The sequence below is a fragment of the Akebia trifoliata genome, chromosome 13 (assembly GCF_017979445.1).
Source record: "Akebia trifoliata isolate Shusen 1 chromosome 13, ASM1797944v1, whole genome shotgun sequence".
NCBI classification, from domain to species: Eukaryota; Viridiplantae; Streptophyta; class Magnoliopsida; order Ranunculales; family Lardizabalaceae; genus Akebia; species Akebia trifoliata.
The window spans coordinates 21076207-21148295 of record NC_141387.1 but is presented as its reverse complement, the minus strand read 5'-3'; the positions used below and the strand labels follow the sequence as shown (position 1 = coordinate 21148295).

The 72089-nt window shown below is 36.2% G+C and overlaps 1 pseudogene; it reads right to left on the bottom strand.

Moving 5' to 3' along the window:
* Window positions 1-15294: 15294 nt before the first annotated feature.
* Window positions 15295-61411, bottom strand: LOC147388068 (uncharacterized; annotated as a pseudogene).
* Window positions 61412-72089: the final 10678 nt, after the last annotated feature.

The following is a 72089-nucleotide window of genomic DNA, read 5'->3' as shown; positions in this document are numbered from 1 at the left end:
TCGGAGAGGATTTTTTACGTTTTAAGTCGTTTTTCAATGTTCCAGGATGTTTTTGGATCAGTTTCTCGTAAGGAATTCAATGAAAAAGTTGATTTTTATCATTTATGAAATTTTTTGTGTGAAATGATCGTGAATTTTATGAAGGGTATTTTCGTAATTTTGTCGAATTTTGTGAAAATTGGTGAAATGATTTATTTGGTTTCGATTTGTTGTTTTATGTGTTTGAACGGATTTTCCTAAGCGTAATGTAGGCTCTATGGTTATTTTGATGTTAGGGGTATTTTGGTAATTTGATCATTTTTAGTGATTTTTATCGTGAAACTTCTTTTTGGTTTGTAAGATGATGATTTCTATGTTTCTGGGGTAGTATTTTCCTAGCGTAGCGTGGTTTCTAAGTTTTGTCAGTTCGAGATATCTCATCCGGATTTCTGAAACATATCTGGTAACAAAATAAAGCATTGGAATAGACATCCATCATTGGGAACCTTTGCGATCGGGTTGACGACTTGATTAATTAGGCGGATGCAAAAATGGGGTGTCTACAGGACAAAGTCAAGTAGCAATACACCAAAGGAGGTCTCTTTTGGTCGAACCATTTCCCTGTCTTACAAAAAAAAAGATAACTTTCTTTAACCCCTTGCAACCTCTAAAAAAATTAAATAACCTGTTTCTTTCTAAACCACACCAACAAAACTTGGGAGAGAAGTCTAAGTATGAACTACGTTTTGACCTGATCCCAAAAGAAAAAAAATATTTGGGATATGTAGGCAACCTGAGAAGTTACTTCAGGTTCGGTCACGTAAAAAAATGTATTCTTTTAAGAAAATTACCTTCCAAAAGGAAAATCCCCTATTGAAAGGTTCAAAAGAAGATAATGCCAAACTAGGGGCATTAAAAAAAATTGATAGAAAAGAAAAAAATGTCAAATTAGGGGCATTAGAAAAAAAGAGTCAAAAGAATTTATAGAAAATAATGACAAAAAAAGAGAATATTAGACTAGGGACATTTTGCGAAATCGAACCTTTTATCCTTTTTTTTCTAAACCATGTCCTAAGCCCACCTATTAAGTTCTCCTGAATGCTAATTGACTCGATTAAGGTGTAGGGAACCAAGAAGTTGTCGAGTTGAATATTTAAGATCATCGAGAAAAAAGAGAAGCCCGCTAAGTCGAAAACCCGAAAAGAGGACTTAGGCAAAAGTTAGGGCATAATCATAAAAAGGAAAGCCTGCTAGGTTGAAAACCTGAAAAGATGACCTAGGTAAAAATCAAGGCATCTTTAGAAAAAGAAAAGAAAAACCTGCTAGGTTGAAAACCTGGAAAGGCAACCTAAGTAAAAATTAGAGTATCATCAAATGGGAGGAAAGGTCCTATCAAAAAGAAAAATTCAGAAGGAAGTTTGTGCAGAAACTAGGAAATGTAAAACCATTCAAGTCACAATATTCGTTTTTCAGCCAAGAGCTCACATCCGACGAAGACAATGTTGAAGTCGAAAAAATCAGAAGTCATCTTGAACATTGTAAGATCTTCAAAAATATGTTTACTTGTTTAAATCTTAGCTAATGGAAAATGTAGAATCATCAACTACTTTGAAGAGAAAGATCTTCTATTTGAATATTTATCAAAAATTTTTAAGTCCAGCTCAAGTATTTTTCAAAAGAAATTCTAAAGAAAATGATCAATCCCTTATTGCACATATGATAATCTTAAGAGTCTTAAATTTAAGGGAATGTCAGTTCTTCTATCTGTCATACATCAGAGTCCATATTTTTCAAGCGTAATCCATTCCATCAATCTCGTAATCAAGTTCCACTTAAAGCCAACCTTGAAACTAGGGACATTTTTGAAAGTCATTTAATTCCAGAGTTTTGTTCTTAATTACATGATAAAAAAGGAAAATCTTACTTAAAAGTACGATGAAGTCCAATGATAATTATGAATCCAGATGCATGATAAGGCAATAAAGGCCTGATCTTTCAGAGTTTGAGCTCGATTTTGAATCACAGAATGAATTAATAGGATTGTTTAAGTTCCTATAAATCTAAGCCCAAGAAAAATGGCTTAATAAGTTCGAGTCTAAGAAACTAGACTCTAATTTTTTTTGAATCATAGAATGAAGTAATAGGATTGTTTAAGTTCCTATAAATCTAAGCTCGAGAAACGTGGCTTAGTAAGTTTGAGTCCGAGAAACGAGACATTAATTTTTTTTTTAATCATAGAATGAATTAACAGGATTGTTTAAGTTCTTGTAAACCTTAGCCCAAGAAGCGTGGCTCTAATAAGTTTGAGTCTGAGAAATGAGACTCCAACTTTTTTGAATCATAGAATGAATTAACAGGATTGTTTAAGTTCCTTAACCCGAGAAGCGTGGCTACAATAGGCTCGAGTCCGATAAACGAGACTCAAACTTTTTTGAATTTAAAAAAATTTTTAAATAGGATTTAACGAAATTCCTATAATGTTATGACTCCAATTACCTCATTGTTCAACCTTACCATGATTGCTTTCGTTGCATAAACACATTTCAATTTTGAATCATTATTGTCAGTGAAAGAAGATCTCTAGGACTTGACACATTTTTACTCAGTAAGCATCACAACATTGCACACACGTGCACTTTTGCATTAGTCAAGAAAATTTTTCTAAAATTCGAGAATCTGACATTGTCAGTGAGAATTCAAGCTTGAGGACCTGACAAACTTGTTTGGGGAGAGTTTTACCCTCAAGGATCTCAACGTCCCGACGAATTGTTAAATTAGGCTGCAAAATGAACTGTCACTAGCTTTGGCATTCGGATATCGCACTATCTACCAAAATAGATTTGCTATCTAATTTGCTTTAACTCACTGTCTAAGAGGGGCATCTGTAGACACCCCATTTTTGCACTCGCCTGATTAATCAACTAGTCAATCCGATCGCGACGATTCCCAATGCTGGATGGTTATTCCAATGTTCTGTTTGTTACCAAATATGTTTAAAAAATTCAGATGAGGTATCTTAAACTAATAAAACTATAGAAACCACACAATGCTAGGAAAATATGACCCCAAAAATATAGAAATCATCATCTTGCAGACAAAAAGAAGCTTTACGATAAAAATCACTAAAAAATGACCAAATTACCAAAATACCCCCAACCTCAAAACATCCATAAAGCCTACATTACTCTTATGAAAACTCTTTCAAACACATAAAATAACAAATCAAAATCAAATAAACCATTTCGCCAATTTTCATAAAATTTGACAAAATTACGAAAATGCCCCTCATAAAGGTCACGACTATTTCACATAAAAAATTTCATAAATGACACAAACTAATATTCTCATTGAATTCTTTACGAAAAATTGATTCCAAAGCATTTTGGAATATTGAAAAATGACTTAAAATGCAAAAAGTCCTTTTCGAGGGCAAAACAGTAATTTTTTAATTTTAATAATTAAATTTTTTAAAATTAATAATTAAAACATTAATTAATGTAAAGTGAAATCCTAATTAAAATTAAAGTCAATCCAGTAAGATTTAAGTTAAATCCTAAAATCTAGTCAATTAAGTGAGACTTAAGTCAAAATCCTAAAATCAAGTCAATTAAGAAAGACTTAAGTCAAAACCCTAAATTCTAGTCAATCAAGTGAGACTTTAATTCAAAACCCTAATCAATCTAATAATATCAAAGTTAAAACTCTAATAGAATTCTAATTAAACTTTAAAACTATCTAAAAGAAAGATAATTAAACTCTAAAACTATCTTAAAGAAACATAATTAAACTCTAAAACTATTTAAAAGAAACATAATCTAACTCTAACTCTATCTAAAAAGCTCTTAAAAAAAATCTATAAATATGGGTCTCTACAACTTATTTTTGTATGAAAAAATAAACCCTAGAACAAGTAGGTCAAAAAGTCTCCATAGCCTTTCCAAACCCTAATTTTGAAACCCTAACTCCTTACCTAACATCCAAACCCCAAATTTTGCTCAAAAAATACTCAGAAACCCTTTTAAAATACTAAAAAATCTATCAAAAAATAAAAAAAACACTCAGATCTAGGAAGAAGAAACTTCATCTTAGAAGATCAGAAGCGGATCTAGTGACGAAAACGAAGCAATGAATCTCTCCGTCAGTTCTAACGGAACCATTGTTGCGATCATCAAGGTAAACTTTTTTAATTTTTTTTATTATTTTATTTATTTATTTTAGGTTATTTAGCAATGTAATCTTCTTTGGGGAATAGTAGAGATCGGCGTTTTGCCGGGCGGGGTTAATGCCTAATACCTTCCAATCCCGTAATGTGATCCTCGGACCATAGTTTTTCTATTCGTAGATTAGTTGTTTTTATCTTTGTAGGGTCAATGTTCGGTTCCTAGACCGTAATAACTAGGTGGCGACTCCCAAACCTCAAAAATCAAAAACGAATCCGCGTACCTCGTGGATCGAAGGCGCTTTCAGGTTGAATCTGATTTGAAAGCTTTTGTCAATGGTAAAGAGAGTTAGCGATAAAATTCAAAAGAGTAATAAGAAGCTCCATTGTGTGTGCTTCGCTTGGCATTCACTAGTCGTGGACTCGTGGTGACATTTCCATCTTGACTAAGGGAATACATGTAGACTCTATTAACTAATCTTTTTTTGTTATTTATGAATAAGTGTTGAAATTTTAATCAAATTACATATATATGTAACAATGCAGGAAAGTTCTATGCCTAAAATAGAAACTTATTGAAACCAAAGCTATGGTGAAGTTTCAGATGAATATGTTGAAAAAGGGTTACAGTTTAATGGTTTTCAACTTTATTTAACTTTAATGCTAATGCTTATGTATGATCTAGTATTGAACCAAACCATGTTATCTTGTGCGTCATGATCTATATGTCTAAATCTTAATCTGTACGTTTGTGTATATTTATTCCTCTTCAATTCCTCATGATAGGTTGATTCCCTTCTACTAAGCTTCATTATCTCCCTCAGTTCACTATCTCTTCTTTTCCAAACCTGATAAATTAAAGCTTTTAGAACCCAGAAAACCTGCACTTTCCTCTCTGAGGAAAAAATATATTTTCATTTTTGAAACTAGAGTTCTACCTCTATCAATCATAATCATAAGTCCAAATATTGACATTTTTAATGAAATGCATAATTGAATTACTTCCTAACTAGTTTAACTTTATAAACAAAAAAAAAATGGGAAAGAAGTAGAGTTTGTGCAATCAAAACAAATTTAACTAAACACACCAACTTGTAAATAATAAGAACAAAAAAATACATGTATTTCAATTCTAAATTCCTAGATTTTGTCAATAGTGAACAAGTTTGACGAATATGGGGGTGAGGCAAAAGAGAATGCGGGCATAGATCATGCCCAACTCCATAACCCCTTCTTAAACACAAATAAATGAACCAAAATGCCTTTAGACTAGTTACAAAGTTGATCATTTTACAATTCTTTAACTAACTCACATAATTACTTCTATTCATAAAAAAATAAAAAGTAAAATAGTTGAAGTGGATAGGCTACTTCATGGCTGTTAATGAATGAGAAGTTAAAAAGAAAAATCCCCATAAAATAGGGGCTGCACATACAAATTCATTTCAAGATAGTTACAAGATGTTCATCGATACATTAACCAACCCATACTGAAAATAATTAGCTACATACCATCCACTGTTTGACATATAGAGAGTAAAAAAGAAGTACAAACAAACAAGTGGAAAAAAAATTACTATCATAAGCAATATCAAAATTACAAGATATAATGTATAACACTGTTAAAAATAAATGATTACTAGAAATCAAATAAAATAGAGCTAAATGTTTGTTATTTTACTAACTGTCAAGACCATTATAATAATGTTATATTGAAAAAAATAAATAAATAAATAAATTTTTTAGGAAACAAAATTTTAAGATAACATAGTTACATAACATTACAAGTTATAGTGGTCATTATTGTTTTTTTTTTTTCCTTCTTTCTTGGTTATTACTTGTTTGATTGCACAATGCAAGAAGTTTAGGTTTAGCTAACATTAGCTTCTCCATTCTTTTGACATGATTTCTCTTTTCAAGATAATAGATAGATGGAGTGTTCTCTGGTTCTTTCATGTTATTTGACTTTCTCTATAATGACAAAAACCAATTAGGAGCTTTAGACTATTGTCAATTACAATAGATAATGTTGAGGATCCTCAAACTCTTCGAATGGTTGTTGGGGCCATCATTAATCTATGTGAAATGGTAAACTGACTTATATCATATGTTTTCTTGCCTGAAATTATTACTGATTAAATGTTTAGTCTTCCAATTTAGTTTAGTTTATGCTTCCTATTTACATTTAGAACAAAATAGGAGGTATGCCTAATCTCTTATTGTTGTCTGTAAATATGCTTTGAGTTTGGGTTTATTTTAGTAATATTGACAAGCATTAAGCAACAAATTCAAATTAGAAACTAAACTCTCTGGGCCATTTATAGAAAAAGAAACTATGGAAGTGGTTTCAGAATTCCAAAATAATTCTTTAATTGATTTGAGGAAGGATTCCTCCTCCAACACTTTAATCACACCGATAGAGGGCTTCGGATCCATTAAAAGATTATGTCGATTGATTTGATAAGGTAAAGTGCAAAATAATTTCTATAACTCTTGTGAATTTTTTCCTTATATATTGCATTGAAAGAATTTCTCTTTGTAGAATATCAAACTTTTTGAGCTCTCTAGAAACATAAAAGTATAAAAAACATCATTGCCATCATCAGAGCCTTATCCCATATACTCGGGTATCAATTTTATTTAAATCCATCCCTTCTAATGGTGATATTATCATTCTTAGTTGCATATTGTAGCTACACGTTTATTTTTAAGAATGCATTCATTTCTAATTTCTTCTTTCATATACATATCATTAAAAAAAGATTATTTAGTTTTTTCCAAAATGAAAAACATAAAGATTTATGGGCTGCATCTAGGCTATATATAATTCTCCCTCTTATTTAGAAAATAGGAGAAACATAATTTTACCCCAATTGTTGGAATGTTCTTTCCTATTCGAATGTAATATTTGTTGGCATGTCATTGGTTTTTCTACTCATTGTGCTTACATTCTAATTGGTCATTTGTTTATGTATATATGCTTAGACTTTGAAACTTTTTCCCATAATAATTTATATTTTGACGATAGAGAAAATATTGTAAAATTGCTTCTCTATTTATTTATAAGAGGTAACATAAGCTATAAAGGGCAACATTGGCTTCAGATTTACATATGTTTTCATTCAGTTCACAAAATTGTTGTTTTGATCATAATTGGCAACATTAGCTTTGGATTTGTGGATTTTTTTTATTATTTAGTTAATGTTGATGAAACTCAACCCCAAATACTTTACTCTATTTATATTCACTTCAAGTTCTTAATTTATTTGTTAATTCACTTCAACAAGATGGCTAGTATTATTTTTTCCTTTTTCAAAGGGTGCATTATATCACACTAATTGCATTGATGTCTATCTTCGGTTAAAATGAGGTGTGTGTGTGTGCCACTATGTCATGATAGGTAAGTTGTGACTTTGATTTTGCAAAAAGAACGACTATGCAGCGTGGGAGAGTTCTTTTAGTGCCATTTTGGGAAAGAGGTATTTATCTCTCATTAGGGCCATGATAAAAATCTTTGATCTCTTACTCTTTTCAATGATACTATCTTTGTTGTAATCTTTTCAAGAAAATATATATGTTTTGATCATTATTGTTGTTATTTTCTCTTTTAAAATAGTTTCTCTTTGTTCTAATGGTTTGTTTATTAGGACAATACTTGAAGTATTGGCAACCTACAAGAAGCATGCATGATCAATGATGACAATGAAGTTTCAGGGTGAAAAGCAGAGTACATTTGATAAGGTATGATCAAACTGACACATTAAAATAACATTTAGTCTTGTGACATTATATACATATATCATTGAACAAAAATTTGTGAAATGCCAAGTATCTTGGAACTGATGTATCTAACAATTACTTGTAACTGAGAAATACATTACGATCATCCTTAATAACGTGACAAACAGAAGTAATTTTATTATATTTGTCATTGATATTCCTTTGTTTGTGCTTAGCTTGAAAATTTCATTTCAAATTGCAAGGGGTAAGTGATATTTAGTTTGTTCTTTCATCATCAATATTAGCTACTTACAGCTACAATGTCTCTATGGCATATTGTTACTTGGTCAATTAATTCAGAATTTGAGAACTAGTCAACGTTTTGTCGGTCAAATAACTTGGACCTCTTTAGGTATTCTTGGAGTGTTTTAAAATATGTTCTCGATACTTATGGACAAGTTTCTTTTTCAAATATGTATATTGTGGGGTCAAATTCTGGTGAACGATGCTAATGGACTTTGCCTCACGGATCTGAAGTCACTCCTTCGACCTTCTCGTTAGTGCTGACATGTTACTTGTCAAAAACTCTATGACGCTTAAGTTAGAGAAGCAGAGAAATAATTTAATTAACTGGTTAGACCTCCAATCCTCCCGAAAGATCCTTTCTTCTGTGTAAATTGTGCTATTTATAGATCATTCCCTCGAATTAGGGTTTTCCTTTCTCATGAGAGATGATCCCAAAGAATTCCTTGATACCTTGAATCCTAAATGGAATGAGGATCTTCTAGATTTGATATGTTATAATGAGGATATCTCTTCCGAAATCCTTGGGCTTGACTTGCGCATATCAAGATTATGGGTATTCTTTGACCAAATCTGCCTTGCTTGGCAGACCAAGTCTTATTCAGTGCTGCGCTGCCCTTCTAGCTAGACTAGGTGATCTCTACTTTGACTTGCTCTGTTGTTGGGTAGCCCCCATAAGCTGATCTGCATATGGTACCATCAACTGGCCTAGACAAGTGTACTGTTTAGATAACCACGCGGTTATTTCCCTTTACAATTACCTCCTCTCGAGGAGATGTAAAATTTCGTCGTCTCTTTGAAACACGTAACCTTCTCTTGATTTGCTGCCAAGATCCTCTATAATTGCTTCTACTCTTAATGAATCGATGTATTTAATGCTATATCATTTCAAATCTTTTTCTAATGGTTGAGAAGAATTGTCTTTCATTTGTTCACATGCCCTACTACAATCAACACTTCGCCCCAAGCTGCACGGTTAGGTTGGATCAAGCTGTCCTCCCAAACATACGCACTCTTTTACATTCTTCTATAAATAGAAAACTTTGTGCTAATTTTCCTTCTTACTATGCTATTGGTCTTTGTGATCTCGTTTCTTTGCATTTTATGAAAAAAAATTTCTCTATTTTTCTTTCTACTTCACTATCATTTTTACCTCTTTCAGGTTGAGGTAATCTTATTCTCTTACCTTTTCTTTTTTGCAGTCTTAATTTCTCAATGGGTGCCAACATGACCCAAATTTGGAAGGGACTTTATATCCTTACTTCTGTGTCTATTCTAGTCTACAAAGACCCCAGGGACCCTGACAAATGTCGTCAGGGGAAAATTATGGTCTACGCCGGCCAAATTAAGGCTAGACTTAGTTTTCCTCTTTCTCCCTTTCTCAGGGAGGTGTTGAGTAAGATAAATTAGGCCCTAGACTAAATGTTTGGCAACTTCTACCGCCTGGTAGAGATAGTAAAGAAGATGGACATTACCCTTAATAACTTCTCTTCCAAATACAATTTGCAAGCTATCCCTCAATGCCCTAGGTATTACTTGTTGTCTTCTAAGAGTGCAGCAGTTGCATTGGTTCCATCTCTCCCTAGTGTTGATAAAGGGTGGTACAAGGACCCCTTAATTGTTTCCTAGAATTGGAAGTTCACCCTTGGTACTCCTTATGGGAGACTTAGAGTCCCTCAGACCTTCTAGGGTAAGACGGGTTTTTAGATACCTGGATGTGTCTCATTATTTAATTTTATCTATAGCTAAATGTGACTTTGCTTTTATTTTATTTTCTCTCCGCAGATTTTTTTTTCATTTCTACAACTAAGACTATGAAAGAGCAGTGCAAAGCGTCGAAAGATAGGAGATTAGTGGTAGTGGGCCTCCAAACCAGAGTTGTTGAGGGGGTGGTTGAGGGAGATCAGATTTATCCTTCCCCTTCTATTTTGCCTTGACTACTGCATGACGGGCTTCCTTTGATCAAGCCTAGTAGATCTCGGAAGATCTTCCCTCTCCCTTTGCCTCTGTTTCTGCCCTTCCTTCTCCTTTAACCCCCTTAGGGTTCTTCAACGCCATGAACATAAACCTCTTAGAGTTCCCTCTCTCTCCCACCCCTAACATTAGGGATACTCTTCACTCTGACCAGGGTAGAAAGAAGAAGAAGAAGAATCTGGCTCATTGTGCCTCCACCCTCACTAAAGAAGCAGGCCAATTGATATTGGTACTTTAGGAGCAAGATGACCTAGCTTTTACCTCTACATTTGTTTCTTGTTTCTACTGTTGTTGTTGCAGTTGTTGCATCTACTGAGCTTCCTAAGGAGATTTATGCTCAGACGGTGCAGAGCTCAGATACCATCAGGGAACACAACCTTGTCTATGAACTTCAGCCATATAAGAGGCACAGGCTGATTAGGAAGAATTTGAGGAGTCCTTCCCCTTTAATGGGGTCTGATCAAGAGGTCCCAGTGACTTTTTGACTCCCCTGGAAGAGTCGAGGGGTCCTCCTCCAGGATGGAAATGAAAATAACGACTTTTGACCCCCTTTTAACCATGTCTACAATAGGCACTGTAGAGGAACCCTGTCATTACTGCCTCTATGCTCTCCTACTCCATTTCTCTTAAAGATTGGGATGTTGTGGACTAGACCAGTGCTGACCTAGGCTTCGATCAATTTGTCCATGGCCTTTATCAAGTAATTCTTTACTCTTCCCACCCTACTATTTACTTTTCATGCATTACTCACTCAACTACTTTATTCTTCTTACAAGCCAATGCCTAAGGAACCTTGGCCTTCCTGAAATGGAGTGAGGTAGAGAATCAGGTAGCTACTCTAACTAGAGAGCATGAGGAAAAATTACTCTGCTCCAGGCTAAACTGGCTTCTTTTAGCCAATTTTTCGATGAGGTTAAAGAGGAGATAAAGGCTAACTTGGCCCAATTTTTAAGGAAAACTTAGACTTGGAGGCCAAAAATAAGAAGTTGGCAGATCCCCAGGGTATTCTTCAACTATAATTGGCCAACTACAAGGTGAGAGTGTAAAGGAGAGACATAGAGCTGGCAGATCTCTAATAGAGAGTACAGCAATAAGAGCTTGAGCTAGGCTCCCTTAGGGCTGGTCTTGAGATAGCTAGGGTAGTATAAGCCAAAGAAGATAAGGCTAAGACCAAGAGGCTGCTTGGTCAACTGCAAGCCCAATACTTTTAGTTGGTAGAGAAGGCTTCTACCAAGGCCTATCACAAAGGCTTTGAGGCCATTCGAATTTAGTATGAGGAGGAGGAGGACAAAAAAGACAACGAAGATTGTGATGGCCCTGAAAGTCTTCCTGTCAAGGAGATTTTTAGTTGGTTTGGTGACTATGGGCAGGCCCCACCATTACAACAAGATGAGGAGGGGAACCCCATTACTGTCCTAGATTGAGTCATAGGTGAACTCATGGAGGTTGGGCGAACCATAGATTTGGATCAAACCAGAGTGATCGGTTCGCCTTCCCATGCCAGCGACTTGCATCATGTCCCTATTATCAACATTGATCAGGATGAGGCAGTCGATCCTCCAAATCTTGTTGCTGAGATTTCATCTTCTGCCAACCAGTCATCTACTGTCAAATGAAAACCTATTTCTTGGTTTCTATTGTATTCTACTTTTGTTACTATTTTTTATACTATGCCATTTTTGGGATTTCTCTTGTACTTCTCTTGATATTAATGAAAACTTTGTTTTTAAGCCAACTTAAGCCAACTGCTAATCTATCTTTTAGTATAAACTTTAACATTATGTTCTACTTGCATGTTTGCACTGCACATTCAACTGCTGAACTATTTTCTAACTTAACATAGATTTTAACCTTATGCTCTACTTAAATACTTCAGCAAATCTATTCTCTTGCACTGCTTATACTGATTACCTCTTCCCCCCAAGTTCTATTTTATGTAACTTTTACATAAGTGGAACATTTTCGTAAATAACCACATAGTAAAAAATTACTTCGAATTTTGTGCGGTACAACTTTCTGTTCTTGGGGAGGCACTTTCAAGTTATTGTCCATTAAGAAGGCTCTAACTTAGTGTTACGCCGCGTATAACTTAATGCCTTCAAGGCATTATTTTCTAATGCTCATCTTTGTTCCCAAAAGGAATATTCTATAGTACTTTTATTAGTCTAAGGCAAACTATAGTCATTCAGCACTCTTCTTTTAACTATAGGTAAAAGAGGGTTTCGAGGATTTGTTCATCAGCTAAACAAATCTCTGTGTTCTGTTACTCAGGATAGAGCATGGCCGTCTAATTCTTCACTTTACTTGTTCAAGTAGATAAGAGCTACGATGACCGAACTCTCAGAAGAGCCCAACTCAGTTACTCGTGCTAGAGTAGGGCCCCGACCAGCTTCTTACTCTGCTAGTTAAAGTAGGGAAGACCTACGTAGGCCCAAACCCAGGTGGGGTCCATCTTCAATGCTATTGTACTCATGGCAAAGTAGGGCCCCAACCAACTTCTTACTCTACCAATTAAGTCAAAGAAGATCCACGTAAGCCCGAATCTAAGCAAGATCCATCCTCAGTGCTCTTGGACTTAGGATAAAGTAGGGCCCCGACTAGCTTCTTACTCTACCAATTAAGGTAGAGAAGACTCACGTAGGCCTAGATCTAGGTGGTATCCATCTTTAGTGCTATAAAACTCATGTCGGAGTAGGGCTCCAACCAGCTTCTTACTCTTCCAATTGAGGCATAGAAGGCTCACGTAGGCCCGAATCTAGATGGGATCCAACTTTAGTTTTATATCCGCACACAGGCTACTAGCGATCAGAAGAGATTTTTTTATTGATAATATCTTTTTAGGTTATATGTATTCAATAGTTTAGGAAACTCTTAACCTGTCATTATCACCATGTAATACACTCATTTATGTCCTATTTTTGCTACTATGTGTGACCCTTCCCAGTTAGGACCGAACTTTCTACTATTTTTCTCTTCTATATTCTGGAATACTCATGCGACATTAGGTTTCTTTCTTTGAATCGCTTGTGGCGGACTCTCTTATTAAAGTGATTTTGCAGCTTCTTATGATAACTTTAGCCTTATCAATGCCGCTTCTCATTTTTCTTCTAGCAAATCTAATTCTACGATTATCTGTTGGTTGTTCTGGTCAGTCTGTACTATTCTTGATCTTATTATGGGAAAACTATTTTCTGTTGGTATCACTACCTCCATTCCATAGGCCATAGCGAATGGAGACATCCTTGTAAAGGTTCTAGTAGTTGTCTTGTAGGCCCATAACACACTATGGAAGACTGCTATCCATCTTCTCTTTGCTTCTCCAAACCTCTTCTTTAACACTTTTATTAGTATTTTGTTTGTGGTTTCAACTTGTCTATTGCCTTGTGGATACTGTGGCATGGAAAATATCTACGTTGTCCCATACTCTCTACAAAAATCGTTGATCCACTCTCCTGTAAATTATTTTCCATTGTCTGATATTAAAGTATATGGCAAACCAAATTGACAGATTATGTTATCCGATATGAACTTCTAGACCTCTTGTTAGCGAATTCTAGCTAGAAAAAGTATTTTCGCCTACTTGGTAAAGTAATATATCGTCACCAACAAACGGTTAAGGGCTGATAAGGGAATTGAGCTGTACTGCTAGCTGTCAGATGATTATTCCATGTCTTTGGCAATTATCGTAATACTTGATGTGTAGACCTATGTCCTTCTACAAATATGGCCAGAAATACCCTTGGGAGAGTATTTTTTGAGCCAAACAACTTTCTTTTCAATGATCCTTGTAATCTCCTTCGTGGATCTCGTTCAACACGTACTTTGCCTCTCCTAGCGTTAGGCAATATCGGAGTGGCCCTCCTATTAACTTCCTGTATAATTTTCCATCCAGGATAGTATATCTCTTTGCCCTATTCTTCATGCATCTTACCTTTTTTGGATCATCTGGCAACATCTTTCACTACAGGAAGGTGAAAATTGGGCTCATCCATCCTTGATCTCCTATTACAACTATCACACTGACCAATTCTGGCTCATCTATAATAGGTATTTCCTAGTAGTACTCTAGTCTCACTTCTCTAGGTCGAAGTATGACAGACCTGATTTTTTTTAGGTAGAACTGCATCATGGGATCTTGTGTTTTGAACATCCTCTTGACATGGTTAACTACTAGTTGTAAGTCACTATAGACTGTGGCCTCAATTACCCCCAATCTTATCAATGAATTGAGGCCGAGCAATATTGCCTCATATTTTGCTTCATTATTTGATGCTCTGAATCTCAGTCTGACTGTCTTTTCTATATTGGAACCATCAGGAGTGATTAACACCACTTTTATTTTTATCTTTCTATGATGAAAACCCATCCACATAGACTCTCGATCCTAGATGGTTGTTTGCTGCTTGCCCTTTTTCTGTATGTTCTAGCTGTTCTACCAGCAAATCTACTATACCCTCAACTAGAAAGCATGTTAAGAAATTTGCCACTACATGGCCTTTTAGTGAAACTCTGGACTTATATTCAAGCCCAAACCCTATTAGCTGTACCACCTATTTTGCCATTCTGCCCGATCTCTTCGTATTTCCTAAGACAGATTTCAAGGGGTATTTTGTGATGACTTGTACTTAGTACACCTGGAAGTACAATCTCAAGCTTAAAGTAGTGTAAACCAAAGCTAATCCCATCTTCTCAAATCTGGAATAACATGTTTATGTATCAATGAAGGTCTTACTCAGGAAGTAGATGGGCTGTTATGCTAGTGTCCTAGTCCTGACCAAAATTGAACTGAGCGTGCATTCATAAATCACTAAGTACAACCCTAGTTCCTCTATTACTTCTGGTTTGGTGAGTATAGAAAGTCGGCCCAGCTATTTCTTCAGCTCTACGAAGGCTCGCTTACATTTTTCTGTCCACTCGAACTTCGTGTTCTTTTACAATAGCTGGTACATAGGCCTGTATTTATTTGAAAATCTAACTATGAATCTATTAAAGGCTGCGATCCTTCCTACCAACTTTTGGACTTGTTTCAGTGTTTTTGGGGAGGGCATCTCTCGTAATTCTCTAATCTGGTTTGGATTGGCTTTTATACCTCTCTTTGTAACCAAGTAGCCTAAGAACTTCCCCGAAGTTAACACAAAAGTGTACTTCTTCGGATTGAACTACATCCCAACCTTCCTCACTCGTGAAAAGACCTCTTCCAGATCAGCAAAGTTATCTTCCTTCTTTTTGCTCTTTACCAACATGTCATCAAAATATATTTCCATGATCTTCTCTAACAGACCTTTGAAGAACTCTGTTACTAGCCTCTGATAAGTTGCTCGTACACTTTTCAACCCGAAAGGCATAACTTTGTAGTAGTAAAGACCTTGCTCGGTGATGAAGCTTATCTTCTTTTGGTCTGATAGGTTAAGTTGTATCTGATTGCAGCTTGAATAACCATCCATAAAGGACAGCCTTTCGTGACCTGAAGTCTCATCTACCAACTAATCTATCCTTGACATAGGAAAGTTATTCTTAGGGTAAGCCTTATTTAGATTTGTAAAGTCAATACAAACTCTAACTTTTCCATTCTTCTTTAACACTGCCATAACATTTGCTATCCAATCAAGAAGCTGCATTTTTCTGATAAAGCCTACTCTGATCAACTTGTTCGCCTCTTCATTTACCGCTTCTCTAAACCGAGGTGTTAATTTCTTTGGCTACCATTTTACTAGCTTGACAACCAATTCTACATACAAATGGTAGCAAATTACTTCAGGGTTGATCTCCAACATTTTTTCTACGGACCAAGCAAAAACATCTTGGTTTTTCTTCAGGCAATTTGTTAGCTCTTTCAGCTCTTCTGAGGCCAATTTTGGTTCTACCCTAATCTGCCCACCTTTCTCTACATCCATCATCTGGACGTCCTCCAAGCATAAGCTCCTCTTTACCTAGCATGCACACCTAGGCTGCTAATTGATCCCCTCATATATCATATTTTTCTTGCGACGTTGGGAACCTCAAGACCTGGTAATACGTTAAAGGAACATCTCTCATCTCATGTGTTCACCGCCTACCTAGAATCGCATTGTATGGGAAACTCGCTTCGATGACTATAAACATCCTAGAACATTGAAAAACGACTTAAAACGCAAAAAGTCCTCTCCGAAGGCAAAAAGGTACTTTTACAATTTTAATAATTAAAATTTTCAAAATTAATAATTAAAACATTAAATAATGTAAAGTGAAATCCTAAATAAAATTAAATTTTTTTAAGTCAAGTCAATCAAGTAAGACTTAAGTCAAAATCCTAAAATCTAGTCAATCAAGTGAGACTTAAGTCAAAATCCCAAAATCTAGTCAATTAAGTGAGACTTAAGTCAAAACCCTAAAATCAAGTCAATCAAGTAAGACTTATATCAATACCCTAAATTCTAGTCAATCAAGTGAGACATAAGTCAAAACCCTAATCAATCTAATAAGACCAAAGTCAAATCCTAACCTTAATAGAATTCTAATTAAACTCTAAAACTATCAAAAAGAAACATAATTTAACTCTATCTAAAAATCTCTTAAAAAAATCTATAAATAGGGGTCTCCACACCCTAATCTCGTATCCAAGAGAAAATCCTAGAAAAAGTAGGTCGAGGAGCCTCCCCAAGCTTCTCAAAACCCTAATTTTGAAGTCCTAACCCCTTACCTATCATCCAACCCCCAACTTTTTTTCAAAAAACACCCAAAAACCCTTCTAAAATACCTAGAAATTCATAAAAAAAAGCCAAAAAACTCATAGATCTAAGAAGAAGATACCTTAACTTGGAGATCGGTAGCAGATCCAGTGACAGGAGAATAACAAGAAAGTACATACGAGGATACTCTCCGTTAGTACTGAGGGAATCGTTGTAATCCGTAAGGTAACTTTTTTTATTATTATTATTCATTGTTTTTGGTCTATTTTGCAATGTAATCATTTTTGGGAAGTAGTAGAGACCGACGTTTACTGGGCGGGGTTGGTGCCTAGCACCTTCCAACCCCCGTAACATGATCCCCGATTTCTTTTGTAGATTAGTTTTCCTTATCTGTTTAGAGTCGATGTTTGGTTCCTAGACCGTAATAACTAGGTGACGATTCCCAAACCTCAAAAATCAAAAGCGGATCTGTGCCCCAAGCGAATCGAGGGTGCTTTCACTGGCGACTCCACTGGGAATTATTGACGATCAAATTTGGAAACCCCCAAGTATGGAAACATTGCCATTTAGACCTAGTTTTTTTATGTTTATTTTGTTTATTTTTAGTTTATTTGATTCGTTTATTTTTGGGATTGTATTATATTCTCTTGGCATTATTTTTAGCATATTATTATGGAATATTATTTACTATGATTCAATTTAGGGTCGTTTAGGATGACCCTAAAAAATGTAAGATATTGAGAGGATGATGATGTGGAAAATGGGTGTTGACCCATTTTTATTTGAATTCTTTTTTGGGTTTGTATTATCCGTTATTGGTATCCTTTGATTCGATTTTGGATACTTTGATCTGACGTATAATTTTTGTTATGGTTTAATCTACGGTCATTTGGGATGACCCTAAACAATGAAATATTCAAATTGACATATGAATTGAGGATGGGATGATGTTGAAATTGGCTATAAAAGTTTGGAGAGCATATTCTTGGATGTTTTTTTTTTTTTGTCTCAATTAAAGGTCAATTTGGGAGACTCCGAAATAATCTAATGGTTTAGAGGAAAATAATGAGGTAAAATAGAATGAAGGTTGTTGGAACATAAAGATTTTTTTTTTTAATAAAAAAAACTTTTTTATTTATTTATTTTTATTGTTATTTTTTAATTTTTTTTTTAGGATACATGCTCTTTGATAGTAAATTTTTTTTAAAAAAAAATTTTCAAAAAAGGTTTAAAAAAATTAAATAAATAATGTTAAAAAAAATAAAAATAAAAATTTCTCTTTGTTTCAAATTTTTTTATTTTAAACAATATTCGATTTTTCTCTTAAAAAAAAGAGGAACAATTTTTTTTAAATTGAATTCAATTTTTCTTTATTTCTTTAAAAAAAAGAAAATAAACATTTTTTATACAAAATAGAATTTAGTTTTTCTGAATGTTGCTGTTGTGTGTTGTTGCTGCTGTTGTGTGTCGTTGTTGTTGTTGTGTGTCGCTGTTATGTGTTGTTTGTTGTGTGTGTTGTGTGTTGTTGTTACTGTTGTGTTGTTGTGCATTGCTCGCAGCAACATATACAAAAAAAAAGAGTTCTTTTACGTTTTTTTTATAAAAAAAAAATCAATTTCTTCAGATAAGAGAGAAGTTTTTTGGTGTTGCTCAGCAAAATAAAAATCAAAATTTTTTCTTAAAAAAATAATAAAAAATAATTTTTTTTAAGAATGATCATAATTTATTATCTCGACAATTATCATTTCATTCTTAACTTAATATATTCTTTGAAATCTCAACTTGTTTAAGGTCGCCCAAAATGATCTTTGATTGGACCATAAAGATAAAGCAAAAAAAAATTATTTTGATTCATTCTATGCCGGTTTCAATGTTAAATCTAATTGAATATTCTGTGATTACCCATTTGATATGCCATGATCTGATATATCTTTATGATGTGCATGCTTTGATCTTGAATTGAATATTATGGATGTTGTTTATATTTTGTTTAATATTTGAAATCCATATTGTGATAATATGATCTGGTCCATAGGCCCATTCATCTGAAAATGCCCTGAGCACACCCCACCCTACTTTGCACACACCACTAGCACGTTTATTTTGTTGCATTGCACGCTTGCATGTCCCTTCTAGCCAACGTGGCACTAGTGCGTGGTCCTGTCTCTTCGGAGATGCGACATCATTCATGAAAACCACAACTCCAGTCACGTACCTTAGGGTGTATAAAACTGGAGTATCAGTACCGTTTGATCAGGTGACTCTGAATGATATATCGATGCACCCATGCTGGGGCGACCTAAATCTTTTGTCCTATTGTAAGCCGCACAGTCACATGTCCCTATTGCCAACGTAGTACTAGTACGTGGTCAGTCCCCTCGTGAGATGCTAAACCATTTATGAAAGCTACAACCCTAGACTTGTACCTATACGGTATATCAAAGATAATCCAAGTTCACCAATTGCATTTCTTGATCAAAATTAGTGCCTAAGCAAGATCCTGTCCTGCTGTACCTTATTGTATGAGGGGGATAGACTACGTCTATTCTAGACGAGAGGTATTTAAGAGGGGCCTTGCTCAGCATTGTGCACCACCTCTCAACTAGGGATTAAATTGGTTGCTTTTAACTTCAGAGAAGTGGGTTGGAGTTTTAGATTATCACCTAGATATTATATCAAATAAAGTCACCTTGTACCGTCTGATTGAGTATGCTCGAGAGGTATATTGGTGCACTTGGGTAAGGGTGGCCAGAAAAATTGCACGTAGTAAACCTAGAGTTTAGGAACCTTCCTATAGGTCACGACCCGAACTGACTATGGGTGTTCCCGGATTGCTCTAATAAATCTAACCAACAAGTAATTGGGTAGACCGATCCAGACCGTTCAAACTAGACTTGCAGTATCAGTCCGACCCAATGTCTGAAATGTAAGTCAATTGGCCCTATCGACAAATGGATCAAACTAATCAACATCAAACCGGTTGGACTAATTGATTTTACTTTCAAAGATTCAGACCATTTTATACCAAATAGATGCGATCCTAGGGTCAAAATTATTTTGTTTGATCAAAGGTTCTATCGCAATCAGGGGCAGACCCGTGACTAACCTTTTTCACTTTCTTGGTCATTATAGACTTATAGTGCAATTAGATTCAATATTTCCTACCAAACTAAAGCTAATCTCAAAATTTTAATCATGTGGTTAAGATTCAAACTTTCAGAATCAATGGTTAATCTTGGTGTACTTCTACTCAGGTGATAATTGGTCCCAAATGTTCTAAACTCCATCTGTACCACTTTGGGTCCATGAAAAAAGACGATTTTCTAAAGTACCATTGCCAAGTAGTCAGTCTTTGCCATAAGAAAAAATGAGTATCATGGATGAAGCTACGCTCCATTAGATTTTAGAATCTTTTCAAGCACAGATTATTTCTTCTGTCCAAACACAAATTGAATCCCTTAAAATTGAAAAGAAAAAAGATAAAGCTATAAAACCCCAGGCTGTGTTTGACCTCATCGAAGACCAAGAAGATAATGAATTACCTGTCGATCCTATCTTAGCTCATCGAATAACTCAGGTTGTAACTACTTTGAAGAATATCAAAGACCCCTACGATCTTACTCTTGAATTAGGGGCAATGACCTTGTTTCCCACTGTCCGTCTGCTAGAGAAGTTCACAATACCAGATATGGAGAAGTTTGATAGGATTTGATGCCCTAGGACTCACTTGAAATTATATGTCAGCATAATGCAATCTCAAGGTCTGAGTGAAGAACAGATGACTCAACTTTTTCAAAGAACCCCTTACAGGTCCTGTCTTACGCAGGTTAATGTCAATGGACTCATCTCGGGTAAGAACATGGCATGAATTGATGAAAGAGTTTATTAGTCGGTATTCATTCAACATGGATATTGAACTCACAAGAAGAGATTTAAAAACTACCAAACAGAAGCCTGGGGAAACCTTCACTGAATTCATTGCTTGAAACAGACCTAAAGCCGCTCAATTGTGGGATCGACCTCAAGAGAAGGAACAAGTCAAGATCATCCTCAAGATTCCCACTCCAAATTATGCCAAGTACTTGATGCCTCAATACCTTCCTACTTTTCAATCCCTCCTTAAGGCTGCAAATCAAGTTGAGGTTGCCTACTCTTCTAGACTTTTTGATAACTCGTTTCAGTCAAAATCGAAACATTTCAAACCCAGTGTCAATTCCTTAGAAGTGGCCAACCTCTTTCGCACTATCTCCTCAAGCCGCTCAGTCCTCACAAACTAAGTCGATGAGACAATTTTCCAATCTTGGAATGTCCCTTAGTTTTGCCTATCAAAAATTAATGAAAAAAAGATTGTTGACACCACTGCAACTTAAGACTTTACCTAATCCCCTCCTTCTAAACTTGGACAATGGGAAATTTTATGAATTCCATAAAATGTCCGATCATATTCTTGATAGGTGCATTATCCTCCGTCATGCTATCCAACACCTTATTGAGCAAGAAAAAGTCACCATACCCGCTCCTACTACTCCCAATGTTATGACTAACCCTTTACCTACCTTTCAAAATCAACCCCCTCCTACTCTGAACCTAATATCCATTTTCAAATTCGAATCAGTTGACTCAATTTTCTTCTTTCACCCAATTAATCCTAATAGTGCGTTCGTTCCATTCTAGAATGATCTCAACTACCTTAAGGCAGTGGCAGAACTAAATAACAGAGAAATTATTAAAGTAATGAGTTGTTCAGCATATGATAGGTTCAAATCAGAACATGAAGAGGTAGCAAAAGCTGACAAGTTCAAGTCATACATCGAAGATATCCAAAGTGGCAAAGACCTTAGAATTGTGTCATTCCATTCAGAATGATGTCCTCGTTTTAAGTCTTCTTTTTTAGCTTCAATTTTCTTTAGTCTTTAAATTCAGTTGGTTACTTTAGTTACGTTAGTTTTTTCTTAATTTTGGGCTTTCATCAAGTGTGTTAGTCTCTGTTTTTTTATTTTCAATATATAAAGAAACTTTTGATTATCATGCGTGCAATAATGATGTGAACATAAAATCTAATATGAGGAATGACTCAAAGCTCACTAATCAAACTTGATAAATATGGGAGTTAAAGAGTACACTCAAGAAGTACAAATCGGTACTACATTATCCTCAGGGAAACATGAGAGAATAATAAACTTACTTGAGAAATTCAACAATGTTCCTTCATGGTCTCATGAGGATATATTGATGGATTGTACCCAAATAGATCAAGACATAAAGTCAAGGGTGATTTTCAAAATCAAAGATTATCAATTAAGAATCATGCTGTTGAAACCATCGACAAAGGTGCTAAGACCTACAAGTAGATCTATCATGTTTTTCACCCAAGAGAGAAGAGTTCTCATTCATAAAAGAATAAAAGATTTTCTCAAGTTCTAGAAGAGTTGAATAGTCTAATATAGAAAATTCGATCATACTTGATTTCACAAAAGAAGACTGAAGAATATTCATTTTTAAAAGAAGATCGTACTCGATAAAGTAATCTAAACATCGAGTTCTTAGAATCTTGACCAAATCAATTAGTATTTCACCAAAGGAGGCCTCCTTTGGTCAAATCATTTTCTTGTTTTATCAAGAAGAAGATAACTTTCTTTAGTCCCTTGTAGTCTTTTAAAAAAATTCAATAGCCTCTTCTTTCTAAACACACCAACCAACCTCGGGAGGGAAGTCCTAGTATGAACTACGTTTTGACTTGATCCCAAAAGAAAAAGAAATATTTGGGATACGTATGCAACTTGAGAAGTTACTTCAGGTCTGGTTACGTAAAAAAATGTATTCTCTTAAAAAAAGTGTCATCCAAAAGGAAAATCCCCTATTGAAAAGTTCAAAAGAAGAGAATACCAAACTAGGGGCATTAGAAAAAATTGACAGAAAAGAAAAGAATGCCAAACTAGGGGTATTAGAAAAAAAGAGTCAAAAGATTTTATAGAAAAGAATGACAAAAAAGAGAATATTAGACTAGGGGCATTTTGGAAAGTCGAGCCTTTTATCCTTTCTTTCTAAACCATGTCCTAAGCCCACCTATTAAGTCCTTCAGAATGTTAATTAACTCGGTTAAGGTATAGGGAACCGAGAAGTTGTCAAGTTGAATATTCAAGATAATCTAGAAAAAAGAGAAGTCGGCTAAGTCGAAAACCCGAAAAGACGACTTAGGCAAAAGTTAGGGCATAACCATAAAAAAGAAAGCCGTCCTTTCGTCATCTCAGGTGTAATATTTTTTGACAATGTCAACATTAATTGGTTGAGGGAAGACTTGTCCTTCTATTTCTGTAAAGATCAAAGCTCCTCTTGTCATTACCTTCTACATGATGAATGGTCTCTCATAGTTTGGTCGAAACATTCCTCTAACGTCATCTTGCATTGGTAGAATCTTTTCAAGATAAGGTTTCCTGGCGAGAAATCCCTAGGTTTGACTTTTTCGTTGTAGGCGTGAAATATTCATTACTAATAGATCTGTCCGTGGCAAATAGCTGCAAGGCACTTCTCTTCAATCAAATTCAGTTGATCAAATAGTGCTTAAATCCATTTAGTTTCATCTAACTCTGCTTCCTTTAAGATCTGAAAGAAGGGAATCTAAACCTCGACGGGTAAGACTACTTCCATTCCATATACTAGTGTGTAATGTGTTGCCCCAATCGAAATCCTAAATGAGATTTGATAAGCGTGAAGTGTAAAAGACAACATGTCGTGCCAATCCTTGTATGTAACAATCATCTTCTCAATAATTTTCTTAATGTTCTTGTTAGCTGGCTCAACGGCTCCATTAATCTTAGGTTTATAAGGTATCGAGTTGTGATGAGTGATTTGGACATGTTTCACATCTTGATCATATCCCTATTCTTGAATTTTTTAGCATTGTCAGTTACTAATCCGCTGGGAAGCCCATACCGATAGATGATGTTGTTCTTGACAAACTTCAGGATGTTGGTTCTCATGACGTTGGCATAGGATGCAGCTTCTACCCATTTAGTGAAGTAGTCAATAGCAACTAGGATGAAGTGATGCCCATTTGCAACTTTTGGTGAGATATGTTTGATGAAGTCCATGCCCCAGAGCGAGAAGGGCCAAGTGGTCATCACATTTTGTAATTCTGAAGGTGGAGCATTGATCTTGTTGGCGTAAATCTGACATAAATGGCATTTGCAAACAAGTTGATAGTAGTCACTCTCCATTGTCGAACAATAATATCCCATTTTCATGATCTTCTTAGCTAGCATATGACCATTCATGTGGGATCCATTGGTAGGGTCCATAGACTCCACCATGCACAATCTCGATTAGTCATTTTGCTTCTGCTCCTACTATACACTGGAGTAGGACCTCGTGATACGATTTCTTGTACAAAATACCATTACTCAAGAAGAATTGACCTATCAATTTTTGAATAGTTCTTTGATCATTTGACATTGCATCTGGTGGAAGGGTTCGATCTTCGAGGTATGCCTTAATATTCGAGTACCATGACTTCTCTTCAAACTCTTCTAGTTCGACAGGTAAACAATAGGCTGGCTCATCTTGAATCCCAATCTCAATGGGATTGATTACTAAGTCTCCTTAAATACTGATCATGAAAGCTATCGTAGCTAGTGCATCTGCGAATTGATTCTTAGTTCTCGGCATGTATGTGAATGAAATACTATTAAAGCTTGAGCTTAATTCTTTGAGATACTCCTGGTAAGGGATCAATCCCTATTCTCGGGTCTTCTATTCTCCAGTCGTTTGATAAACTACTAGGCTTGAATCTCTGAATACAATAATTCCATCTACCTCGAGATCTAATGTTGCTTTCAACCCTACTATGCATTCTTCGTACTCTACCTTATTATCAGAAGATTGGAACTTAAATCTGATGGCAATTGGTAAGTGGGACCCATCCAGTGTGATCAAGACTGCCCTTATTCTGTTTCTTTTCTAGTTAGATACTCCATCGAAGTATATCTTCCAGCCTGGTTCTTCATCATCGTCCTCAATCTCGGTGAGTAGCATGACTTTGTCGGGAAAGTTTGTCTTCAATAACTCATAATCAAACAACGGGTGCTCATCTAGGTGATCGACAATGGCTTGTCCTTTGATGGTTTTTGATTGACATAGGTGATGTCAAACTTGGATAATAATAGTTGCCATTTCGTTGTGTGACCTATTAGCATTGGTTTTTCTAGCAAATACTTCAGGGGGTCCATTATGACAAGAAGTATAGTTGAGTAACTGAGCAAATAGTGACGTAGTCGTTGAGATGCCCATACTAATGCACTACAAGTCTTATCCAACATTGAATATTTTGCTTCGTACTTAATAAATTTTTTGTTAAGATAGTAGATGGCTTTTTTTTTCTATCCTGATTCATCAAGTTTCCCTAGTATGCATCCTATTGACGTTCTTACACTGAGATGTACATAAGGAGAGGTCGCCCAGGCGTGGAAGGGACCAAGACTGGTGCGTTGAGTAGATATTACCTGATCTTGTCGAAAACTTCCTGACAGTCTTTGTTTCACTTCTTTGGTGTATCCTTTTTGAGTAACTATAAGACTAGCTCACTGATAGGTATGAGTTGAGCAATGAATCGATTGATGTACTATATTCTTCCCATAAAATCCCGAACATCTCTCCCTGAAATGGGTGTCTTCATCTCGAAGATATATTTATTTTTTGTCGGATCTATCTCGATGTTTCTTCTACTAACGATGAATCCAAGTAGCCTGCCCGATGTTGCCCTGAATACACACTTAGCTGGGTTGAGCCTTAAGTTGTACTTCCTTAGCCTATCGAACAACTTTTTGAGATTTACCAAATAATCTTCCTCTATACCGAACTTAGAGATTATGTCATCTACGTAAACCTCCATTTCATTCTGGATCATATCGTGGAATAAGGCAGTTAGTGCACGTTTGTAAGTTGCCTCTGCGTTCTTCCGCCCAAATGGCATAACTTTATAGTGGAAGGTGCCCTATGGTGTGATGAATGCAGTTTTTTCCTTGTTTTCTTCTACCATTTTTATCTGGTTATAGTTTAAGAAGCCGTCAATGAATGAGAACAAGTTGTGCCCTACTGTACTATCGACTACAGTATCGATGTGTGGTAGTAGAAAATAATTCTTAGGACTAACATATTCAAGTCTCGATAGTCAACACACATGTGTACCTTCCCATCTTTCTTGGGTATTAAGACGACATTAGCTAGCCACTTGGGGTGCGTAGAAACTGTGAGGAATCCTGTTTCGAATTGTTTCATGACCTCATCTTTGACCTTGAAGGTCCATTTCGATTTCAACCTTCTCAATTTCTGTTTGATCGGCTTGCTTTTGGGAGCGATTGGCTGTTTGTGGATAACAACATCAGTGTCTAACCCAGGCATAACTCTGTATGACCATGCAAAAACGTTTTAATAATTTTGTAGGAATTTGATCATTTCTTCATTTTGCTTTTGTCTCAATAAGGCTCCAATCTTGACGATTCGTGAGTCCTCTTCGGTATCGAGATTGATTGAATTTGTATTCTCAATGTTTGGCTGAACACATTTCTCGTGACGTTCTACTAAGTATTTGATTTCTGTTGGTGGGTACTCCATTTCGTCCTCAGACTCTTCTTTTATCCGCATGAGGTCAAAGTCGAGTTCGAGATCAAAATCATACTCATCCCTTTCAAACTCTGTTTTATCTAAGTACTCATTTAATCGAGACAGATCTCTTGAAAACTATTTTTTTGATTTTTCAAAAATATCTATTTTTTGTAATTTTGAAAGTTTGTTGATTCATTTGTCTTTTAAGATGCTTTTGATTTTTGAAGAATATTTATTTATTTTTTATTTTTAATATATCTGAAATAAGTAGAACAATCATGCACATTCATTAGCAAAGATAGGGAGCCATCAAAACAGTTATTCCCCGAGGCCGAGGGCTCGTTATGGCCCTCGGGCAAATTAGATTTGTCTAACGATGTTTGTTTTAGGCCTCAGCAGCCTCAAGGGTTAACGGGAATTCTTCCCAGTTGTTTAAGACCTCCCCTTCTCTGATGGGGCGGATGAGATGGGAAAATGGTTCTTTTGATGGTTTGGAGATGACCATTACCTTCGATTAAGTGTGGTGAGGGTCGAGCATGGTCCCTCCAAAGCTTGGTGGGATGATGACTGATGCCCGATCGATGCTAATGGGGAAAGGTGATTCATTTTCTTTGCTTACAATGGATTCGATGCATGCAGGTTCTCCCGTTGTTTCTTGTAGGCTTTTGTTGGAATCCCCATTGAATAAGACATCAATACCTTCCATGAGGGAGAATTGGGACTCGACAACTAAGTCTTCTTGAATGTGCTGGGGTTTGAAACTTACTATTCTCGACTTTTTGGTTGGCTTTGTTGGTCGTTGTTCCGATAGACTGTCAGGTCTGACCTGAGATTTCAGGAAGCTAACACTGATATGAGAAACCTTTCCCAGATTCGAAACACTCGGTTCACAATTTTTCTTCCTAGTTAGTCAGAGTTCTCTCTTTTTATCGTTCATATCTTATATATCCTTTTTCGTAGGTTTGAACCCCAAATTGAAATAAGGAGTGTGCTTCTTCGCTTCGACTAGCGTGGCTTTTCTTTTTCTTTCCGGTCCTAATCCTTACCTAGGTCAGTAATCTGCCTTCTTCAAAACCGGACTAATCATCAAATTTGCCCTTGATAATTCTACTTTTACCTTCTCTTTCCCTTATTTGACATCATTAATAGCAGCAAACTGATAGGAGTGGTATAGTGCCTTGTCCTTCGTCATTTCTATGTTAATAAAGGGAATGTCCAAGGTCCTCCCAGCTAGAATCAAGTTTTCTGCTAGTATAGATATCATCATTTAGCCCATGATAAATTTGACTATTTGGTACAAAGAGGAAGGTACCACCCCAGCAATATGGATTCATGGCTGCCTAGCAGCAAGTTAAATGTCGTTAGTATTTCCATGACCTAAAACGTTACTTCGAAGGTGTAAGGTCCTATAGTGATCTGTAGGTCCACCTCTCCTTGGGAGTCCCTTCTTGAACTATCAAAACCTCGAAAAATCTTATTATTGGGTTTGACATATGACCAGTTAGCATTGAGTTTTCAAAAGGTTCCAAGATGACAGACATTGAGAACTGAACCATATCGATTAATACCCTGGCAACTATCATGCCCTTGTACATGACCATGATATTCAATTGCTCGACGTGCCCCCGCCCCTCTGGCACGAATTCACTTTCTGTGATGATGATGGTGTTGGGAGCCATAATTTAACCAATCGTTTGTTCTAACTGTACGAGTGAAGTGGTCGAAGGTACATGTGATTTTTCTAAAACTCTCAAAAGTACTTCTTGGTGTTCCTTTGATTTCTGTAGAAGACCCAAAATACTAATCTGAGCCAGCTGTTTGTTCAACTGGTCCACCATGTTATGCTCACTCTCGCAAATAAGCTTAATGAAGTATGTTTCCTCCTTATCTGTCACTTTTTCCTTTTTCATTTCCTTGTCATCTTCACCTGCCTCGCCTTTTTCCTTTTCCTTTCTTTTCTTCTCATCTACTGTTCCTTTTGCTACTTTTTATCTCTTCCTAAATACTTACCCCTTTTATTGGCGTTCTCTAACACCTCCCTACTTTTGTTATGTGACCAATGTCGACCATCATTATTTTTTCATCGCCTCTACCCCTGCTGAGGTAGTGATGGTGTGAACTGTTGGTGTCTCTATTTCTTTTGCTAGATAGATCTTGATTTTTGACCTGATGAAGGTTATCAAAGCTAATGGATTAAAGTCATGTTCTCCGAGAATAACATTTACTCTATACCCACTTCCCCATTCATTGTGAGTAGGTAAGGGGTTTTGGTTATGTTCTGTTGTTCAGGTGGGTTTGTAGGCCTATCAAGTATGAGAGCCTTCATATCTATCAGGTTCTGTACCTGATGTTTGAGTTACTAGCACTGATATGTAGAGTGCCCCGGAGCACCCATATGGAATTCACAAAACAAGCTAAGGTTTTACCGTGGTCCTTTCTCAACTTTTGGATTTTGTGGCCTTTTAACGAGATACTCTCCCCTAAGTAGGATCAGAAGTAATTCTGATAATGCCATTGATAACCTAGAAAATGCTTGTTAACTTTGTTAGGCCGTGCTTGTTGACCCTGCCTGTATTGTAGTGTTTACTATGCGATTGGTGAAGGGTTTGCTCCAAATGGGTTTTGAGGTGCGGAGGTCCAAGTTGGTAGAGGCATTGGAGCCCATGAGGTTGACGGAGCTTGCGATCTAGGTGTTGGTGTCGGGATGAACGAGGTCGGTTTGGTTGTACGTTGTTGACTTGTGTTTCTTCTCTCTTCTTTACCACTGGCATTGGCTTTCTTTGAGAGGGGATCTCTAGTGTTGTCCTTAGGCTTGTAAAATTAAATATCAGACCGGTTCGGATCTCATCCTCAACCCGATCTACTACTTGCACCAGATTTGAGAAGATGCTTATAGTATGTCCCATTATATGAGTATAAAAGGCATGCCTAGTATTGAGATGAACGTGGTGTTCATTTCTTGCTTAGTCATCACAGGCCTTACTTGTGAAATAGACTCTCGTCACCTCTGGGCGTATTCTTTCACAATTTTCCTCTATTTTCGTGTCCTATTGTCCTTATTGTTATGGTCCAGACCCACATTTGTGTTGAACCTATAATTGTACCAGAACATTTCTTCCAAGCCTTGCCAATTTTTGATGAGCATGTGATCTAGTCTTGAAAACCATTTGAAGGTTGGCACCATTAGGCTTCTTTGGAACAGTTGTACCCATAACCTGTCATATTTTCCATATTGGCACATAGATCCATTGTACAACTTCAAATGCGACAGAGGACACCCCATCCCATTGTATTTCTCGAATTTCGGATACTTGAATTTGGCTGACAATTGTGCATTAGGATAGAAGTAGAGGTCCTTAAACTAAGTTCCATTCATAGTGTTAAGGCATTTGATTCTTCTCATTTCTTCCTAAATCGGCTCGATTTGTTGTGCCTTTTTTTTATCTGTTATGCTTTTGGCCTATGTGTCCCTATACTCGCATTCGTTATCAGGAATGACCATAGGGGGTGGTCGATTCTACGAAATGTAAAGCGGGGTCCCTTGGTATCCAAGCACTATGGGTAGCAAGGTGGTTTGTGATCCTTGTGAAAGTTGATCAGGTGGATCCTGGTTTGACCCTAACGCATGGTATTGCATTGTCTGGGCCTTTATGAAGCAGACATTAGCTAACACGACACTCAACATTTTTTCTTCCCTCTCAGTAGTTTTCAATAATGTTGTGATCCTTATATCAATATCTGACATCTCGACCGTAGTTGGCAGTGGTGCTTCAGAGGTAGTCATGGTAGCAGTTGAAAATCTAAGAAAATATGGAGGCACCTCTAGCTATTTGTATTTCTTTTGTTTGGCACCTATGGGTACAGAAGACTAAGCATTGCTATCTTGTTTACAAAAAAGAAAATGTATAATGTTATATTAGGTCGAATAAAGTTATTTATTATAAAGCTGTAGACACCCCATTTTTGCACTCACCTGATTAATCAACACGTCAACCCGATTTCGACAGTTTCCAATGATGGATGGTTATTCCAATGCTCTATTTGGTTACTAGATGTGTTTAAGAAATTCGAATGAGGTATCTCGAACTAATAAAATTGTAGAAACTACATTACGCTAGGAAAATATAACCTCAAAAACATAGAAATCATCATCTTAAAGACAAAAAAAAACTTTACGATAAAAATCACTAAAAAATGACCAAATTACCAAAATACTCCTAACCTCAAAATATCCCTAGAGCCTACATTACGCTTAGAAGAACCCTTTTAAAACACATAAAACAATAAATTGAAATCAAATAAACTATTTCGCCAATTTTCACAAAATTTGATAAAATTATGAAAATGCCCCTCATAAAGTTCATGACCATTTCGCACAAAAAATTTCATAAATGACACAAACCAATATTTCCATTGAGTTCCTTATGAAAAAACATCTTGGAACATTGAAAAATGACTTAAAATGCAAAAAGTCCTCTCCGAGGGCAAAACGATAATTTTATAATTTTAATAATTAAAAATTCTGAAATTAATAATTAAAATATTAATTAATGCAAAGTGTATTCCTAATTAAAATTAAATTCAATCAAGTAAAACTTAAGTCAAAATCCTAAAATCAAGTTAATCAAGTAAGACTAAAGTCAAAACCTTAAATTCTAGTAAATCAAGTGAGACTTAAGTCAAAACCCTAAAAGAATTCTAATTAAGCTCTAAAACTATCTAAAAAAACATAATTAAACTCTAAAACTATCTAAAAAAACATAATTAAACTCTAAAACTACCAAAAAAAAACATAATCTAACTCTAACTTTATCTAAAAAGTTCTTAAAAAATCTATAAATAGGGGTTTCTACAACCTATTTTGGTATCCAAGAGAAAACCCTAGAAAAAATAGGTCAATGAGCCTCCCCAACCTCCCCAAAACCCTAATTTTGAAGCTCTAACTCCTTACCTAACATCCATACCCCAATTTTAGCTCAAAAAATACCTAAAAACCCTTCAAAAATCCCAGAAATCTATAAATAAATATAAAAAAATTTAGATCTAAGGAGGTGGTACTTCGTCTTGAAAATCTGAAGTGAATCCCGTGACAGAATGAAACGAGGAGTGCTGCACGAAGAGCTGTTTTATCAGATCTGAGGAAACAAAATCGTTGCGTTTGTAAAGGTAATTTTTTTTTTATTATTAGGTATTTTTAGCATTGCAGTTTAATTTGAGAAAAGTAAAGACCGGCATTTGTAGGGCGGGATTGGTGCCTAACACCTTCCAACCCCGTAACATGATCCTCGGATCCCTATTTTCTTTCGTACATTAGTGTTATTTGCCTTTTAGAGTCAAAGTTCGGTTCCTAGACCGTAATAATAAGGTGGCGACTCCAAAACCTTCAAAAGTCAAAAGTGGATCAGCGCATCCTGCAGATCGAGGGGGCTTTCAATAGCGACTCTACTGGGGACTATTGAGGATCAAACTTGAAAAGTTCCAAGTATGGGAGCATTGCCAAATCGACCAAGTTTTTATTGTATTTTATTTTGATTTATTTGTTCAGTTAGTTTGGCTTGATTGTAGATCATTTGTTTGATTTTCGAGTATTCTTGTTTGTTTGTTTGCTCTATGATCTAATCAAGGGTCACTTGTGATGATCTTAAATAATTCAAGATTTCAAAGATTAATAAGAAAATGATAGAATGATGGTGGTTGGGATGAGAAGAATGTTTTTCTTATAAAAAAAAAAACAGTACTTAAGCATGGTGCTCCGATAGTGAAAATGTTTTTTTTTTCTCTCTTTCTATCTTATTCTCCATATGTATGTTGAAAGGGGCAACAAAGAGAGATGCTTCTCTCTCTCTCTCTTTATCGACTCTCGTTAATGGCAATTTCGAGAATTCTAATTTGAATTTTAATAATCTCAACAATGGCGTCGAAACATCTCATAAGGTTTACTTAGAATACCAATCTGTAAATCTGGAATTGTTGTTGAATGAAGGTTGGGACAGCAATGTTAAAATATTTTTACAGAACATTTTAGTGTGAATTAAGTCTGGACACCTATTAATAAAACGTAGAGCTCATCGAGTAGATTAATTTAGAACCTGAATTCATTCAATTTCATTTTCGGGAGCCTTGGATATCATCGATGTAAGTTCGGATTAATTTGTAAATCTTGAATTGTTGCTGAATGAAGGTTGGGACAGCAATGTTAAAACGTTTTTATAGAACATTCTAGTGAGAATTAAGTCTGGGCACCTATTAATAAAATGTAGATCTTATCTAGTAGATTAATCTAGAACTTGAATTCACTCAATTTCATTATTGGGAGCCATGGATATCATCGATGCAAATTCGGATTAAACTGTAAATCTGGAATTGTTGCTGAATGAAGGTTAGGACAGCAGTGTTAAAATGTTTTTACAGAACATTCTAGTGAGAATTAAGTCTGGGCACCTATTAATAAAATATAAATCTCATCGAGTAGATTAATCTAGAACTTGAATTCACTCAATTTCGTTATCGGGAGCCTTGGATATCATTGACGGAAGTTCTGATTAATCTGTAAATCTGGAATTGTTGCTGAATGAAGATTGAGATATCAATGTTAAAATATTTTTATAGAACATTCTAGTGAGAATTAAGTCTGGGCACCTATTAATAAAATGTAGATCTCATCGAGTAGATTAATTTAGAACTTTAATTCACTCAATTTTGTTATCGGGAGCCTTGGATATCATCGATGCAAGTTCGGATTAATCTGTAAATCTGGAATTGTTGCTGAATGAAGGTTGGGACAACAATGGTAAATATTTTTACAAAACATTCTAGTGAGAATTAAGTCTGGGCACCTATTAATAAAACGTAGATTTTATCGAGTAAATTAATTTAGAACCTGAATTCACTCAATTTCGTTATCGGGAGCCTTGGATATTATCGATGCAAGTTCGGATTAATCTGTAATCTACAATTGCTGCTGAAAGAAAGTTGGGACAGCAATGTTAAAACATTTTTATAGAACATTCTATTCAGAATTAAGTCTAGGCACCTATTAATAAAACGTAGATCCCATCGAGTAGATTAATTTAAAACCTGAATTCACTCGATTTCGTTATCGGGAGCCTTAGATATCATCGATGCAAGTTCAGATTGTATTTTTCTAATTCACAGAAAATCTGAATTTATCTAGTGTTAACACAGTTAATGTTCCTGATTTATTTTGTGAGAGCGAGCTCATTTGGCACTAGGATCTTTCTCTTTAATTTTCTTCTAGGATGTGTTTATAGTTTTTTTTTTATAATTTAAAAATAAAAAAATAAAAAAAAAAATAAAAAAAGGGTTTATCGCTCCATATCCCTACAACCATCATTCTATCATCAATTCAATATTTGTTAGAATCTTGATTTATGTTGGATCATCTAAAGTGATCCTTGATGAACCATAGATACAAATATTGGATCTGATTGAGTATTCCTTGTGCTATACTGATTAATCGCTTATCTGACATGCCATGATATTGTTTGATATATATTTTTTGTGTGCATACCTTGGTCTTAATTTTTGATGCTATGGGATATCCATATTTTGTGGTTTGATATGGTCCACAGACCCATTGATTTGAAAAAAATGCCCCGGGCACACCCCACCCTATATTACACACACCACAAGCACGTTTACAGTTTTGCACACTTGCATGTCCCAATATAGCCAACATGGCACTAGTGCGTGGTCCGATCTCTTTGGAGATGCGACGTTGAAAGTACCCTCGATCCATCGGGTATGCGGATCCGTTTTTGACCGTTGAGGTTTGGGAGTCGTCACCTAGTTATTACGGTCTAGGAACAGATCATTGACTCTAAAAATAAAGACAACTAATCTACGAAAGAAAATACAGGTCCGGGGATCACGTTACGGGGTTGGAAGGTGTTAGGCACCAACCCCACCCGACAAACGCCGGTCTCTACTTTTCCCAAATAAAATTACATTGCTAAAATCTAAATAAAAAATATATTTACCTTTCCGAACACAACGGTTTTCTTCCCTCAGATCTGATAGAACAGTTCCTCGTATAACACTCCTCGCCTCAATTTGTCAGCGGATTCGCTTCGGATCTCTAAAATAAAGTACCTCCTTCTGAATTTTTTTTGTGGATTTCTGACTGTTTTTAAAGGATTTCTAGGTATTTTTTAAGTTAAAGTTGAGGTATGGATGTTAGGTAAGGAGTTAGGGCTTCAAAATTAGGGTTTATGGGAGGCTAAGGAAGCTTTTTGACCTACTTTTCTTAGGATTTATTTTTTGATACGAAAATAGGTTGTAGGGACCCTTATTTATAGATTTTTTAAAGTACTTTTTAGGAAAAGTTAGTGTTTAATTATAATTATTTTAAATAGAGTTAATGTTTAATTAGAATTATTTTTAAATAGAATTAGTGTTTAATTAGAATTACATTAGATAGTTTTATAGTTTAATTAGAATTTTATTAGATAGTTTTAGAGTTTAATTAGGTTTCTTTTAAATAGTTTTAGAGTTTAATTAAATTCTTTTAGATAGTTTTTGAGTTTAATTAAAATTCTATTAGGGTTTTGACTTTGGTCTTATTAGATTGATTTAGGATTTTGATTTAAGTCTCACTTGATTGACTTGACTTTAAGATTTTGACTTAAGTCTTAATTGATTGACTAGAATTTAGGGCTTTGACTTAAGGCTTACTTGATTGACTTGACTTTAGGATTTTGACTTAAGTCTTACTTGATTGGCTTGAATTTTAATTAGAATTTCTCTTTACATTAATTAATGTTTTAATTATTAATTTAAAAATTTTAATTATTAAAGTTGTATTACCCTCGGAAAGGACTTTTTGCGTTTTAAGTCATTTTTTAATGTTCCAGGATGTTTTGGAATCGATTTTTCGTAAGAAATTCAATGGGAATATTGGTTTTTGTCATTTATGAAATTTTTTTTGCGAAATGGTCGTGAACTTTATGAGGGGCATTTTCATAATTTTGTTGAATTTTGTGAAAATTGGCAAAATGGTTTATTTGATTTCAATTTGTTATTTTATATGTTTGAAAGGGTTTTCCTAAGCGTAATGTAAGCTCTAAAGATGTTTTGAGGTTAGGGTTATTTTGGTAATTTGACCATTTTTTGGTGATTTTTATCGTAAAACTTCTTTTTATCTGTAAGATGGTTTTTACAGTTTTGTTAGTTTGAGATATCTCATTCGAATTTTTGAAACATATCTAGCAACAAAATATAGCAATGGAATAATCATCCATCATTGGGAACTGTTGCAATTTGGTTGATGAGTTGATTAATCAGGCGAGTAAAAAAATGGGGTTTCTATAGATGCCCCTCTTTGGCAGAGGGTTGAAGCAAACTAGATAGCAAATCTATTTTGGTAGATAGTGCGATATCCGAATACCAAAGCTAGTGACAATTCATTTTACAGCCTGATTTAGCAATTTGTCAAGATGTTTACATCCTTGAAGATAAAACTCTCCTCGAACTAAAAAGTTGTCAAGTCCTTGAGCGCGAACTCTCACTGACGACGTCAGATCCTTGAATTTAGAGAATTCTCCCTGACTAAAAAGTGCAAGTGTGAGTGTGTGTATTGTGTGAAATTGAGTAAAAATTGAGCATAATCTGGGCATAAACTGAGTATAATTCCGAGAAAACATTAGGTAGTATCTGAGTATAATTCTGAGAAAGTCCTCAGCGGCATCTGAGCATAATCCAAGTTAACCCTTGGCGGCAACTGAGCAAAATCCAAGTTGACCCTTGGTGGCAACTGAGCAAAATCCAAGTTAACCCTTGGCGGTAACTGAATAAAATCCAAGATAAACATTGGGGGCAACTGAGCAAAATCCAAGATAATCCTTGGCGGCATTTGAGCAAAATCCAAGATAACCCTTGGCAGCAACTGAGCAAAATCCAAGATAACCCTTGGCGGCATTTGAACAAAATCCAAGATAATCCTTGGCAGCAACTGAGCCTTGACGACAACTGAGCAAAATCCAATTTAACCCTTAGCGACAACTGAGCAAAATCCAAGTTAACCCTTGGCGGCATTTGATTGAGTAAAACTGGCTGAGAAATGAATGAATCTTGGACAAAATGAATGAATCTAGAGAAGAATGATTAAAATGAATCTGGGTAAAAGTAAAAATGAATCGGAGAACGAATAAATAAATCTGGAAGATAATGAATCTGGAAGAGAATGAATCTAGAAGAGAATGATCAAATCTAGGAATGAATGGATCTGGAAAAGGATTAATGAATCTAGGAATGAAAAAATGCATTATCTCTTGCTCTAGGTAAATGAGTTATTCTCTGAGCAGAAAATCAAAATATGAGATCAAGAACGCTTTTGTTTGAACCTCCAGGTTTTCTTTTTCAAAAGTTTCATGAATTTAAAACCTGAGTTTTTATTTCTTTTGAACCTCAAGGGTTTTTCAAAAAATTGTTATCAAGAGGGTAACCTTAAGTTTAGGATTTCTTTAATCTTTTAGGATTAACATTGCTCAACCTTAAAAATAAAATGCCCCTAATTTTATTGAAGATTACCACAAACGCAATAAAGATCCAACTTTTAATTTTAATTAATTTTATTGAAGATTTTGAGTCAGGCTCAAGAACGAAGTATTTCTTTTTGAGACTCATCATAAAATTCACCATTCTCTCCTTTGGTTCACTTGGGGAAGTAAAAAATTTTCAGATCGATCGTAGACAAGATACTTGTGGCTTCTGAGTCTGTGCCTAGTTTAAGCTAAGTATTGAACTTGATTATTCAGACTTCTGATATTTCAGCTCGGACTGCTCTTAGCTTTTTAACTCCCCGAAGATTTTTTATGTTTTTCTTTGTTACTCTAACTTTTGCCTAGATTGCCCTTTCAGGTTTTCAATCTAGCAAGCATGCTCTTGCTTTTGCCTAGATCCCCTTTTCAGGTTTTCAAACTAGCGAGCTTTTTTGTTTTTCTTTACTCTGATTGTTGCCAAGACCGTTCTTTCAGATTTTCAACCTTGCGAGCTTGCCTTAATTTTTATCTAAGTCGCCCTTTTCGGGTTTTCAACCTAGCATGCTTTTTTTCTCTTTTTTTTTTTTCTTTTTTTCCTTATGGAATTGTTGTCTGATCATGCTTTACTATCTTCCTTGACTTTTCACACGGTACTTAAGAGGACTTTAAACTTAGTCACTAAGTTTAATAGATACTCATGATAAGGTTTCAACTTTTCATCCCTAATCTTCTATTTTTCCAATGACTGATGTATAACCAAAGTTGAATCCCCGAATACTTCAATTTCTGTAACGCCGAGATTCAAAGCAACTTCCAGCCCTGCGATGCATGCCTCATATTCAGCTATGTTACTAGTGTTAGAAAAGACTAATTTAATAGCGATAGGAATGTGGCATCCTTCAAGAGAAAATAGAACTGCCCCTATTTCATACCCATTTTGATTAACGGCCCTGTCAAAGTATAGCTGCCATGTTTGATTCTACGGTTCTTCTTCAACATGCAAGATATTCTCATCTGGGAACTGATTAAAAGCCCGTGTTCCTTCTACTATCGGATAATCTGCCAAGTATTCTGCCACAGCTCTTCCCTTGATAGATTTCTGCGTAACATGCGTGATGTCAATTCTGATAACAACAACAACCATCGTGTGGTTCTCCCTGTCAGTGCCGATTTCTTGAAGAGATATTTGAGAGGATCTATCTGAGATAACAAGATAACTGAATGAGATAGCATATAGTATCGGAATATCTGAATAGCCCATACTAGTGCCAAACAAATTTTTTCTAGGGCTAAATGCTTTCGTTCATATTCTAACATCTTTTTACTGATAGAGTAGATAGCTATTTTTGTGCAATTACCTTTGTCATACTGTGCAAGAATACATCCCATAGCTTATTCTGTGACTGACAGATAAAGAAGAAGTAGTTCACCCGGTGTAGGTGGAACCAAAATTGGTGGGTTCAAGAGATATTCCTTGACTTGGTCGAAAGCCTTTTGACATTGTTTATTTCAAACTGTTGGTTCATTCTTCTTGAGAAGCTTAAAGATAGGTTCACAGACGTTGGTGAGTTGAGCGATGAATCCGCTAACATACTGGATTCTACCTAAAAAACCTCGAATCTGCTTTTCAGTCTCAGGCGATGGCATTTCTTGGATAGCTTTAATCTTCACAAGGTCTATTTCGATCCCTCTTTGACTGACCACAAATCCCAATAATTTTCCAGCAGTTACTCCAAATACGCATTTCTGCAGGTTGAGATGGAGTTGATACTTTTGAATCCTTGTGAGAAACTTTTCTAATGCAGCAACGTGCTCCAGTCGATCCTTAGATTTGACTATCATATCATCTTCATAGACTTCGACTTACTTATGTATCATGTCGTGCCGTAAAGTCGTGACTATTTTTTGATAGGTGGCTTCACCATTCTTCAAACCAAAAGGCATAACCTTGTAGAAAAAGATTCCCCATTGTGTGATGAAGGACATTTTTTGCATATCCCGAGGATACATTTTTATCTGATTGTACCCTGAAAAACCATCCATGAAGGACAACAAAGCGTTTCCTGCCGTACTATCTACTAGAACATCTATATGTGGTAAAGGGAAACTATCTTTTGGACTCGCTTTGTTTAGGTCTCTAAAGTCCATACACATTCTGACTTTTCCATCCTTTTTAGGCACCGAGACGACATTAGCAATCCACTCGGGGTACTCCACTACTTCTGAAAATCCAACGTTAATCTGCTTCGTAACTTCTTTTTTAATTTTTAGAGTCCATTCCGGCTTCATGCTTTGAAGTTTCTGCGTAACTGGTCGAGCATCAGGATATAATGGAATTTGATGTTGAACAATATCTGTGTTTACGGAGCATATCCTCATAAGACCACGCGAACACGTCTTTGAACTTTTTGAGCAAGTCTACTATCCCTTTGCATTTATCAAGAAATAAGGTGATCCCAATCCGAATCTCTGGAGGACTTCCTTTTGTTCCGAGGTTGATAACCTCTACTTCCTCTATTAGAGGTTGAGCCCGACGTTCATTTTCTTGTTCAAGTAATTTAATTATTTTAAGGGGGAGGTTCTTTATCAGAAGATTAACCTCAAAAGTCAGATTATTAGTTAAATTATCATTATGCTCAGGGTAATCAAAAATTTCTTTCATTTCATTAAAAAGAGATGGGGTAACATGACTCATTGCAGACTTAATAGACTCACTTGACTCAGCAGGAAAAACATACTCACTAGAAATAACAAACTCGCTTGACTCAGCAGAAACAACTAACTTTCTTGACTCAACAGAAATAAAGGACTCATCAGACACGTCAGACTGAACAAAACTAAAGGGACTGACAGACCCAGTCTTGAAGTGTAGCACATGACTAATTACATGATAATTAGAGATACACCCAACATCGGGTTTGATTACAGATTGAGGATTTAGGATCATCTTCTCAACTGACAACACTAGTACACTGTGATCTTCAATGAATAACTGATAATTATTGAGGGAGTCCAGATTGAGCTGCCAGTCTTCAACTTTCTTTTCTTCAACTTCTATGCTTACTTCCTTTTCAGGCCATTCCATGCCAAAGAAGATTTCAAACCCCGATAATCGAGTTCTGGGAACCCACAATAACGGAAGTCTTCTTCTTTTTTCACGAGATAGCCATTAATGGTCTTACGATAAGGCTTCATTTTAATCAGATCCGTGGTGCGTCTTTGCCTTTTTGCAACTGTCTTGTCCCGTTTTGTCTTCTAGTATTAGGCCCAATCTTTTTTAGTAGGCTTATACCCTAGCCTGAATGTGTCGATGACTTCTTTAATCACTGGTGCTTCTTTGATACCTTGTTGCTTGCGACCTAGGCCCATACCCAGAAAAACCTCATTTTCTTGAACATGTTAGCCATACAACAATTGGATATATTGTTCTTTCACGGAGTGATCCCATTGAACTGAGCAAATCTTCTCAAATTCAAACCTGGTAAGCTCTATCACCGGTTGTTCTGGCTGAATCTCAAGCAACGACTCATTCTTAGCTTTAGTACTGTTTACTATTCCTATAATTTAAGCATCTCCATGGAGAGTTATCACTAGCCCATCCTTGATAAACTTGACCTTCTGGTGCAGCATGGAAGGGATGGCTTTGATCTGGTGTAACCATGGTCTCCCTAACATTAAATTGGAAGAACACTGGATATCAATAACCTAAAAGTCTACAGGAAATTCAGCTATGCCTATGTACAATCGAAGGTGCAAAATTCTCAATACATCCCTCTTGGTGTTATCATAGGCCCTAACACCTTGATTAGTAGGCTTGAGATCTTCAGCCTTAAATCCGAGACAGGTAGCAGTTTTTAAAGGGTAGACATTCAATGCACTTCCATTGTCAATTAAAACTAGAGGTACCCTCATCCCATTACAATCGATTGTGATGTGCAAAGGCTTAGTGTGGCTTGCTCCTTCCTTTGGGAGATCTGAATCTGAAAAGGATAGGATATTCTCTACATAAGTTGCCCCTACTATATTGGCCAGCTGATCTGAAGAAGTATCGAGGGAAACTTGGGCTGTATTTAATGCTTTGAGAACGGCCTCCCTATGAGTAGTGGAAGCCATGAGTAAACCCCAAACTGAGATATTGACCCCTGATTTCTTCAATTGCTTGATCACGGAGTCATCTTCTTCGATATTCTCTTTAATGGGATTTATTTCTTTTCTCACCAAGATTTTAGGATTGTCAACTCGAAGTTCTGGTGGATTAAAGAATCTTCTTCCTCGGGTCATATGTCTAACTTCATCACACGAGAGGGAGAATAAGTCATCTTCTTCAGTTAACAAGTATGGATCTTCATCTATCAAAGATACAGGGCTTTTCGGGTTCATTTGAGCCAATAGGTAACTAGTGAATGCGGGGCTACTGTAGCGAGGTGAGGATAAACAATACGTATCATCCGAGGTTAGATCAAATGGTTCATAGTTTGTGGTGAAAACCTCATCAGTGAAAGCTATCACGGCAATGAGGTAACTAGACAGTTTAACTTGGATTGGATGGATAAGAGAGACGAGATCGAACAGTAATGGGGTGTGAAAAATCATGTTCAGGGTTGGTGGAGGTTGATAGGTGGGTAGTGGATTAGTGGTGGCATTTGGCAATATTGGGTTGTGGATTATAAACCAAAAGATAACTTTGCTCTAATTTTTGCCTAAGAGAAACACAAATGGGGACTCTAGATCATAGCTTCCAATGAAAAACTGATTAAATATTTTTACTAAGTGCTTAAAGATACAAGCTAAGATTTTGAGCAAAATACAACAAAGTTGCCAACCAAAAAAAAAAAATTTTTTTTAAAGAAGAAAATAATAAGTGGAAATCCGACCCATACACTCCCAAACTTAAACATTATATTGTCCTCAATATTTCAACATATACATGCAAAGGTAAAATTGAAATTGACAAAATGAAATGAAGTGGGTTAGATAGCACCTGAGAAAGACCCTATAGTCCTGTTGATATTTAACACACTATCCCCTGAAACGTGTGGGCTGCCTCCCAAAAGCGCTAAGTTTAACATCTTTAGCTACATAAAAACTTTGTTAACTTTGATAGACGGGGTCATCAAGGAAAAGAACTTCCTCCTGCGGAACATACTCGAGAAAAGGTTTGAGACTTGGCCATTCACTTTGAAAGTGGATCCGTCCTTAGGATTAAAGACTTCAACAGCACCATGGGGATAGACTATTTGGATAATATATAGGCCAATCCATCGAGACTTAAGTTTTCCTGGAAAAAGGTGGAGTCTGTTATCATACAACAAACCTCTTTGATTATGAATGAAATTCCTCCTAAGAATATGCCTATCGTGAAAGAATTTGATACGTTCTTTTGTACCTTTTGGCACAATCATATGAGTCATTTCTAATCTCTTCTAACTCGTCTAGTTGTAACTTTCACTTCTTACCGGCTTTATCAAAATCAAAGTTGAGGCGCTTGATCGCCCAATATGCACGATGCTCGAGTTCTACAGGGAGATGACATGCCTTACCAAAAAATTAACCGGTAAGGAGACATCCCTATGGGTGTCTTGAATACGGTCCTATAGGCCCAAAACACTCAATCTCGAAGGCCAATCTTTCCTTGAAGGATTGACTATTTTTTCTAAGATAGTCTTTATTTCTCTGTTAGAAATTTTCACTTGTCCACTTGTTTGTAGGTGGTAAACTGTCGCAACCTTATGTGTTATGAGGTATTTCTTCATCAACGCAGTAAAGATCTTATTGCAAAAATGTGAGTCACCATCACTTATGATAGCTCATGGAGTACCGAATCTTGAAAAAATCGTTTTCTTAATAAATTTTATCACAACCTTGTGATCATTAGTTCTACATACCACAGCTTCAACCCATTTTGACACATAGTCAATGGTAACTAGGATGTATTGGTAACCCTGGAAGATAGGAAAGGGTCCCATGAAGTCTATATCCCACACGTCAAAAATTTCGATGATCAGGATAGGATTTTAAGGCATTTCATTTCTCTTGGAGATTTTTTCTAATCTCTGACATCTATCACAAGATTTGCTAAACTCATGGGACATCACGAAAAATACTAGGCCAAAAAAAACCGCATTTTTAAGATTTTCATGACGGTCTTCTTACCACTGAAATGCCCTTCACAGGCATGATTATGGAAAAATTCTAGGATATTGACTTACTCACAGGTTGGAATACAACGTCTAATGATTTAATCGGGACAATACTTAAATAAGTATGACTCATCCCGAAATACCATTTTGTTTTCGACAAAAGATGAAGTTTTTCTTGGCTAGTCATTTCGATTGGGAATTGACCTATAACTAGGTAGTTGATAATGTCCGCATACTATGGAGCATTGGCTTGAAAGCTTTGAATAAGTTTTTCATCGGGAAAGGATTCAGAGATGGGTAAGGACTCCTCAGATGGTTTGTTAACTATCCTAGACAAGTGATCAGTTACAACATTTTCTTCCCCTTTTTTGTCTCGGATCTAGAGATCAAACTCTTGTAGAAGTAGAATCCAACGGATTAATCTTGCTTTAGCATCTTTCTTTGACAGAAGATACTTCAATGTTGTGTGATTTGTGTAGATCACGACTTTAGATCCTATGAGGGAGGGGCAGAATTTTTCAACGGCATAGACCACTGCTAGCATTTCCTTCTCTGTTGTAGAGTAGTTAAGCTGAGCATCGTTAAGGGTTTTACTAGCATATTGAATAACTCGGACTTGAACTTATTGAACGCATAGAGACATGACTCTAAAAAGTCAAAAGGAACATCCTTTCCCAATAGCTCACATAAAGGCTTCGAGATTTTCCTGAAATCTTTAATGAATCTTTGATAGAAACCTGCATGACCTAAGAATGACCTAATTTGTTTGACCGTTATAGGAGGTGGTAATTTTTCGATTAGACTTACCTTCACTTTATCTACCTCAATCCCCTTAGCAGAAATAATGTTCCCTAGCACAATCCCCGATGTTACAATGAAATGACATTTTTCCCAATTGAGGACTAGATTGACCTCTTTGCAACGTACAAGGACCAAAGTCAAGTAATGAAGACATTCCTCAAAACTTGATCTGAAAACTGAAAAATCGTCCATTAACACTTTGAGATATCTTTCTAGCATGACGAAAAATATACTCATCATACACTGTTGAAAAGTAGTGGGCGCATTGCACAATCCAAAAGGTATGTGACGATACGCAAAAGTTCCAAAGGGACAGGTAAAAGTTGTTTTCTCTTGATCGATTGGAGCACCAAGTATCTGGTTGTACCCGGAATAACCATCTAAGAAGCAATAGTAAGAATGTCCTGTTAGACGCTCTAACATTTGATTAATGAAAGGTAAGGGGAAATGATCCTTGGAGTCATTGAGTTGAGTTTCATATAATCGATACACACTCTCCATCTATTTTGGACTCGAGTGGAGATTAATTCGTTGTCTTGGTTCACTACCATAGTGATACCAGATTTCTTATGAACTACTTGTATAGGACTCACCCAACGACTGTCAGAGATAGGATAGATAATACCCGCATCTAGCAATTTGATCACTCGACATGGGAAGGAACAAGATTGGATGTGCGCACAGGAAGACTTTCAGTTTTTGCGTGCCACCATACGGAATCTAAGAGTAGAACGTATTCAAACAAAGTATTGACTTCGCTTATAGACTCTTCTACGTCCAAGTCAAGGCCAAAGTGAGCCAAACATTTTGTTAAGGGATTAGAGTACCCTAACTCTTGATATGTTTGATTGACTAGCATATCTATCATGTTCACTTCCTCTATACCATCATCTACATCAATTCCTTGAAAATTGTAGAAGACGTTCAGTTTCACTTTCATATCCCTAAATGCTAAAGTCATAATCTCGTTTGTACAATGAATGACTGCATCAAACGTAGCTAAGAATGGATGTCCTAAGATGATAAGAAAATGACTGTTCGAATTGATGACTGGCTCTGTGTCTAAGACAACAAAATCAACAGGGAAATATAAATCTTTGACTTAACTATCGCGTCCTCAACTATACCCTTTGGAATTTTTATGGACCTATCGGCTATACTCAACGTGATATCGGTGGGTTTCAAAACCCCCAAACCCAATTGTTTATAAATCAAATATGGTTAAAGGTTCACACTGACCCCTAAGTCTAAGAGACATTTTTCGACCACTTGATTTTCAATATGAATGAATATTGTCAAACATCCAGGATCCTTAAATTTTGGTGCAATCGTTTTTGGATGAACAAAGAAGCTTGGGTTGCCATGATGGCTTCCCGAGAAAATGGTGTTTTTCTTTTAGCTATGGTCAAATCCTTTAGAAATTTCTCATTAGAAGGTATCTGCTTAATGGCATCTAGGAATGGGATATTGATATGCAAATTTTGGAAAACTTCTTAGACACCCTCAAATTGCTTATCCTTTTTAGAATCTCTAAGGCGATGGAAAAATGAAGCTTTTGCAATCGATAAAATGATGGGAGGATTTTTCAAATCTTTCTCCTTCTCTTTTGGAGACTCTATGACTTCTTTCTGAACTTTGTCTTTCTCTAGGAATTTTTCTCCCTTGTCAATAGGTTGGACCTTTTTGTCTACCTTCTTTCTCGAAAGCAAAGTGTGGATAGCCTAGACTGAGTCTTGTGGAGCTCCAGAATGGCTTCCTACTTAGTATTGACCTTTAGATTCGTTTGGAATCAAAGGTTGACCTCTAGGGTTAGGGATAGTCTGACTAGAAAATTGACCTTTTTCTCTCCCACTCAAGGAGAGAGCTAATTGCCCCAACTAAACTTCCATCTTAGCTATGGATTGCACAGTGACCTAGTTAATTTGAGTTTGAGTTTGATTTTGATGGGTTTACTGTTGAGTTTGGATGAACTGTTGTTGCTGCCTCATCAACTCGATAATCATAGATTCTAAGGACGACTGTTGTTGGGCAGGCTGCTGGTAATTGGTCATGGGATCTGGTATGATGGCTCTACATTCTGTAGATTGTTGGGGTTGATAAGGGACTTGAGAAACAATGGCTTGGTTTGTGGAAGAACCAGATTGCCTAGGAAAACTCCTATTGTAACCTGACGGACTACTAGATTGAATAGGTTTGTTCTGCCTGTACAATAAATTAGGATGGAGCCTATTATCTGGGTGATACGTTTGGTTAAAAATGTTCGGAGTTGGCTTCCTAAAAGTACTATAGCCATTAATTGCATTTGCTTGTTCAGCTTTGATTTGAGGCAAAGTGGGACAACACTGGACCAAATGGTCGTTGCCATCGCATATGACGCACAAAGAACTTGGTTCAACAATCACTTACGAAATTGTACGAGGGCCTAGGTGAGATTTGGATGTTGAGATGGTAAATGCATCTAACTTTTTTGTGAGATTGTTCATCCCACTCACTAGACTAGACATAACATTTTTGAGATCAAGGTCTACTTTCATCTCATACATGCCTATCTTCCTAACTGGATCATCTCTATCAAATTCTTTCTGGTTAGTATACCAATTTTGAGCACTCTCGACTAACTCTACGAGGAAATCATACGCTTTGTTGGGAGTCTGGTTCATGAACTGACCCTTATGCATTGACTCGACTAAGGTACGTTGATTCATTGTTAATCCTCTATAAAAAACTTTGCACCAACTATTTTTTGTCAATGCCATGGTATGGGCACTTGACCAATAAATCATTGAATCTTTCCCAAGCTTGGGAAAATTCATCATCAGGACGGGCTCTAAAATTTCTAATGGAGTCCTTCATTTTCTCAGTTTTGGCCACGGGGTAGAATTTGATCATAAATTTCTTGGATAGAACATCTCAGGTGGATATGGAATTGGGTGTTAGGGAATTCAACCACGTAGTTGCATGGTCTTCCAGGGATAACGGGAATATAATAAGCTTGATACTCTCTTCATTTAGATTCTGATTTCTAAAAGTTTGACATATAGTCAAGAATCGATTAAGGTGGGTGGAAGGTTGTTCACACTTTAAACCATGGAACTTATGGAGCATATTGATGGTGGCAGCCATAATTTCAAACTGAGGTGCATTATTCAATGGTAACACAATGCATGTAGGAGGAGATGCGGAAGCTGGAGCGAAGAGCTCATTGAGAGTTCGCTCTCAATCATCTATCATAACTACTGATGGTGTCTTGCGTATCCTACTAATGGTACGTTCGATCTCAGGATCAAATGATTCTAACACGTTGTTCCGTGAACATCTACCAAGCATGTAAATCACACAATCGATTAAACAATCACAAAAAGAAAAGACTGGACCTAGATAGGTTGCCTAAAGCTAGACAGCTCCTAATTGGGTAGAAATAACGCAACTAGCCTTCCAACTCGATTCTATGAAGTCAAGTTTGAATCATTCGGATCTCCAGATCGGAGGTGGCGCACAATGCATAAGCAAGGGCACTTTTAAATCACCTTGCTTTCTTGAATAGACTGAGTCTATCCCCTCAAAGGACAAGATCTTACTAGATACAAAAGATGACCAAGAAGCGTAATTAACACAATTTGAAGCGGAATTTCTCCTATTGAGCTCGTAGACCCTATAGTCAAGTCTAATTGATTTTAATTAATTTGATTGAATGACTAATGAGTTGATTATCCTATTTAGAGCAAGGAATTGGTAATGACTTCAAATCCTTATCTTATCATGCCATCCCTAGGAGAGGGGTGCTCTTTACTACTTAATTAACTATTCCAAGTGTGTGCAAATTGGAAAAATAACATACAAAGACAAGGAGTAACCCACTAGCATAAAGAGGCGTGGATGTTTCGAGATTACCTCCCATGCTAGACGGGGTGAAGATGGTTTGAGTCGACTTAGGCCACCAACTCCAATTTTGGTGTGCGAACCTAAGGAGCCGTAACAATATTGTCCACTCGTCGTCCTTTCTTAGTCTATTACAATCCAAGCCTTCTTGGATAATTAAAAAAATTACAAAGAATTTTATACAAGAGTTTCTAAAACAAAAAAAAATAAACCTAACTAAAGATTAAAGGAAATTAAAAGAAAAGAAGAAAAAAAATGTTCACCTACAAGAAGCAAAATAGAAATGATAGTAAACGGACTTAAAAATAGAATCTGACTTACCACAGTCTTGCTGATTTTGTCACATTTTACAAAAAATTTTGTTCTACCCCAAATCGATATACTATACTAGTAAATCAGAGATTATAGCAGAAAGTTACAATCAGTTTAAGTTCTACTGTCTAGGGTGAAAAAGAAAATGGGAATGACTTTTTTTTCAATGTTTTTTCTTCTTTTTTCTCTCTTAAAACCTCAAGAACACTTGAATTTACAGAAAGAAATCAAAAGAAAAAATAAAATAAAATAAAAATGAAATAAATGAATTTTAAATCAAAACTTACTACTACTACATTTACCTTTCCAAAACAGCAGTGCCAAAATTCTGATGAGACTATTGTTATTCTTCTCACCGGAGTTAATAATAATCTTAGTTTTACCTTACTTATGAAACAAGTAGGGGATCGATGATGAGTGTTTCCAAACACTCAATTATACACACAATTTTTGGATATTTATCTTGATTTTTGTACCTATTTATCCACATTAAGATAATAATCATGATAAGCCTCAAATCACCACGTTGCATGTTAATTAGGCTTAATTATATATAAATAAATTCATTTACTAAATAAATCTAATTACGTGTGTTTCTTGTGCAGAAAATCAACAAATTAGAATCAAAATCTCAAGACAAAAGCATTTGGGCCCACTTTGGAATGTCCTAATCCTTAACTCATATTCTCTTTTTTTATCTTTTTGTGCAAAGAAAAGTGGAGGTTACTTTTAGACTCTTCTATACACATTTTCTCTATAAATAGAACCTTCATTTCTAGAGAAAGGGTCCCATCTTGATTCTCTTATCCAAGACTCCTTTAATCTAAGGCTCTTAGCCTATTCTTTTATTTTTTGTATTTTCATTTTCTAGTTATTTTCTTTTGGTTAAATAGTCTTGTAAGAAGTAGAAGTTGTAATTTTCTCCATGAAATGAAAAAAAGTTCTTTCATCTCTTATCTTTCCTCTCTTGCAATGACATTAGGCTAAGTTCCCCTCCATTGGAGAATGGAAAAGCCTAGAGCAAGTTCTTGTGTTATTTCTAATTTTATGCCTTTCTTTTATTTAAAATGCTTATGAATTCTCTTTAAGTTTCTTGCACCTTTTATTCTTAATATAGATATTTTATGCTTAAATTAGATCAAGATAAAGTATGCATAAATTAGATAATTGGTAGTAAGAAGTTTTCAAAGAATTCTACTTTATTTTTGTTCCCTTATTTCATTTTATTTGCAAAACTTTCCGATCTAAGGAGTTAACACCAAGCCGTTATGATTGAGTTATAAAAGGGCTAGAGACTAGGAATTGCTCATTAACATGTTTTAGGTAGATCCACCTCCAATGGTGTTTTAATTCATAAGTTTACTTGCTTTTAATTTCATTTACTTTAGTTTATTTTCTAGCAATTTTACATATTCTTATAAGTTCAAAAATACAAAGAAAAACAGTTTTAATTTCTTTTAGTTAATTTGGATTTTATCTTCTTAGCTTAGCTCTATTCCTCCTTTCTCTTGGGTTTGATCCCTTACTTGCCCTACAAGTAAGGTAAAAGTAAGATTATTATTAACTTCGGTGAGAAGAACAACGATAGTCTCATCAATCGAACCCAAGAGAAAGAAGGAGTAGAGTTAAGCTAAGAGGATAAATTTCAAATTAACTAAAAGAAATTAAAACCTCTTTTCTTTGTATTTTTAAACTTATAAGAAGATGTAAAATTATTAGAAAATGAACTAAAGTAAATGAAATTAAAAGCAAGTAAACTTATGAAATTAAAGCACCATTGGAGGTGGATCTACCTAAAACATGTTGATGAGCAATTCCTAGTTTGTAGCCTTTTATAACTCAATCGTAAGGGCTTGGTATTAGCTCTTTAGATCGAAAAGTTTTGCAAATGAAATGAAATGAAGGAACATAAATAAAGTAGAATTCTTTGAAAACTTCCTACTACCAATTATCTAGTTTAAGCATACTTTATCTTGATCTAATCTAAGCATAAAGTATCTATATTAAGAATAAAAGGTGCAAGAAACTTATAGAGAACTCATAAGCATTTTAAATAAAAGAAAGGCATGAAATTAGAAACAACACAAGAACTTGCTCTAGGCTTTTCCACTCTCCAATGTAGGAGAGCTTAGCCTAATGTCATTGCAAGAGAGGGAAGATAAGAGATGAAAGAACTTTTCTTCATTTCATGGAGAAACTTATAACTTCTTCTTCTTCAACTTCTTACAAGACGTTTAGTCAAAAGAAAATAACTAGAAGATAAAAATACAAAAAATAAGAGAATAGACTAAGAGCCTAGATTAAAGAAGTCTTGGATAAGAGAACCAAGAGGAGACCTTTTCTCTAAAGATGGAGGCTTTATTCGGGTTCAAGAGATACTCCTTGACTTGGTCGATAGCCTTTTGACATTGCTCATTCCAAACGGTTGGTTCAGTCTTTTTGAGAAGCTTGAAAATAGGTTCGCAAACATTGGTGAGTTGAGCGATAAATCTGCTGACATATTAGATTCCGCCCAAAAAACCTCGAATTTGTCTTTCAGTCTCAGGAGGTGGCATCTCTCGGATCGCTTTAATCTTCACAGGGTCTACTTCAATCCCTCTTTTACTGACCACAAATCCTAATAATTTTTCAGAAGTTACTCCAAATACGTATTTCTGCGGGTTGAGGTGAAGTTGGTACTTTTGAATCCTTGTGAGAAACTTTTCTAACACAGCGACGTGCCCCAGTCGTTCCTTAGATTTGACTATCATATCATCTACATAGACTTCGACTTCCTTGTGTATCACATCATGTAGTAAAGTCGTGGCTACTCTTTGAGAGGTGGCTCCGGCATTCTTCAAATCAAAAGGCATAACCTTGTAGCAAAAGGTTTCCCATTGTATGATGAATGACATTTTTTGCATATCTCGAGTATCCATTTTTATTTGATTGTACCCCGAAAAATCATCCATGAAGGACAACAAAGTGTGTCTTGCATCTACTAGAACATCTATGTGTGGTAAAGGAAATTTGTCTTTTGGGCTTGCTTTGTTTAGGTCTCTGAAATCCATACACATTCTGACTTTTCCATCCTTTTTCGGTATTGGGACGACATTAGCAATCCACTCAGGGTATTCTACTACTTCCAAGAATCCGGCGTTAATCTGCTTCGTAACTTCTTCTTTAATCTTTAGAGTCCATTCCGATTTCATACGTTGAAGTTTCTGTTTGATTGGTCGAGCATCAGGATATAATGGAATCCAATGTTGAACAATATCTGTACTTACTCCCAGCATATCCTCATAAGACCAAGCGAACACGTCTTTGAACTTTCTGAGCAAGTCTACTATCCTTTTGCATTCATCGGGAGATAAAGTGATCCCAATCAGAATTTCTTGAGAACTTTCTTTTGTTCCAAGGTTGATAACCTCTACTTCTTCTATTAAAGGTTGAGCCCGACGTTCATTTTTTTATTCAAGTAACTTGATTATTTCAAGGGGGGTTTTTCGTCAGAAGACTCTCCTTCCGAAGCCAGATTATTAGTTAAATTACTATTGCGCTCGGGGTAATCAAATTTTTTTTTCATTTCATTAAAAAGAGATGGGGTAACAGGACTTATTGCAGACTTAACAGACTCACTTGACTCAGCAGGAAAAACATACTCACTAGAAATAACATACTCAGCAAAAACAACTAACTTACTTGACTCAACAGAAATAAATGACTCATCCGGCATGTCAGACTGAACAGGACTAATGGGACTGATAGACCCAGCCTTGATGTGCAACACATGACTAATTACATGATAGTTAGAGAGACACCCAACAGCGGGTTTGATTACAGACTGAGGATTTAGGATCCCCTTCTCAACTGACAACACTAGGACACTGTGATCTTCAATGAATAGCTGATCAATATTGAGGGAGTCCAGATTGAGCTGCCAGTCTTCAACTTCCTTCTCTTCAACTTCTTTGCTTGCTTCCTTTTCAGGCCATTCCATACCAAAGAAGATTTCAAACCCCGGCAAACGAGTATCTGTGATGTGATCAATGAACGGTTCTGGGAACCCACAATAACGGAAGTCTTCTCCTTCTTTCACAAAATAGCCATTAAGGGTCTTACGATAGGGCTTCATTTTAATGAGATCTGTGATACACCTTTGCCTTTTTGCAATTGGCTTGTCCCGCTTTGTCTTCTAGTATTGGGCCCAATCTTCCTTAGTAGGCTTATATCCTAGTCCGAATGTGCCAATGACTTCTTTAATCACTGGTGCCTCTTTAATACCTTGTTGCTTGCGACATAGGCCCATACCAGGGAAAAATCTCATTTTTTTGAACATATTGGCCATATGTTAAGTTAGAGGTGTTCTCAATAGGGAAATATTCTTTCGCCCAGTGATCCCATTGAACTGAGCAGATCTTCTCAAATTCGAATCCGCTAAGTTCTATTCCCTGTTGTTCTAGTTAAATCTCAAGCAGTGGCTCATTCTTGGCCTCAGTACTGTTTACGATTCCTATAATTTCAGCATCTCTATAAAGAGTAATTACTAGCCCATCCTTGATAAACTTGACCTTCTGGTGTAGCGTGGAAGGGATGGCTTTGATCTAGTGTAACCATGGTCTCCCTAACAATAAATTGAAAGAATACTGGATATCAATAACTTAAAATTCCATAGGAAATTCTGCAATGCCTGCGGACAATCGAAGGTACAAAATTCCCAGTACATCCCTCTTGGTGTTATCATATGCCCTAACACCTTGATTAGTGGGCTTGAGGTCTTCAGCCTTAAACCCAAGATAAGTAGCCATCTTCAAAGGGCAAACATTCAGTGCACTCCTGTTATCAATCAAAATTAGAGGTACCCTCATCCCGTTACAGTCTACTATGGTGTGCAACGGCTTAGTTTGGCTAGCCCCTTCTTTTGGGAGATCAGAATCCGAGAAGGATAGGATATTTTCCACGTAAGTTGCCCCTACTATATTGGCCAGCTGATCTGGAGAAGTATCAAGGAAGACTTGGGTTGTGTTTAGTGCTTTGAGAACAGCCTCCCTATGGACAATGGAAGCCATGAGTAAATCCCAAACTGAGATATTAGCTCCTGATTTCTTCAACTACTTGATCATAGAGTTATCTTCTTCGATATTTTCTTTGATAGAATCTTCTCTTTCTTTTCTTGTCAAGGCCGCGGGGTTATCAATACAGAGTTTTTATGGCGTAAAAACTCTTCCCCCTTGAGTCATATGTCTAACTTCATCACAGAAGAGGGAGAAATGCCCATCTTCTTCAGTTAACAAGTATAGATCTTCATCTATCAAAGATACAGGGATTTTTGGATTCATTTGAGCCAACAGGTAACTAACGAATGCGGGAATACTGTAGCGAGGCGGAGATAAACAATACGTATCATCCGAGGTTAGATCAAATGGTTCAAAGTTCGTAGTGAAAATCTCATTAGTAAAAACTATCCCGGCAAGGGGGTAACTAGGCTGTTTGACTTGGATTGGATGAATAAGAGAGACAGGATCGAATGGCAATGGGGTGTGAGAAACCATATTCAGGGTTGGTGGAGGTTGATAGGTAGGTAGTGGATTAGCAATGACATTTGGTGGACTAGGGATTGTGATCTTTTGTTGTCAATAAGATTTTTAATGGCATGGCGCAAGGTGATACATTGATCCGTGTGATGGCCAGGATTTTGATGAAATTCGCAGAATAAGTTAGGGTTGTGTCCGGCTGGCAAGGGATTTGGTAAAGGTCGGGGTTGAATCAGGGTAAGCAACCCTTTTTTCAACAGTTTTTACAAAGTTACGGTAAGGGTCATCCCTAAATTGGTAAATTGGCGTGGAGTTCGAGGTTGACTTGGGTGAACCTGGTTATTAGTCCTGGTTGGGGGTTGAGCTGGGGTAGCTGACGTGTTGGCCATGTAGACATGGTTGGTACTAGGTTTGGGAACATAGGATTTCTTAGGCTTATTATCTAAGGGTTTAGAAATAATCCTAGAGGCAAATGCATCCTCTAGTTGGCTTCCGACTTGTAACAAGGACTCAAAAGTATGGAGATATTGGGCCACTAGGTGCTGAGCATATCTTTGTAAGAGGTTCTTTAGGATAATAGCTACTTGTTCCTTCTTTGAAGGTCTATCCCACATTTGGGCAGCCTTGGCCCTCCAGCGACCAATGAAATAAGTAAATGTCTCCCCATTTTTCTGTTTAGTTGCTTCCAAATCCCTTATTGAAGTCTCAATCTCGATAATGTACTTATATTGATGCCAGAAGGCCTTTGACATGCTCTCCCAGGTACCCATAGTAACTGCATCTTGAGACATTTGCCAACGTAGTGTTGATCCTGATAAAGTTCTCTAAAACAACAACGTCATCTGTTCGTCGCGGAGCCCCATAGTGCGCATGTTGGTAATATACACCTTAAGATGTGTTTTCGCACACCCTGTACAACTGAACTTGTCCATTTCAGGCATCACAAACTTCTCTGGCAAATGGATTCTAGGGATGCGATTCAGAGCTTCAATGCTTGTTGTAATTTCATCGATACCCTTTATACTCTTCATAGCTGACTCTAATTGAGACATTTTGTTGTCTAACACCGGATTTTCATCAACATACTCTTCATCTCCGTCGAGTTCGAAGACTTCACATGGACGTTTCTCTTCTACCTTCTTTTTTTTTGGGTCATCTAGGGGATTGCCCGTTGATTCCGAGGTTTGTTCTAACACTTCCACTTTACCTTTTATACTGTTGATATCATTGGCAAAGGCTACCAAGATCTTACGGATCTCTGTGAGCTCAGATTCTGAAGCCATCTCTGCTTGTTGACTTGGTACTGTAGCTCGTTCTAACCGACTGGACTTACGACTCCAACTAGGAGGTGGACGCTTGAGTTTAGGCGCAATGATAATCCTATATGACCATATCAAAGGTAAATTTAATCAATTTCAGAATTACCCCCTTGATAATATTTTAAGGAGTCATTTTATTGAGGTTTGTGCACCAATCCATTAATTAATCCATTCATGCAATGATCATTCAGAAAGGGAAATAAATATTTATTCAAAAGAAAAATAGCTTTATTGAAAATGATTGACAAATAAATGTTCTCATTAAAACATCTTTCAACAAATTTGATTTGAACTATTTTTTACATGGACGTTTGGCTTTGTCTTGATGGTCATCAGGATTGTTGTCAGGCTCGACCCTCTTGGCTCTAACAACTGACTTTTTAAATTCTGCTGGTTCGTCTGGATACCCTAAGGTGCGTTTGTTCCAAGCCTTCTCAATGAGATGCACTAACTTTTCAGCCAATGGCTCGGGAAGAAAGAAAGTTTTGGGTTGAGGCAAAGAGACCTCTGTAAGTACTTCTACTGTTCTGGGATCAAATTAGGATGGTAAAAAGATGTTTCTTCTAAACCGATGAGACAGACATAGTAGGATCCTTCGGTTCCTAAAATAGGGGGATCATTCATCCACCAAGGACATCTTAAACCGATCTGACGGGCAAGACGAAAGTCTAACCATTTGCTCCAAGTCTTGACTGAGTTGTGACGCACTATCAAGTTTCTTTTAGAAAAATATTCTGGCCCATACTCGAGGTTTGAAGAAACATCTACCATTTTAAGACAGTCACAAAGCCACATATAGAGTAAGTAGGGGCTTCCTTTGAAGTTTTCCCGCTCACCATTTTTTATGGCATCTAGACCTGATAAAGTTTCAGTTAGGATGAGAGGTATAGTTTGCCGATCACTATTAAAGGTCAGTATGTATTGGGCTAGGATTCCTAGGCACAATCGATAGTCTCTAGTGGCTCGTCAAGCTTCAGGTTTTATATTGACGGGATGACTACGGGAGTGATACGGGCCCAATAGAGGTACTAAGTCCAATCTCCCATTATGAACTAGGATCTTGGCTTCTTCCATGGAAATGTTCAATCCTGTGGCGAGGGTACCAGAATATCCGGTCTTCAATGAGGGCCTGACTAGAGGTCCTGAAGTGGATATCCCTATAATGCCACAATAATCCTCGTGAGTGGGGTACAAGTGCATATGCCCTATATGGAATATATGAAGGTAGGGGTTCCAACACTTAGCCATAGCACATAACAGGTTCCAGTCTATTTGGAACTCGTGGAAGTAAATAGCACCTCTCAACATGAATCTCCCAAAATTGATCTTCTCTACAGGGTGCATCCCTATGACGATTGTTTTGACAAACTGGTCGATCGGGTTATTGCTTGTGATTAGCATCTTGGTTTGACACAAAAAGGTATTTTAGTACTCTTCCAAGGTTCATGTAAAATATCAATTATTTTTCTTTTTATTTTCTTTTAGAAAATATTTTTCTTTCAAAAAATCTTGTTTTTATGGAAAATATTTTCTGAAAAACATTTTTTCTTGGAAAACAATTTTCTAGAGAACATTCCTTTTGGAAACACTTGATATGATCCTTCTTGGATTAGAACCTTCTCTTGATGATCTCTTCTAGGAACCCTTTAATTCGAAGACTTCGAATGTTTTTAGATTGTTTAAAAATAACTTAAAATGTTGATCGGACTAGAACCTCAAGGAAACTAAGTCCTTGAAACCCCAATCTTGTGACGCCACAAGGATTGATCACTTCCTTGATAAGTCGAAGATTCATGCACTCCTTCAAGAACTCGAGCAAGAACTCATAAAGAACTCATAAAGAACACATGAAGACTTTAGAAACTTCTTGCATAAACTTCAAAGAATTGTTCATAAAATGTAAATTGTAAATTGTGTCTCAATTACAAGATAAGGTGCCCTTTTATAGACAAATTAGATCAAGATTGGTTATAATTAGTCCTTGGAAAAAAATAAAGAAAGTCTAATTAGTCCTTAGGAAATAAAGAATCAAAACTAAAGACAATTAGAACATAAAAATTTCCAATTAACCCTTGCATCTAAATTGATCTCTTGCATAAATAGATAGTTGATCATCCTTGATGAAACTTTGATATCTTCGAAATTAGCCTTAGAATCTTCTAGAATGGCCTCTTTGTCTTGTACTTCCACAATCAAGCCTTGCAATGCCTCTTCCATCCTCTTTGTCCTTGCCCTAGTCATCGTACTGTCAATTCCTTGCAATGGTTCTTGAGAAGACTTTGAAACATCTACTTGAGTTATTGGGTCAGCAACTCGATCTCCATTATTCTCCCCCTCTTCGAAAAGATTCGTCCTCGAATCACCTACATTAAATAAGGATAAATCAGCAACATTAAAAGTTGCACTAACATTACCATAATCACTTTGCAAATCGAGTTGTAGGGGTTATCATTGATCCGTTCCAAGACTTGAAATAGACCATCTCCTTGAGGCTGCAATTTTGATTTCCTTTGGGTAGGAAACCGCTCCTTACGCAAGTGCACCCAAACCCAATCTCCAGGGTGAAAAATAACTTTCAAGCGGCCCTTATTGGCTTGCTTAACATATTGCTCATTCTTCCTGTCAATGTTGGCTCGAACTTTGGCATGTAAATCTTTCACAAAATCTACCTTTTACTTACCATCAAGATTAACATGTTCATTAGTAGGCAAAGGTAAAATATCCACAGGCGTTAAAAGATTAAAATCATAAACAATCTCAATTGGAGAAAATGAAGTAGTTGAATGAATAGTCCTATTATATGCGAACTCAATATGTTGTAAACACTTCTCCCATTGTTTTAATTTTTTTTGAATGATAGCACGCAACAAGGTAGTAAGTGTCCTATTAACTACTTCAGTTTGGCCATCCGTTTGAGGATGTGCAACAGTAGAAAATAGAAGTTTAGTTCCTAATTTACTCCATAAAGTACACCAAAAATAACTTAGGAACTTAACATCTCTGTCACTAACAATTGACTTAGGTAGCCCATGCAATCGAACTACCTCTTTAAAGAACAAATCAGCAATATGTGTTGCGTCGTTGGTTTTAGTACATGCAATAAAATGGGCCATCTTACTAAACCTATCAACAACAACAAATATACAATCTTTATCATTTTGAGTCCTTGGCAATCCTAAAACAAAATCCATAGAAATATCAATCCAAAGCTAATTAGGTACAGGCAAAGGGGTATACAAGCCATGCGGTCGAATTTTAGACGTTGCTTGCCTACATGTAATGCACTTGTCACAAACAGATTGAACATCATGCTTTATATGGGGTCAATAAAAATGCTCACGTAAGATATCTAAAGTTTTTAGGACACCAAAATGACCTATTAAACCTCCACCATGACTTTTCCTTACAAGTAACTCACGAACAGAACAATTAGGCACGCACAATTTATCTTTCTGAAAAGAAATCCTTCATGCCTATAAAAGTCACCAAACGCACACTTAGCACATGCATTCCATACTTGGCTGAAATCAGAATCATTGGCATATAAATCTTTAATCAATTCAAAACCAAGTAGTTTAGTTTGTAATGAAGTAAGTAATACGTACCTTCTTGATAATGCATCGGCTACAACATTTTCCTTCCCACGTTTATTGTTAATTACATAAGGAAATGTTTCTATAAACTCCAACCATTTAGCATGTCTTTTATTAAGCTTACCTTGGGTCTTCAGGAATTTCAAGCTCTCATGATCAGAATGAATGATAAATTCCCTCGGCCATAAATAATGTTGCCATGTTCGAAGAGTTCTCACTAATGCATAAAGCTCTTTGTCATAAGTAGGATAATTCAATGCTGCCCCACTTAGCTTTTCACTAAAATAAGTTATTGGCTTAGAATCCTGCATCAAAACAACTCCTACTCCAATCCTGGATGCATCACACTCTATTTCAAAAGTTTTATCAAATTTAGGCAAACACAATAAAGGTGCATTAGTTAACTTATCTTCAAAGTTTGGAAAGCCTGATCATGCACATTAACCCAATTAAAAACAATATTCTTTTTAATAAGTTCATTCAAAGGTGCAGCAATAGAACTAAAATCCTTAACAAACCTTCGATAAAAACTTTCTAAACCATGAAAACTTCTTACCTCGTTCGCATTCTTAGGTGTAGGCCAATCCTTTATTGCCCTTACCTTTTCCTCATCAACACTAATACCCTGCGAACTAACAACAAATCCAAGAAACACAACAGATTCCATACAAAATGTGCATTTCTTAAGATTAACATATAATTGGTGTTCTCTTAACACACTAAACACATCATGCAAATACTTCACATGGTCATCAACATTGTTGTTATAGACTAAAATATCATCAAAGTAAACTGCCACAAATTTTCCCATGAAAGCACGCAAGACATGGTTCATTAATCTCTTGAATGTACTAGGTGCGTTAGTTAAACCAAAGGGCATTACTAACCATTCATACAATCCATATCTAGTTTTAAATGCAGTTTTCCATTCATCTCCCTTTTCCATGCAAATTTGATAATACCCATTCTTTAAATCAATTTTAGAAAATAAATGAGAGTCATGCAATTCATCAACCATATCATCTAACCTAGGGATAGGATGCCTATATTTTATCGTTATCTTATTAATAGCTCGACAATCCATACACATGCACCATGTTCCATCTTTTTTTGGTACTAAAAGAACAGGAACCGAACATGGCTTGAGACTCTCCCTTACAAATCCCTTCTACAACAGTTCATCCACTTGCCTCTGTATCTCTTTTGTTTCCTCGGGATTAGCTCTATAAGCAGGTCTATTTGGTATAGTAGAACCAGGTATGAAGTCTATTTGGTGCTCAATTCCTCTTAAAAGAGGTAAACCATGTGGAATCTCCTCAGGAAAAAGATCATCAAATTCCTGCAATAAAGACACAACAACATTAGGCAAAGATGAGTTAAGATCGTCAGTAAAAAAATAAACATTTTTGTACATAAGAACTAGAACTTGTGGCCTTGCTATCATTACACTTTTAACATCATGTTTTTCAGCAAGTACACTCAATACTTTATTCTTCTCTCCATGTTGTTCACTTTGCTCTCCTTTTTGCTCACACATTTATTTTTCTCTCATTTTGTACTCACTTGCTATCCTGACCTGGTCCTCATAAGCTTGCAAAGGTTTGAGAGAGGCCAAAACAATTTTTCGATCGTTCATTACAAAAGAATAACGGTTTTTATACCCATCATGCGACACTCTCCTATCAAATTACCATGGTCGACCGAGCAATATATGACCAGCATGCATCGGTGCCACATCACAAATAACCTCATCCACATACTTGCCTATTGAGAAAGGAACCCGAACTTACTTGTTTACCTTCACTTCTCCACAATCATTCAGTCATTGTAGCTTATACAGTTTAGGATATTTCTGCCATTTCAAATTCAACTTCTCTACCAACAAGGTACTAGCAACATTGGTACAACTCCCACTATCAATAATCAATGTACATACTTTATCCTTCGTGGCATCTTGTGCGAAAAATATGCTCACGTTGCTCCATATCTCCTTCATCCTTAGGCTGTTTACTCAAAAATCTCCTGGTGACAAGTAAATCACCATGCACAAGCTCTTCTACTTCAATATCAGAACAATCCTCTAATGGAGGCATCTCGTTGTCACTTAAACTAGTACTTTCAATATCTCCGTTTGCCAATACAACCATAACCCCTTTGTTTGAACATTCAGAAACAATGTGTCCAAACCCTTGGCACCTAAAATACTTAATTTGACGTGACTTAATAAGAGGTTTTGTTTTAGGTCTATCTTTAAGAATAGAAATCGAAGGCTTCGACTTTGCGTCTTCTTTTGGTTTGAAAGGAATTTTGTTATCCTTCCAATGTGGTCTCCACGTATTATTAGAAGATGATCTAGATCTGAACCTTCTAGACTTGATTTGCTTTTCCACTTTAATGGCTTTGTGCAGTAATTCTTTCATCTCCACATAATGGTGCAACTCAACTACATCAGCAATCTCTTTGTTCAATTCGACAATGAATCTAGCCATGGTTGCTTCTCTATCTTCCTTTATGTTTGCTCTAATCATGGCAATCTCCATTTCTTTATAATAATCCTCTACACTCATGGAACCTTGAACCAACCCTTGCAATTTAATATACAAATCTCGATAGTAATGGCTAGGAATAAATTTTTTACGCATCACTGACTTCATCTCATCCCATGATCGAATAGGTCTCTCACCATTTCTGTGCCTATTGATCACCAATTGATCCCACCATATACTAGCATAGTTTGTAAATTCCACGGCAGCTAGCTTTATTTTTTTATCCTCGGAATAATTATGACAATCAAAAACGTGCTCAACCTTTCTTTCCCACTCCAAATATAATTCAGGATCATTATTTCCGTGAAAGGTTAGAATCATCATCTTTATGCTACCCAAATTGTTATCTTCTTTGAAATCAACTTTCTTATCCCGTCGATAATGTACTCTCTCTACTTCGAAATGAACATCTTCTTGTCCGTCGAACTCATGTCTTCGATATGGTTTAGATTCATTAGAGGATTCCATATTGGTCATGAACGGCCTTGATGAATAATTTCAGGTCGGACTCGAAAAGAGCTTCGATTTGATATGCACTAATAGTCGTTCCGATATCCAGATCAAACTCCAATTATGGCCGTTTGAAGTTAGCAACTCCAATTTTATCGATTTTTCTGTACTACGAACAACGAATATCAATCCCCCCCCATTTTTTTTTTGTCAATGATTGTCTTTCTCTATTGTTCTTAACATAAACTAGAATTCAATAAACTCACGATTCCACACTTAAAAGAAAACAAGAAAATTCGTTATGGTTGTTAATTTCAGCAAGAATAAGATATAAAAATAATTTTAAAAAATTCCAGCAAAACGATGTTTGGAAGCAACAAGAAAATCAGTGGATGGTTTATCTGGAATTTAGCAAGAATTCAAGAAAACACATAAGGTTTTCTTGTAATTTAAATGTTTGAAATTGAGAGCAGGTACGACCGGTCTGATTTGGAGTGAGTTTGCATGGTTATTTTGTCAAAGAAGAGATAAATTCAAGCAATTCAGCTAGATGTAACGCTGTAAATCAACAATGTCATGAACACGTTACGACTAATCTAAAATTTAACAACAAATCGCCATTTGTTCAACAATAAATTCAGCAAGACAATCAACATTTCTATATGTAAGAAGAAAGGAACATGAAAAACAAAAAACAAAAGAAAGAAAAAAAAAACAGCAATATCAAGAGTTTCTTTATAATGGCTGTTCTGATAATTTTTTTTCTTTTTTTTTAATCAAGAATGTTATGAATTCAACAACCTGGACGATGTTTTCTAGTCCTTTAAATGGCGGAATTACATTCATTGATGTTCATTGAAAGAACATTAAAGGCAAGAACGCAGTTGCAAAGAACACCATACAAATACAGCGACAATGGCGAATAATGCCACCCATTGAAAGTTTATCAAATCAGCCAAGATCAAGGTGTTGTGGTTGAATTTTCAGCAAGACAAGTTTCACCAAGAGTTTCAGCAATAAACGTCTCTCTCCTTCAAACCCTTTTTTTTTTCTAGCAACACTTAGTTTTAAATTGGTGTGAATTTATGTTAATTCAGATTTTCTGAAGATTGTTGTGACTGATCTGAATCTAGTTGTTTCTGAATTTTTCTAGCAATAAAGATTAGCAAGGAATCGTTGTTAATCAACAAGAAACCCAATAGATGTTTTGTTCTTCAAAACATTCAAGTAGATCGATCAACAAGGTGTAATTCCGAACGAAAATTAAGAAACATAAATGGATTAAGTAAGAACGAAATTTTTTTTTTATATAATATTTTTCTTTTAAATGAGAATTTATAAAATAAAAAAATAAAATCAGTAACTAATTTCAGTGAATGAGCCTGATTTTCCTATAAGGAATGTAACAACAATGGTTTTGAAAAAAAAAAAAAAAAAACTTAAAGAACAACAACACAGAACATGTAATTTCAATAATTCTTTGAAGTTTCAACAAGAAAATCCAACGCGAGGAAACAAACAACAAAAAAATTAAGAAATTTGTGGGAATTTTATGAAGGAACTTGTGTTCCAAACATAGTGGATTTTTAAATGGGTATGAATCTTTGTTGGGAAGCAAGGTCTACCCCCGTTGTTCTCCAATTCGAATGTCACCCGATCCAAATCTTCAAAGAATTACTTCAATCTTGATGTATTTTCCAGTAATCTTGGTGCTCTAATACCAAATGATATGATCCCTCTTGGATTAGAACCTTCTCTTGATGATCTCTTCTAGGAACCCTTTAATTCGAAGACTTCAAATGTTTTTAGATTGTTTAAAAACAACTTAAAATGTTGATCGGACTAGAACCTCAAGGAAACTAAGTCCTTGAAACCCCAATGTAGACACCCCATTTTTGCACTCGCCTGATTAACCAACTCCTCAACCCGATCACAATGATTCCCAATGATGGATGTTATTTCCATTGTTTTATTTTGTTACCAAAAATGTTTCAAAAATCCGGATGAGGTATCTCGAGTTGACAAAACCTTAGAAACCACGCTACGCTAGGAAAATACGACCCCAGAACCATAGAAATCATCATCTTGTAGACTAAAAAACAGCTTCGCGATAAAAATCACTAAAAAACTATCAAATTACCAAAATACCCCTAACCTCAAAATAACCATAGAGCCTATGTTACGCTTAGGAAAACTCTCTCAAACACATAAAACAACAAATCGAAATCAAATAAATCATTTCGCCAATTTTAACAGAATTTGACAAAATTACGAAAATGCCCCTCATTAAGTTCATGACCATTTCACAAAAAAATTTTCATAAATGACACAAATTAATATTTTCATTGAATTCCTTACGAAAAATCGATTCTAAAACATCCTAGAACATTAAAAACCGACTTAAAACGTGAAAAGTCCTTTCCGGGGGTAAAACGATAATTTCACAATTTTCATAATTAAAAATTTTGAAATTAATAAATAAAATATTAAATAATTAAAGTGAAACATTAATGAAATTATTTAAAATTTTGAATTAAAAAAATCGATCAATCGGGCTTTCAAGTAAAATTGTTGAGGGTTCGTGAGATATTTCTTTAAGGACCCCTCTATTTGGGGGTCCAAAGAATTAAAGATATTTTAGAGGGGGGTTCTCCAAAAAATCAAGGTCAACCAAGCAAGACTAAAGTCAAGGTATTCAAGTAAGACTAAAGTCAAAATAAAAGTCAATTAAGCAAGACTAAAGTCAAAATATTAAAAGTCAATCAATTATGACTAAAGTCAAAATATTAAAAGTCAATCAAATAAGACCAAAAGTCAAAATCATAATAGAGTTCTAATTAAATAACAACTCTATTTAATAGAGTTCTAACTAAAAAATAATTCTGCCTAAAACAATTCTAATTAAAACACAATTCTACCTAAAACAATTCTAACTAAAACACAACTCTAATTAAAAGAACTCTAATTAAACACTAACTCTATCAAAATCAACCCCTAAAAAATCTATAAATAGAGGTGCTCACACCCTATTTTCGTATCAAATCATAAACCCTAAGAGACGTAGGTTTAAAAGCCCCCCTAGCCTCCCATAAATCCTAGTTTTGGAACCCCAACTCCTTACCTAACATCCCTCCTTCGATTTTAGCCTAATGAACACCTAAAAGCCCTCCAAAAACGTTTCAAAATCCATAATAAACTCGAAGAGTCCAGATCAAAAAATAAGGAGATACCTTACCTCGGAGATCCGAAATCAAATCCGGAGACAGAACGAAGCAAGGGAGTACGGTAGAAAGAGCTATTTTTGTCGGATCTGAGGGAACAAAGTCCTTGCTATCGGAAAGGTATAACTTTTTTTTTTATCTAGGTTTTTAGCAATGTAATTTATTTGGGAAGTTAGTAGAGACCGATTTTGGCCGGGCGGGGTTGGTGCCTAACACCTTCCAACCCCGTAACATGATCCCCGAATTCAGCTTTTCTGTTCTAGATTAGTTCTTATCTATTTAGAGTCATTGATCGATTCCTAGACCGTAATAACTAGGTGGCGACTCCCAAACCTCAAGGGTCAAAAGCGGATCTGCGCACCCCGCGGATCGAGGGCGCTTTCAGTGGCGACTCCACTGGGGACATTGAGGATCAAACTTGAAAAGCCCCAAGTATGGGAACATTGCCGATGACCTAGTTTTTTTTTTTGTAATTCTTAGTTAGTTTCTTTTGTTTGCTTATCATTTTTTATTATTATTATTCTTGTCGGTCCGATCATTAACCATTCGATTCTAGTTATAATACCTTGATCCAACATTTTTTTATTGTTTAATTAAGGGCTGCCCGGAGTGACTTTAAATAATGCGAAATTTGAAGGTGATGATTACATTGAGGATGGGATAATGATCATTGGGTTATGGTTATTATTATTATTATTTATTTTTTTCTTTGGGTTAATTTACTTTTCGATAATATTGTTATTTAGTTTTTTTTAGGAATCTATCTATTTTTTATTTTTCCTTGGATATGTCATGGTCCTTAGACAATTTTATTATTAGTTTTTGTTTTTAGTGAAAAATAAAATAAAAAAAGTAGGGATTTTTGAGTTGCTGTCAACGACAGCAAGATACATGGCTGGAAAATCGTCTTTTAAAAGGGGTGTTGTGGTAAAAATGGGATTTTACTAGTACACCCTTAATGATTCTAATTCAAGGGGGGGTGTGCTTGTAGTAAAAAAGCCGTTTTTATCCCAATTTATGTCATCTTCTTCAGCGTCTTCAGCAGAGACCATGTGTAAGCCAATCGATTTAACGCCTCTATTCAGATCGGTTTAGGACTGTTAAATCTGATCGATGTCGTTTGAGGTAGAGATGCAAAGTGTCGAATCCACAACCCCTTTAAAATCTGATCAATTTCGAGCGGTTTTTGTTGAAAAATCGATGCCTCCTTCGTTGATCGAAGAAGGTTGGAGTCGTTGGTTCTGATTGGCAGAGGACCTTTGGTTAAAAAGTGAAGTAATGGATCTTGTTCGTAGCATCGATTTTCTCTTTTGTTAGTTTCTTCCGAAGTTTGTTTTGAATCTTCGACTGAAAATTTCTTTTGAAACCCAGTTTTAAAAAAAAAAAAAGAAATAATGCCAATTTTCTTATGGGGGTTGGAGAAGAAGAAAGGATTGAGAGATCAACGAAGACATTTTAGATTAGTTTTTTTTCTTACCTAAGAGACTTTATAACCTTGATAATTTCCTTTCTCGATCGAGTCATGAAAGTCATGGGATCGCTCAATCTAAAATCAGTAAAAGTTTTATCGATTTGAGTTTTTATTTCGAATTTGTCTTCCTTGATCCGAATTTATTGAAATTTCAAAACGTTTCGGAGTAATCGTTGGTGTTCTTGGTTTGGAGTTCATTGGTTGAACGATTCTAAATTTCAAGAGACGCTGTTTGCGAAATTGGAATCATCCAATCAGAATGCAATAGCAGAGTTAAGAGGTGGAGACGACCTTACAGCCTCCCAATGTTGTCTTCTTTTCAAGTTCGGGTCCAGTGGTCATCAAGAACCCAGTTCGTTGGGTTCTTAACTCGCAAATTACGATTGTCATCGAAGTATGAGCTCTCTGTTGATGCTGGATAGAATGCATGTTTTTTTTTTTTAAAAAAAGGGTAAAATTTTTTTTTTAGCCGAAATCTAATTCGAGAATCATTCTAATGGAAATTCATGCAAGCCACTTTGTGTTGTAGGTGTATTTTAGTATTTTTATATATTATTACACCAACGCGCTATCGAGATTTTAAATTCTTTCTTTAGTAGCCAACGGTTTGGCATGGCAAAATATCGGTGGTTCTGTTTGGATTTCTTAGTTTTTTTAAAAAAAAAAAAAGAATAATGCCAATTTTCTTATGGGGTTTGGAGAAGAAGAAAGGATTGAGAGATCAACGAAGACATTTTAGATTAGTTTTTTTTTCTTACCTAAGAGACTTTATAACCTTGATAATTTCCTTTCTCGATCGAGTCATGAAAGTCATGGGATCGCTCAATCTAAAATCAGTAAAAGTTTTATCGATTTGAGTTTTTATTTCGAATTTGTCTTCCTTGATCCGAATTTATTGAAATTTCAAAACGTTTCGGAGTGATCGTTGGTGTTCTTGGTTTGGAGTTCATTGGTTGAACGATTCTAAATTTCAAGAGACGTTGTTTGCGAAATTGGAATCATCCAATCAGAATGCAATAGCAGAGTTAAGAGGTGGAGACGACCTTACAGCCTCCCAATGTTGTCTTCTTTTCAAGTTCGGGTCCAGTGGTCATCAAGAACCCAATTCGTTGGGTTCTTAACGCGCAAATTACGATTGTCATCGAAGTATGAGCTCTCTGTTGATACTGGATAGAATGCATGTTTTTTTTTAAAAAAAAAGGGTAAAATTTTTTTTTTAGCCGAAATCTAATTCGAGAATCATTCTAATGGAAATTCATGCAAGCCACTTTGTGTTGTAGGTATTTTAGTATTTTTATATATTATTACACCAACGCGCTATCGAGATTTTAAATTCTTTCTTTAGTAGCCAACGGTTTGGCATGGCAAAATATCGGTGGTTCTGTTTGGATTTCTTAGTTTTTTTATAAAAAAAATGTGTGTTATTTAAGTTATAAAAATAATTTAAAAAAATGATTTTTTATTGCTTAATAAAGGTTGATTTGTTTTCTAAATTGTTTTATTTCTTTTTCTCTTCTTCTCTCTTTCAATTGGTTGAGAAATTATCATAACCTCTTATCTTAATGATTGTTGTTCCATTCTTGATCTAATACCCTTTGAATATCAACATGTTTGGGGTCACCCCAAATATCCCATGATGGAACCATAAAAAAAATAAAAATAAAAATCTATTTTGGATCAAATAAAGTGCTAGACTCTAATTATTAATCTGTGTGGTATACCCATTGATTGTCGTAATCTTGATTGATGTGTATGTGGGAATTGCTTATTTTGATCATAATGTTGATATGATTGGTTTGTCCATTATTTTGATTATTATCTCTATGATATCAATGTTGTATGGTTTAATTGGACCCATGTGTTTAAAAAAGGCCCCATGCACACCCCACCCTGTTTTGCACATACCACATGCACGTTTACTGTTTTACTCACATACACGTCCCATATAGCCAACGTGGCACTAATGCGTGGCTCGGTCTCCTCGGAGATGCGATGTCATTCATGAAAACCACAACTCCAGTCACGTACCTTAGGGTATATCAAACTGAGGGCATTAATACCGTCTGATCAGGTGATTCTGAGAGATATATTGATGCGCCCAGGCTAGAGCGACCTGAGCCTTTGACCTATTGTGAGCCACACAGTCACATGTCCCGATTGCCAACGTAGTACTAGTACGTGGTCGGTCCCCTCGTGGGATGCCAAACCATTTATGAAAACTACAACTCTTGACTCGTACCCATAGGTATAAAAGATAATCTAAGTATATCAATTGCACTTCTTGGTCAAAATCGGTGCCTAAGCAAGATCTTGTCCCGCTGTACCCTACTGTACGAGGGGGATAGACTACGTCTATACGAGAGGTATTTAAGTGGGCCCTTGCTCAGCATTGTGCGCCACCTCTCATCTGGAGATCAAACTGGTTGTTTTTAGCTTCAGAGAAGTGAATTGAGGTTTTAGATTATCACCTATACGGTATATCAAACCAAGTCACCACGTATCGAAAGGTATATAGGTGTGCTTGGGCAAGGGTGGCCAGATAAAAATGCATTGCACGTAGTAAGCTTAGAGTCTAGAAACCTTCCCCGTAGGTCACGACTCGAACTTATCGTGGGTGTTCCCGGGTTATTTAGTGAATGGAGCCTGTTGATTGATGAATATATGTGAGTGATGTGAATGATGAAGATCAGAGTGTATGATTGTCCTCAAGGATAAAAAATGTTGCTTTTCAAAATTAAAATGGGTGCACCGACCCAATAAAGAATCCATTCGTTTACAATAATGACCCAGTCCATCCCGATCCAACAATCATGATAGACCGGGCCATTTAAATCAAAATGAAAATCGAATTTTCAAAGGCGAAAAGGAAAATATTTTCCAGAAAAGAATGTTTTCCAAAAAGAAGTGTTCTCTAGAAAAAATATTTTTCAAGAGAAAATATTTTCCATAAGAACAAGATTTTCCAAAAAAAAATAAAAAATTGATCTTTTACATGGACCTTGGAAGAGTACTAAAATCCCCTTTTGTGTCAAACCAGGATGTTAGCCGTCGGCGCTAACCCAATCGATCAGTTAGTCAAAACAACCGTAATAAGAATGCACCCTGTAGAGAAGATCAATTTTGGGAGATTCATGTTGAGGAGTGCTCTCTACTTCCACGAATTTGAGATAGACTGGAACCTCTTACATGCCATGGCTAAACGATGGAACCCCTACCTACACATATTCCATATGGGGTATATGCATTTATGCCCTACTCACGAGGATTATTGTGGTATCATGAGGATATCCACTTCAGGACCTCTAGTCAGGCCCTCATTGAAGATCGGATATTCTGGTGAACTCGCCACAGGACTAAACATTTCCAAGGAAGAAGCCAAGTTCTTAGTCCATGACGGGAGATTGAATTTAGTACCTTTACTGGGCCCGTATCGCTCCCGCAATCACCCTATCAATGTAAAACCCGAAGCCTGGCGAGCTACTAGAGATTATCAATTGTGCCTAGGAATCCTAGCCCAATACATACTGACTTCCAATAGTGATGGCCAAACTATCCCTGAGTCCTTCATAGATATAACCTTTCAACTCTCAAGGAAAGCCAACCCGGTACCTCTCATCCTAGCTGAAACTTTCTCAGGTTTAGATGCCATAAAAAATGGTGAGCGGGAAAGCTTCAAAGGAAGCCCCTACTTACTTTATATGTGGTTTTTTTACCGTCTCAAAATCGTAGAGGTTCCCTCAAACCTCGAATATGGGCCAGAACACTTTTCCAAGATAAACATGTTAGTGCGTAACAACTCAATCAAAGCCTGGAGCAAATGGTTAGACTCTCGCCTCACCTGTCATATCGATTTTAGGTGCCCTTGGTGGATGACTGATCCCCTTGTTCTAAGAACCAAGGGATCCTACTATGTCTGTCTGATTGGTTTAGAAGAAACATCTTTTTACCATCCTAATCTGATCCCAGAACAGTACGATGTACTTACAGAGTTATCCTTACCTCAGCACAAAGCTTTCTTTTCCCCCGAGCCTTTGACTGAAAAGTTAGTACACCTCATTGAGAAAGCTTGGAACAAGCGCACCTTAGGGTATCCAGACAGACTAGCAGAATTCAGAGAGTCAGTTGTTAGAGCCAAGAGGGTCAAGCCTGATAGCGATCCTGATGACCATCAAGGCAAAGCCAAGCGTCCATGTAAAAATAGTTCAAATCAAATTTGTTGAAAGATGTTTTAATAAGAACATATTGTTTATCATTTTCAATAAAACTATCTTTCTTTTTGAATAAATATTTATTTTCTTTTCGAATACTCATTGTGTGAATGGATTGGTGCACAAACCTCAATAAAATGATTTTCTAAAATGTTATCAAGGGGGTAATACTGAAATTGACTAAATCTACCTTTGATGGGGTCATATAGGATTATCATTGCGCCCAAACTCAAGCATCCACCTCCTAGTTGGAGTCGTAAGTCCAGTCGGTTAGAAAGAACCACAGTACTAAGTCAACAAGCAGAGATGGCTTCAGAATCTGAGCTCACAGAGATCCGTAAGATCTTGGCAGCCTTTGCCAATGATATCAACAATATAAAAGGCAAGGTAGAAATGTTGGAACAGATCTCGGAATCGACGAAAATTCCTCTAGATGACCCAAAAGAAAAAAAGGTAGAAGAGAAACGTTCGCGTGAAGTCTTCGAACTCGACGGAGATGAAGAGTATGTTGATGAAAATCCGGTGTTATCTAACAGAATGTCTCAATTGGAGTCAGTTATGAAAAGTATAAAGGGTATTGATGAAATTGCAGCAAGCATTGAAGCTCTGAACCACATCCCTAGAATCCATTTGCCAGAGAAGTTTGTGATGCCTGAAATGGACAAGTTCAGTGGGACAGGGTGTGCAAAAACGCATCTTAAGGTGTATGTTACCAACATATGTACTATGGGGCTCAGCAACGAACAAATGACATTATTGTTCCAAAGAACTTTATCAGGATCAGCACTACGTTGGTTAATGTCTCAAGATCCAGTTACTGTGGGTACATGGAAAAACATGTCAAAGGCCTTCTCGCATCAGTATAAGTACAGTACCGAGATTGAGACTTAAAGAAGGGATTTGGAAGCAACTAAACAGAAAAATGGGGAGACATTCACTGATTTCATTGGTCGCTGGAGGGCCAAGGCTTCTCAAATGTGGGATAGACCTTCGGAGAAGGAAGAAGTAGCAATTATCCTAAAGAACCTCTCTCAAGGATATGCTCAACACCTAGTGGCCCAATACCTCCCTACTTTTGAATCCTTGTTGCAAGCCGGGAGCCAACTTGAGGATGCATTTGCCTCTGGGATCCTTTCTAACCCCTCAGATAACAAGCCTAAGAAATCATATGTTTCCAAACCCAATATCAACCATACTTACATCGCCAATACCTCAGTTACCCCAGCTCAACCCCCGGCCCGGGCTAATAACCAGGTTCACCCAAGTCAACCTCAAACTCCGCGTCAATTTACCAATTTAGGGATGACCCTTACCGTAGCTTTGCAAAAACTGTTGAAAAAAGGGTTGCTTACCCCGATTCAACCCCGACCTTTACCAAATCCCTTGCCAGCCGGACACAACCCCAACTTATTCTATGAATTTCAACAAAATCCTGGCCATCACACAGATTGATGTATCACCCTGCCATTCAAAACCTTATTGATAACAAAAAGATCACAATCCCTCCTAGCCCACCAAATGTCACCACTAATCCACTACCTACCTATCAACCTCCACCAACCTTAAATATGATTTCTCATACCTCATTGCCATTCGATCCCGTCTCTCTTATCCATCCAATCCAGGTCAAACCGTCTAGTTATCCCCTTACCGGGATAGCTTTCACTGATGAGGTTTTCACTACGAACTATGAACCATTTGATCTAACCTCGGATGACACATATTGTTTATTCC